Source organism: Pleurodeles waltl, chromosome 7 (genome assembly GCF_031143425.1).
Source record: "Pleurodeles waltl isolate 20211129_DDA chromosome 7, aPleWal1.hap1.20221129, whole genome shotgun sequence".
Lineage (NCBI taxonomy): Eukaryota > Metazoa > Chordata > Amphibia > Caudata > Salamandridae > Pleurodeles > Pleurodeles waltl.
The window spans coordinates 1,551,765,540-1,551,837,628 of NC_090446.1; the positions used below are offsets into that span (position 1 = coordinate 1,551,765,540).

General features: G+C 46.8%; 1 protein-coding gene across 1 annotated transcript; it reads left to right on the plus strand.

Moving 5' to 3' along the window:
- Nucleotides 1–31,275: 31,275 nt before the first annotated feature.
- LOC138246697 (serine protease 1-like) lies at nt 31,276–60,115 on the plus strand. Its single transcript, XM_069201467.1, has 5 exons — nt 31,276–31,380; nt 38,017–38,179; nt 45,390–45,649; nt 48,453–48,589; nt 59,671–60,115. Exons 1-5 carry the CDS (start codon nt 31,338–31,340, stop codon nt 59,818–59,820), a joined length of 753 nt encoding a protein of 250 aa, XP_069057568.1. The 5' UTR covers nt 31,276–31,337; the 3' UTR covers nt 59,821–60,115.
- The last annotated feature ends 11,974 nt before the right edge of the window (nt 60,116–72,089 follow it).

A 72,089-nucleotide genomic window follows, 5' to 3' on the forward strand; every position in this document is an offset into this window, starting at 1 on the left:
GACGAGCATATCACTACAATAAAGAAATAAAATATAATTTATCCAACACCGCCATCTACTGAGATAACAAGGTAAAATATCCATAAATAAATCTAAAGAAATTTACTAACCTTGGTATAGCTAAAATAATATATAATTAATGTACCTTTCAACTATTTTGTTACAGGCATAAATATCAAGAATCTGACCAAAAAGATTAACACCACACCTTCACCATCAAAGGTAAGCCATTACCATTATACAAAAACAATTTCACTAAACCACAAACAATTGCATTAAAAAATGTGTTAAATAACGAATACCATGATATAATTAAAAAATATATATTAAATATTAAAACTACAAATTAATTTTAAAAAAGGATTTAATTCACCTAATAAATTTAACCAAATAAAACCAAATAATATTAACCAAATTTCAAACCTACTAAAAAAATTACTTCTAAATCAAAAAAACTAAATAATTAATAAAACAAAAGAATAAACTAAATAATACACTCTCTCTTATTTCTTACAGACTCCAAGAACCCAAAAAAACACCAGAAAACATAAAAAGTGAAATAAATCAATTAAAAAAAAAATAACATCTAAAATAAGAAACAAAACTCAAAGTAAGTATAATATTTTCATTATGACATACAACCACATTTTCTAGTTAAATAAAACTAAACAAACATTCTTATTCAAATACCCCTTAACTTAACACCAAACACACATAAATGTAATAAAATTAAAAACACTTCCCAAACACACTACATATATTATATCCAAAAATTAACTATTACAACTCCACCAAACACTTACCTCTAAACAGCTGCTAAACAATAAACATAAATAAATTTTACAACAAAACACCAACTTCCAAAAACAACTAGTGCCTTAACAACAAGGACAGAACACCAACCTTGTTCTTACTACTAATAATTTCTCCACAAATGCTTTAACAACAATATTTCATTCTAAAAGCATTCTTGATAAAAGCATTACTAATAGGCACCATTCACCCTACATCCCTCACCCCACCACCCCAACCACACCCCAAAACCTAAAACCCCCTGACCCCCCACCTCCTCCCCAAAACCAAAAACACCCCACCCCCCCAACCCCACCCCAAAACCTAAAACCCCCAACCCCCCACCTCCTCCCCAAAACCAAAAACGCCCCACCCCCCCAAACCCGCCCAAAAACCTAAAACCCCCTTACCCCCACCCCCTCCCCAAAACCAAAAACGCCCCACCCCCCAACCCCACCCCAAAACCTAAAACCCCCTCCCCCCAACCCCCTCCCCAAAACCAAAAACACCCCACCCCCCAAACCCACCCCAAAACCGAAAACCCACTACCCCTCCCCCTCTACCGCCTCCCCAAAACCAAAAACGCCCCACCCCCCAAACCCACGCCAAAACCTAAAACCCCCTGACCCTCCACCCCCTCCCCAAAACCAAAAACAGACCACCCCCCCAAACCCACCCCAAAACCTAAAACCTAAAACCCCCTCACCCCAACCCCCTCCCCAAAACCAAAAACGCCCCAACCCAACCCCACCCCAAAACCTAAAACCCCCTAACCCCCCACCCCTTCCCCAAAACCTAAAACCCCCCACTAACCTAATTAAAACCCTTGTCACCTGCATAATCCTCCTTCACCAACTCCCTTCTTTGTACCTTAACCACACATGTTCATTATTCATAGCATACATAATTAACTCACAAAATAACATATTAATTGTTAAGAAAAGCATTGTTACACTGTAATTAACCACGACTTCGTAAATAAAACATCATAATAAAGGCTGTTTCCCAAAATTTACTATAACAACTCCACCACATACTTACATCACAGCACCTGCTACACAATAATTAGCACAAAAATGTATATTCCTACTCTACCAACTACTTACCTCATATCACATTAAAATACTCAAAACATTAAAAAATAATCAAAGCAACTTCACTAGATACTTACATTAACATATGTGCTGCAGAATAATTATCAAATAATATACTATTACAACTCCACTAACTACTTACCTCATAACAAAAACTAGGAACACAATAGACCCACAAATACAAATCTTAAAGCAAAAATTACTTACCTCAATAAATAACACACAATCACCAAATATAAAAGATAACAAACCACCTACACCAAACACTTACAAATAGGACACATTATATATTAATTAACTTACTAAGTGGTAAACTAAATCCACCACAAATTTAATTTAAAAAACTGCAAACTTCTTTTAACCTATTTCTTTTATCTTATTTACAGATATTTCACAAATGGCATCGCAAGGAGAAGCAAGTTACATAACCTCAAGAACCGAAAAACCAGCTACTAAAGTATGAAGGTTATCTTTATTGCAGAGACAAGATTGTCAACCTCAGGAGCCATTGGAGATGTGTACAATTCTACTCTTCACATTGTAGAGGCAGAGCTGTAACTCTAGAAAACACCGTTTTTAAAACAACAGATCACAACCACTCTGCCTCTGCAATAGAAATTGAGATAAGAGAAAACATACAAAAAATAAAAAAACATTGCACACACCTCCAATGACTTTAGAGGTTATAAGGGAGGTAGTTCAAAATATTCCAATATAGATTTCCGGTAGCATGCCTTCTGTACCAAACCTTAAAAGAATATTTCAATGACAAAGACTGGCAAGTAATCCCCAACATATAACACCACAAACCTATGAAGACATTAACATCCCCCCAGAACTAACAATTACCTTCTCCAAAGAAACTTTCCTCATTCACGACAACGAAAACTCTCAATTTTTTTTTTTTAATATTCAGCACAACATGCAATTTACTAATCCTACAAAATAGTGAAATTTGGATGATGGATGGAACCTTTAAATCTACACCCCACAAAAAACAACACTACAATCCCCCTAGTGTATGCATTTCTGCCTGATAAACATTCCTCTACTTACATTGAATTTTTATCAACAATCAAAAACAAAACATCAAATAAAACACCTAGAAAAGTAATACTAGATTTTGAATTATCAATGATAAATACAATACTAAAAATATATCCACAAACCCAAATTCAAGGATGCTTTTTCCACTTTTCTCAAGCATATTGGCATAGAATACAAAAATCATCCCTAAGTAGAGAATATTTCTGACTGCATACTACAATTTGAATTAAAAAAACTCACAACCTTATGCTTTGTACCACCTACAAAACTAGATGAGTATTACACCGCAATAACAGACTCTAACTATTATACACAAAATGAAGACAAATTAGAACCCTTACTAAATTACTTAGAACAAACCTGGATTGGACACCTAAACAGATCTGATCGCAGACGAAAGCCAAGATTTCCAATAGAATGGTGGAACTGCTATCAAACCTGTTTAGGAGGTGGTGCAAAGACTAATAATGCCATAGAAGAATGGCACAACGCCTTCAATAAAGTAATAGGTAAACCCCATAGAAACCTGTATCATTTCATTGAAATTTTGAAAAAGGAACAAAGTTTCCAAGAAATGAGACTTGCTCAATCACTGTCAGGTAGCCTGAACCCACGCACAAGTAAAAAAAGCAAAGAAATGACCGAAAGAATTTTGGCAAAAATACAACAATTTGATACAATAACACCATCAGACTACATCAACAGTCTAGCATATATTCTACATTACTAACAACCACTAACCTACTAAAAAATTACTTGCCAGTTCTAAAAAAAACAAACACCATCAATTAAATTGGCATTTTTCAAACTTTTTTTACACTAAATGTACACAACAAATATTGTTCCTACCTTTGAGGTTTTCATGTCTTTATCCAAACACGTGATGATGAATAAATCTTCTTCATTAATATAGAAAACAGCATCTGATACTTAGAAAAGAAAAAAAAAAACATTAATCATCCAAAAACAATTACAAATTATTCATATTAAATGGGTGATAAAAAAAACAACTCTATATACTATACAAACAATCAAAAAAATAAAATATAATACTTAACCAAACCAGAAATTAAAAAAATATCTAAAAAACGTAAAATACCAAATATACTTTTTTTACCAAAAAAAAGTAAAAAAATTAATCACATACTAACCAAAGCCACATCATTAATTAAAACATTAACTATCAAGAAAAATACATGAAAACGATATAAAGGATACCACTAACACAAAAGAAAAATGAATCACAAAACCTATTACAATGAAATTCCTTTTTTATTTTCATAAACCGAACAATTGACTCGCTCAAAAATCCCAAAACTAAATTTATCAAAAAAATATAACATTCTTTCCAACTACTACAAAAGCAGTATAATCATTTGTAAGATATAACACTGCTAAACAAATTTGTTTACTTTTACGAAACCACTATCGTATACAAAAATATACGAAAACAAATAATTAAACAGAAGAAACATAACAAACACTGAAAATCTACTACCTCCGACAACTATTTCCGTAATAAAAATACCCTACTACATACTGTAAAGAAAATTATAATCCAACTTACCTGAACGAGGTCTCCGCTTCCGTCCTATCTTGACCGCGACGCTCCTCCGACTGAATACAGAAGACGTCAAACAACGTAAACATGGAAGAGCACTAAAAATAGAAAACGGACTATTTCACTCATAGACTACTATAGGGAAAATAAGAAAATACCACAGAAAATAGATAAATAAATAATGAAAAAATTTCTTTAAATCTGTAAATATCAAATTATATTTAAAAAAAATTGTTTGCATTTTGTAAACTTGATTGTGTTAAAAAAAAAATATTAAAAAAAAATGAATGCTATTTTTATTTTTTTTAAATTAAATTTGCATTAAAAAAACATTATTGCACATACAAAAATTTCTAACACCTAAAAAACAAAAAATGATCTATAAATAATCTACAAATAATTATTTAATTAATTTACTTTTAGAAATAATATTAAAACAAATTAATTTATATATTAAATTATACATCCAAGAAAATAATACAAAATGTTAATAATATTAATTACATCACATCAACAACAACAAAATATATATTTATAAAAAGATTTAACAAATTTTAAAAATCACAAAAAATAAAATTATCTAATAAATATTTAAAATAAAATAAAATAACATTATTATATTCCAAAATCTACTATAACAACTACTATACTATTAAAAAATCAAATATAAACTCTTAAACATAACTATTTTTAAACAAAATTATTTTTACGCCTTCAATAACATCAAAAGAAAAATACAAAACCTAAAAATATAACACAAAAAAATAATTCACCCATAATAAAAAATTATAAACTATCAATACATTTCAAAATCATAAACCACCAATAAACCAAATTGCATCCCCAAAAAAATAAGTAAAATAAATAAAAAAAACTCAAACATAGAAAAAAAAACTAATCATAAAACAAAACCCCAACCATAAACCCTACATCCCCTATATCCCACCCCTAATTCTAAATATACTTTCAATAAAAAAAATAAACAATTAACCAAATACAATAAATAATACCAGACTACTAATATACTTTCCACCCATAACTCCTAGATCCCATATATCCCACCCCTAAACCCACAACATAAATACCAAATTTTAATAAAATACAATAACTTAAATTAATACCTGAGTATTAATACACTTCCCCACCCATAACCCCTACATCCCATATATCCCGCCCCTAAACCCACAACATAAATTACAACATATAAAAAACACAAGTACTTAAATTAATACCTGAGTATTAATACACTTCCCCACCCATAACCCCTACATCCCATATATCCCGCCCCTAAACCTACAACATAAATTACAACATATAAAAAAATACAATTACTTCAAATAATACCTAATTATTAATACACTTCCCCACCCATAACCCCAATATCCCATATATCCCACACCTAAACCCACAACATAAATTACAACATATAAAAAAACACAAGTACTTAAATTAATACCTGAGTATTAATACACTTCCCCACCCATAACCCCTACATCCCACATATCCCGCCCCTAAACCCACAACATAAATTACAACATATAAAAAAACACAAGTACTTAAATTAATACCTGAGTATTAATACACTTCCCCACCCATAACCCCTACATCCCACATATCCCGCCCCTAAACCCACAACATAAATTACAAGATATAAAAAAACAAAAGTACTTAAAATAATACCTGAGTATTAATACAATACCCCACCCATAACACCCACAACCCATAGAATCCATTACTTAATCCACACAATATACTTAAAAAAATTAAACATATAGGGGGTTATTCTAACTTTGGAGGAGTGTTAATCCGTCCCAAAAGTGACGGTAAAGTGACGGATATACCACCAGCCGTATTACAAGTTCCATAGGATATAATGGACTCGTAATACGGCTGGTGGTAAATCCGTCACTTTTCCGTCACTTTTGGGACGGATTAACACCTCCTCCAAAGTTAGAATAACCCCCATAATAATTAAACTCTAAACAAATAAAAAACAAAACATAAAACTCACCTTAAAATTAATCAAAAAATAATTCACTTACCTTTAAATTCGTTGTAATGGCATTAGTTGTTAAGGTAAAATCGTTGTTAAACCAGTAGTTGTTCAAAACTTCGTTGTTAATGCCCAGTAGTTCTTCAAGATTCCTTGTTAAAGCAAGTTGTAATTCAAACGTAGTTGTTCAGGTTGTTTCCCCTCTCAATGTAATCTTATGGAAAAAAAACTATTTTCAGCAAAAGCAGGTTTAACCACAACTTATGAAGCCAATCGCAGGGAGTTAATGTAAGTACTTGGCACTGATCAGAACCACATGGCACAACTGGGGCGGCCAGGTGCAGAGGTGCAGGAAGGCATCAGGTGCCCAGTGGTTTCATTGGGAGTATGGTCCTCGTGAAGACAGGCCTCAGGCTCTGGCTAGGAAATCTGTCAGGGACAACAGGCAGATAGGTGGTAGACTTGGGGTGATCAGGGACGTAGGGGCGACGGAAGCGGGGTTTCATTAGGCGCCAGAGTTTCATGTCCGAGAGCACTCATGATCAGGGAGTCCTGTATGTTGAGACTGCAGGCATTGTGGGGGAGTCCGGCAGGGGGTGGACCAAGGGTGGACTCAACCTCCTAGGAGCTGGGGGATGTCGTTGGCACTGATCACCCACCTCAGGTGGGGTCAGAGGTCAGGGGTGCAGTGGTTGCTGTAGCTGTTGGATTTTCTCTCTCCACAAACCTGTCTGAGAGGGGTCCTCCTTGCAGGGGCTGCAGGCATCTCATGAGAGTCCAAGTGGACCTGGTCTCTGGGCAGCTGGGGAGCCACATTGGCCCCATCAGTTGGCTTCGTGGACGTTGGATGCAGTGGTCACTTCTGGTGTCAGGTTTACGGGGTCCCACAGCTGCAGAGTCTTTTCTTTGGGGTACTCTTCTTGCAAGGCAAGTCCACAGCCCATGGGAGACTTGAGTCTTTATTGAAGGCTGGACAAGTTGGCTTTTTGTGAAGGATCCTTCAAGGTCAGCGGGCAAGCCGGAGAGGCTGGGTCCAGATCAGATACTTCCTTTTCTCTTCTGTGGGTGCAACTCTTCTTTGTACGTGTCTTCTTAGGTTGCCGAAATCTGAGTTCTAGGGTTCAAGGGTGCTGCCTAAATACTCACTATAGGGGGATTACAGGGAGTGCCAGTTGGAACCCTATGCTTTTTGGTATCAGACAACTCAGAATGAAAAATCTAAACTGGTAGCAGTGTTGGATTTGTTACAACATGTACCCAGGGGTCACCCTAGAGGTGGCCTCTGCAAAAGCTAACTACGCTGGCATGGTCGCTGACCATTCACATCCAGCCTGCCACCTCCAGACACAAGTCCGCATCCCTGGTGTGAGGGCCTTTGCCCTCTGGGATTCAGAACAGAGCCCTTCCTGGGGTGGAGGTCCCAAATCCCCTTCCCTCAGGAATGTGCACCTTCCTGCCTGTGAACTTCAAAGGGTTTACTGCCCTGAAAACTTAACCCCCAGGCCTGCCGCTGGCAGCAACTGGCTGCCTGGTTGCAAACTCCCACTTTTGGTGGGAGTGTAGGAGGCTAGCCCTCCATGTAGTGTGCAAAACTAGGCACACTTCACAGGGGGTCCAGGCAACCACACGTTGGTTTACAGGGGTTAAAATTGATCACCTAATGCTCTAATTTGTATGGTAGCTTGGTCGAGCAGTTAGGCCAATCCCGGAGAAGTGTAAAGCATTTGTTGTACTCACAGTATCAAACATGCAAATCACACATTCGAAGGAATAACTCGAGACCAATTAAAAAAACAAAAAAACTTCAGATTTTGATATAAATTTCAAGACAAGATTATCAAAATTGGTTAGGTACTTTTGGAGATATGGAATATTGAAGTTTAAAGAAAATAGTCTTTCTGTGTGTAATTACGCTCCATGGGAATCAATCGAAAGTCACCTTTAAAAATACATATAAAAGCGTACAGTTGAGTTACCAAGTTCTTATTTTGCAGATTGGTTGAGGTCGTCGGTGGGCACACTGTGCCACCTGGAGAAGTTTGGACAGCTCCCGGTTCCAGTGGGAGCAGCTGGGAAAAGTCTCTGGAACTGGTGCAGGGCCACTTTGGGGAACCACCTGGAAAAGTACGTTTAGAGGCGGTTCCTGGGGGTCCCCCTAGAGTGTTGAGGTTGCCAGGGGTGGGTGACCCTTAGGGTACAGCAGGTTCTTCATTGCAGGGCACAGGGCAAGCGAGTGCAGAACGAATTGGTGATCCAAGAGCTGGGAGCAGAGATGCCCTTTAGATCGGGTGATGAGTCGCTTTAAGGGTCACTTGCAGGACAATGGGGGCACTCTTGTGGGAGGTCTAGGGTGTTCCTGAAGTCCCTTGACTGGGGCTTCCTCCTGGTCCTTTTTCAGCTCCAGGCATGGTGGTTTTCCTTGTGTCTGATGTCAGTTGACCAGTACCAAGAGTATTGGTACGGTATGGCCACTGGAGGGCACAATGCCACTAATCCTGGCACATTTGCAGGGTTTGTCCTTGTGGCCATTGGTGTGTTGTCAGGTCCAGCTGCGTCTTCCGGTGAGGGAGTTAGCATCCAGTCAGTAAAGTGACCCTCACTGGGTTGCTGGTTCTTTGGTTCTTGCAGAGTGGTACCTCCACTCTGGAGAGAGTTCTTGGGTGATTGGCAAAGTCTGCAGATCCTCTGGGTTTCTTGAGGTCAGTCCAGTTGTCCAGCAGCTCTTCAGTGGTGATAGTTGGGTCCTGGGTGCAGCAGACAGCGTTTGGTGCCTTTCCTTTGGCAGCAGGTCCACAGTTCTCGTGCCTTGGTTCTTGTTTGTGTTGGAATTCTTTGTGTCCTTGAAATCTACTTTCTCGGTCTAGGGATGCCCACTAAATACTGAATTCAGTGGGCGTTTTAGGGTGTACCTGGTAGTGTCCAATGGGAGACTTACCTTTGGGTGGCTACACACATTATAGTGACCACCTCCTGTGGGAAGGGTCACTTCTCTAACCCTAGTTGGCTATTTTCCTGCCATCCAACATGGAGGGTCCACTTTGCCTGCAAGCCCCTAGGAGTGGTGCATGCTCAGTGAAGCCTCTCCGCCTAACATTTGTGTGGTTTCCTGCCTTTGCTCCAGCCAAAAGTGGGGGTCTGCAAGGGGGAAGCCCTATGATTCTAGCAGCAGGCCTGGAGGCTAGAGTTTCGGGGGCAGTACCTTTTGAAGCTCACCGTCTGGTCTTACAAACCAGAGAGCCATGGGTCTCCCCCAGGTTTGTATATTGGCAGTCTAGAAGTGGCAGGCTGGATGGAACCTGTCAGCAACTATGCCAGTTTAGCTTAACTTTTGCAGGGAGTGCCTTACGTGGCCCCTGGGTACATTTAAGGTTAAATCCAACACTGGTACCAGTTTATATTTAATATTCTGAGTTGTTTGATATCAAACAACTCAGAGTACATAGTGACCTTCATGTAACTGTGGAACTCGTGTTTGACCAGTGTCCAGCACCTGCATTTAAAATGGCTGCTCTGTTCACTCACTATGTCCCAGGTTTGGTAAGGACACAGTGGGGGCAGATTGCTCATGCAGCTATGCCCTCACATATAGTATGGTGCACCCTGCCTTAGGGCTGGAAGGCCTGCTAGAGGGGTGACTTACCATATTATATGCAGTGTAGGGTACCCAGGAAGGGTGCCATGTTGAGTTTGCCTTTTTAAGTTTGCCCCACTACAGGAGCCTACACTGGCAGTGCTGGGCGCATCTGGGTGTAGGGTCCTAGTGGGTGGCACAATCAGTGCTGCTGCCCTCAGGGGCCTCCCATGCCCGGGGTACAGGTGTACCCATTTACTAGGGACTTACAGTGATATTTAAGAGTGTAACCAATGGTGCCAAGCATTACAACAGATTTAGGGAAAGAGCTCTGGCCCAGGGAACCTGGTTAGCAGGGGTCCTGTGCACCACAACTTCTAGGACACATCAACATCAGGCAAAACGTGGGGGACTAACCATGCAAAAAGAGGCCCTCACTCACACTACTCCCCAAACGAAAGAGGATGAGACGACCCTTTCCCTATTCAGCCTTCATCTTCTAAGAGGAAGAACCTGGAATGGCGATCTGCATTTGCTTGGGCAGTCCCAGTTCTGTGTTCCACTTTAAAGTCCATCTCCTGCAGGGAAATGGAACACCTAAGCAGTTTGGGGTTTTCGCCTTTCATTGGTTGTAGCCATCTCAGAGGCCTGTGATCAGTCTGAACAGTGAAGTCAGAGCCAAACAAGTATGGCCTCAACTTTTTCAGAGCCCAAACCACAGCAAAGGCTTCCTTCTCTATGGTACTCCATTTTTATTTCCAAGGGAGTAGCTTTTTGCTAATAAAAGAAACTGGCTGGTCATGTCCATCATCATTCCTTTGGGAGAGGACGTCTCCTATCCCCATCTCTGAAGCATCTGTCTGAACTATGAATTCCCTTGAGTAGTCTGGTGCTTGTAGAACTGGAGCAGAGCACTTAGCTTCCTTCACAGTGTGAAAGGCCTCTAGACAACTCACTGTCCAGTTGATTTTTCTGGGCATCTTTTTTGGAGGTGAGTTCTGTGAGGGGGCAACTATTGAGCCATAGTCCTTCACAAACCTCCTGTAGTATCCAGTTAAGCCAAGGAATGCCCTGACTTGTGTCTGGGTTGTCGGAGCTTCCCAAGCCAGAATGGTCTAAATCTTGGATTGCAGAGGTTGTACTTGGCCTCCACCAACTAAGTGACCCAGGTACACAACATGTTCCTGCTCTATCTGGCACTTACTGGCCTTGATAGCGAGGCCTTTCTTTTGCAGGGCCTCAAGGACCTTTCCAAGGTGGATCAGGTGATCCTGCCATGTGGAACTATAGACAGCCATGTCAACTAAGTAAGCTGCTCTAAAAGTTTCCAGTCAGTAAGGACTTGATTCACCAACCTCTGGAAGGTGGCAGGAGCATTTTTTAGTCCGAAGGGCATAACAGTGCACTAATAATTCCCCTAGAAATAGAAAATGCAGACCTCTCTTTTGCTCCTGGGGTCAGCCCAATCTGCCAGTACCCTGGTGTTAAATCAGAAGTACTCAGATATGTGGCTGCCTCTAGTCTGTCAATGAGCTAATCCGCTCTTGGAATTGGGTGTGCATCTGTCTTTGTTACTGAGTTGAGACCCTTGCAGTCCATACAAAACCTCATCTCTTTCTTGTCACCCTTGGAGTGAGGTTTGGTGACTAACACTACTGGGCGGGCCCAGGGGCTCTCTGAGGGTTCAATTACACCCAAATCAATATTTTCTTGACTTCATCTTCTATGCTTTCTTTAACATGGTTAGACTGTCTGTAAATTTTATTTTTGACAGGCAGGCTGTCACCAGTGTCCACATGGTACCCAGTTTGTCTTCCCAGGGTTCAGAGAAAAGAGCCCAGCAATCTGGTTGAGGACTTTCCTGCAATCAGTCTGCTGTTGTCATGTGAGGGTGTCTGACAAGATCACTCCATCTACAGAACCATCTTGGGGATTGCTGGAGAGGAGATCAGGGAGAGGTTCACTCTCATCTTCTTGTCCCTCATCTGTGACCATGAGCATGGTCACATCAGCTCTATCATAAAAGGGTTTTAGGCGGTTGATGTGTATGATTCTCTTGGGGTTTTTGCAACTGCCTAGGTCAACTAGATAAGTGACCTTCCCTTTCTTTTCAAGAATGGGATAGGGCCTAGACCATTTGTCCTGGAGGGCCCTTGGAGCAACAGGTTCCAACACCCAAACTTTCTGCCCGGGTTGGATCTCCACCATAGCAGCTTTTTGGTCATACTAAACCTTTTGAAGCTCTTGGCTGGCCTGAAGATTTTTGCTGGCTTTCTCCATGTACTCAGTCATTATGGGACACAGGCCAAGCACATAATCCACAATATCCTGTTTGGGCTCTTTGAGAGGTCTCTCCCAGCCTCCCCTCACAAGATTTAGTGGTCCCCTAACACGGTGCCCAACAAAAGTTCAAAGGGTGAAAAAGCTACTCCCTTTTGTGGCACTTCTCTACAGGGAGTGCAGAATTATTAGGCAAATGAGTATTTTGACCACATCATCCTCTTTATGCATGTTGTCTTACTCCAAGCTGTATAGGCTCGAAAGCCTACTACCAATTAAGCATATTAGGTGATGTGCATCTCTGTAATGAGAAGGGGTGTGGTCTAATGACAACAACACCCTATATCAGGTGTGCATAATTATTAGGCAACTTCCTTTCCTTTGGCAAAATGGGTCAAAAGAAGGACTTGACAGGCTCAGAAAAGTCAAAAATAGTGAGATATCTTGCAGAGAGATGCAGCACTCTTAAAATTGCAAAGCTTCTGAAGCGTGATCATCGAACAATCAAGCGTTTCATTCAAAATAGTCAACAGGGTCGCAAGAAGCGTGTGGAAAAACCAAGGCGCAAAATAACTGCCCATGAACTGAGAAAAGTCAAGCGTGCAGCTGCCACGATGCCACTTGCCACCAGTTTGGCCATATTTCAGAGCTGCAACATCACTGGAGTGCCCAAAAGCACAAGGTGTGCAATACTCAGAGACATGGTCAAGGTAAGAAAGGCTGAAAGACGACCACCACTGAACAAGACACACAAGCTGAAACGTCAAGACTGGGCCAAGAAATATCTCAAGACTGATTTTTCTAAGGTTTTATGGACTGATGAAATGAGAGTGAGTCTTGATGGGCCAGATGGATGGGCCCGTGGCTGGATTGGTAAAGGGCAGAGAGCTCCAGTCCGACTCAGACGCCAGCAAGGTGGAGGTGGAGTACTGGTTTGGGCTGGTATCATCAAAGATGAGCTTGTGGGGCCTTTTCGGGTTGAGGATGGAGTCAAGCTCAACTCCCAGTCCTACTGCCAGTTCCTGGAAGACACCTTCTTCAAGCAGTGGTACAGGAAGAAGTCTGCATCCTTCAAGAAAAACATGATTTTCATGCAGGACAATGCTCCATCACACGCGTCCAAGTACTCCACAGCGTGGCTGGCAAGAAAGGGTATAAAAGAAGGAAATCTAATGACATGGCCTCCTTGTTCACCTGATCTGAACCCCATTGAGAACCTGTGGTCCATCATCAAATGTGAGATTTACAAGGAGGGAAAACAGTACACCTCTCTGAACAGTGTCTGGGAGGCTGTGGTTGCTGCTGCACGCAATGTTGATGGTGAACAGATCAAAACACTGACAGAATCCATGGATGGCAGGCTTTTGAGTGTCCTTGCAAAGAAAGGTGGCTATATTGGTCACTGATTTGTTTTTGTTTTGTTTTTGAATGTCAGAAATGTATATTTGTGAATGTTGAGATGTTATATTGGTTTCACTGGTAATAATAAATAATTGAAATGGGTATATATTTGTTTTTTGTTAAGTTGCCTAATAATTATGCACACCTGATATAGGGTGTTGATGTCATTAGACCACACCCCTTCTCATTACAGAGATGCACATCACCTAATATGCTTAATTGGTAGTAGGCTTTCGAGCTCATACAGCTTGGAGTAAGACAACATGCATAAAGAGGATGATGTGGTCAAAATACTCATTTGCCTAATAATTCTGCACTCCCTGTATAGGCAAACATCAAGCAGGGAAGTAGGACATCCCACCTCCTTCTGAGCTTTTCAGGGAGTCCTCCAATCATGCCTTATAGGGTCTGGTTGAACCGTTCTACTAGCCCATTGGTTTGTGGATGGTATGGAGTAGTGAATTTATAAGTTACTCCATATTCCTGCCACATATGTTTCAAGTATGCAGACATGAAGTTTGATCCTCTGTCTGATACTACCTCCTTAGGGAACCCCTCCCTGGTAAAGATAACCAGACTGGCCTTGGCCACTGTAAGTGCAGTCATTGTCCTAAGGGGAATAGCCCCATAGCCCCAGGATACCTAGTTGCATGATCTACTACCACTAAGATGTATATATGTCCTGATGCTGTTGGAGGGCCAAGGTGGCCAACAAAGGCAACCCCTACCCTCTCAAAGGGACACCCACCCACAAGTAGTAGAATTAGAGGGACCTTTAAGTACCCACCTGCCTTGCCACTGGCTTGGCAAGAGGAACAGGACTGACAAAGGTTCTTCACTTTTTGAGACATACCTGGCCAGAAGAAGTTGTTAACCAACCTACCCCATGTTTTGTTCTGGCCAAGATGCCCTACTAGGGGGATGTCATGGGCTCAAGTGAGAAGGAAGTGTCTGAACTTCTGTGGCACTACCACCCTCCTAGTTGCACCAGACTTGAGGTCTCTGCCCCCCGTGTACAGAAGCACCTCCTCCCAGTAGACTCTATGGGTACTACTGACATTTCCTAGCTCCTCCTTGCTGTCTCAGGCCTTCAAGAGTGGGACACTCTCTTTGTCCCTGGCACAGATCTTCCCTTAGAGGGCCCCCCTGGCCCAAGAGCTCTGGGTGGTAAGGCCCAAGCTCTTCAGGCTCAGTTCCCTCTAAGGTGGGTGACTTCTCTTCCTGAGAAGAGGGGTCCTGCTTGGGATCTGTTTTGAAGCTGATCCCCCAGTCTTCTTGCCTTTTGTCTCGGGAGGCTGGTCCACTATTTCAGGATCCAGCTCTCCTTTTTCTCTCTGAAGTTTGCTCTGTGCCCATGTTTTGACACAAGCCCACTCAGGGATTCCAAGCATTGCTCCATGGGTTTTTAGCTCTACCTCAGCACAGGGGGAATGCTCCAGATCATTACCAAGTAGGCAATCTACAGGGATGGATGAGGACACAACCACTTCTTTTTGCCTTGCTACTCCTCCCCACTCAAAGTTTACCATAACCACGGGGTGGAACTTGGTCTCATTGTCAGCATTGGTCACAGGATAAAATGTCCCTACCAGGAACTGATTTGAGTGGACCAGATGCACTGACACCATAGTGATGCGAGCCCCTGTATCCCACAAGGCTTCTGTTTTCTCCCCATTAATCACGGGGTGCTGCCTGAATTTGTTCATGCTACTTGGCCAGGCAGCACAGGAATAATCTACCTCAGCCTCAGTGACTAATGTTGCCTCAGTGGGGACACAGACATCACCAGCCCACACATCTGACCCCATCTGGATATTGCCAACTGCATTTACTGCAGGTTGACTAGAGGCAATCTTTTTGTTTTTGTAGCCAGAGTCTCCAGTTTGGTACCCTTTTGTCTTACAGTCTTTGCTCCAAGCCTTGCTGGGGTCAAAGTTTTTCCCTTGGTACCATCCCCTGGACTGTGAATAGTCCCTGGGCCCACCCTCCTGTGCAGTGTTTTGGGGGCCTTAAGAAGACTCTTTGTTGTTTTTACCCTGGCTCCCATCTTTCCCTTTGGGGGGGCTTTTGGTCACCCTTTTTTGACCAAATGGTCTGCCTTCCTCCCCAACTCTTGAAGGGAAAGTTGACCCAGCTCTACCAGATGTTGATGTAGCATATCATTGGAACAATTACTCTTCAGATGCTCTTTCATAAATATTATAGAGATCCCATCATAACCTTGCACCTTGTTTACAGCTAACCAACCACCCAGCATTTTTACTGAATAGTCCATAATGTCAACCAAGGTTCGGCTCTGGGATTCTCAAGCCTCCCTGAACTTTATCCTGCACTCTTCAGTTGTAAATCCAAAGCCCTCAATCAGGGTACCCTTCAAGAGGTCATTTGATTTAGAATCTGCCTCATTCAGTGTCAGGAGCATATCCCTGCACTTTCCTGAGAATAACTCCCACATCAGTGTGCCCCAGTGTTTCTTTTCAATTTCCCACCCAATACAGGCTCTTTCAAAGGCAGAAAACCATTTCACTATATCACCCCCTTCAGTGAAGGGAGGGACAACTCCTTTTGGGAGTTTAATGTTGAAAGCTTTTTCTTTCAACACTTGAATGCTGCCACCAGACAAGGGTGCCAAACCCAACTCTTTTCTTTGCTTTTCTATCTCCAAAAGCTGACTTTCTAAAGCCAGTCATTTGGTTAGCCTGGCAATGTCCAGGTCTGTGTCTGTGGGTGCTCTAGAGCTTCTGTGAGAAGAGGAGCTAACCCCATCCCCATTGTCCACAGGTTCTTCATCCTCCTCAGATGTATCATCATCAATAACTGGGAGATGATCTCTTTCATACTGGGTTTCCCTGTTTTGGGTATTTTTCCAGTTTGAATCCGATATAGTCTGCAGAGTCCCCTTAACTGGTCATAGGTATATGCCTCATAAGGTTCAAGGTTGAGCTCCTGGGTTCTGGACTCTGAATCAGCCATTTGTATCTTACTAAAGTTGGGACCTTTTTGGAATTTAGAGGTCCCCTTTTTGGATAACCAACTAAAGCAAAGACTTTTAACTTTTTCTAAAGTTGTAAGGACCTAACCAGGGCCCTATCAATTACTTATAATTTTTTTTTAAACAATTGCTAGTCAATTAGAAAAATCTAAAACAATTATCTAAAGATAATTTAGAGAGCTATTCATGTGTTTACACAATTGAAAAAGTGGTATCAGCAAACACAAAGGTGGTCATTATGACATTGACGGTCAAGTGACCTCCACGCTGGCGATGGCGGTAGTACCGTCACCAGAAGCAGTCATGACCACTAAATAATGACCATGGAGATGATTTCACCCATAGACAGCCAATGTACCACCCCAACCGCCAATGCGGTACGACCACTGAACACAGCAGTAGCAATCTCCAGGCAGGTGGAAGACAAGGATCCGCCCACCATATTGTGACATAGCACACCACCAGGATTTCCAGGGCATTAGCAATGCCACCAAAAGCCTGGCAGAGTTTGGGAGGGTGCAGCACTTTATCCTTTTGTATTGGGGGCAGAGGCTTGGGGCACGGGGCCGGAGGTCCACTCATGTGCTCCTTACTGGTAGCTAAAGCCTTTAGGGGTGGAACAGGGCTAGACTTGGCCCTAGAGGAACTGTCCTGGGGGGTGGGACTTTTCTGTTACGAGCAGGAATAGGGGAGGAGGAGGAAATAGGTCAAGGAGAGAAAGGAAAAGCTTCTTAGGACAAGTCGGGCGGGGTGTGGCTGGAGGTATGGGAGTGGTGGTAGAGGGAGTGGTTGTAGGAAGAGGAGGTGTGCTGGACTTGGGTGCAGGTGCATGGACAGTGTGCCTCTGTGAGGTGGATGGCTGTTGCGAGTCTGAGTGCGAGCGTTTGTGTGTCTTTGGAGGGGGGGGCAGACAGGGTGGGGAGGTGTAGGAGGCTGGCCTGGCTTGTAGTGGATACCAAGGGGTACTTACACTCTGTACCAGGACCAGTTATCCCTTATTAGTGGAGAAGAGGTGTTTCTAGCAGCTTAGGCGGAAAGAAGGTAGCTATGGAGAGCAGCTTAGGCTGAACTAGGAGACATGAAAAGCTCCTACTATACCACTGGTGTCATATGCACAATATCATAAGAAAACACAATAAACAGATATACTAAAAATAAAGGTACTTTATTTTTATGACAATATGCCAAAAGTATCTCAGTGAGTACCCTCAGTATGAGGATAGCAAATATACACAAGATATATGTACACAATACCAAAAATATGCAGTAATAGCAAAAGGGAGTAATGCAAGCAATATACAGTCACAATATATTGCAATAGGAGCACATAGGTATAGGGGCAACACAAACCATATACTCCAAAAGTGGAATGCGAACCACAAATGGACCCCAAACCTATGTGAGCTTGTAGAGGGTTGCTGGGACTGTAAGAAAACAGTGAGGGTTAGAAAAATAACCCACCCCAAGACCCTGAAAAGTAGGTGTAAAGTGCACCTATATTCCCCAGAGAGCACAGAAGACGTGATAGGAGAATTCTGCAAGGAAGACCAACACCAGCAATGCAACAAAGGTGGATTTCCAGACGAGAGTACCTGTGGAACAAGGGGACCAAGTCCAAGAGTCGTGACAAAGTCGAGATTGGGCTGATGCCCAGGAAATGCCAGCTGAGGATGCAAAGAAGCTGCCACTGGATGGTAGAAGCTGTGGATTCTGCAAGAACGAAGAGGACTAGGAACTTCCCCTTTGGAGGAAGGATGTCCCACGTCGTGAAGAAGCTTGCAGAGGTGTTCCCACGCAGAAAGACCGCAAACAAGCCTTGCTAGCTGCAAGGGTTGGGGTTAGGGTTTTTGGATGCTGCTGTGGCCCAGGAGGGACCAGGATGTCGCCAATTGCTTGAGGAGACAGAGGGGGCGCCCAGCAAGATAGGGAGCCCTCACAGAAGCAGGCAGCACCCGCATAAGTGCCAGAACAGGCACTATGAAGAAGAGTGAGCCAGAGCTCACCTGAAGTCACAAAAGGAGAAACCACGACGCCGGAGGACAACTCAGGAGGTTGTGCACTGCAGGTTAGAGTGCCGGGGACCCAGGCTTGGCTGTGCACAAAGGAAATCCTGGAAGAGTGCACAGGAGCTGGAGCAGCTGCAAATCACGAGGTACCCAGCAATGCAGTCTAGCGTGGGGAGGCAAGGACTTACCTCCACCAAACTTAGACTGAAGAGTCACTGGACTGTGGGAGTCACTTGGACAGAGTTGCTGAGTTCCAGGGACCACGCTCGTCGTGCTGAGAGGGGACCCAGAGGACAGGTGATGCAGTTCTTTTGGTGCCTGCGGTTGCAGGGGGAGGATTCTGTCTTCCCACAGGAGATTTCTTTGGAGCTTCTAGTGCAGAGAGGAGGCAGACTACCTCCACAGCATGCACCACCTGGAAAACAGTCTAGAAGGCGGCAGGATCAGCGATACAAGGTTGCAGTATTGTCTTTGCTACTTTGTTGCGGTTTTGCAGGCTTCCTGAGCAGTCAGCGGTCGATTCCTTGGCAGAAGGTGAAGAGAGAGATGCAGAGGAACTCTGATGAGCTCTTGCATTCGTTATCTAAAGAATTCCCCAAAGCAGAGACCCTAAATAGCCAGAAAAGGAGGTTTGGCTTCCTAGGAAGGAGGATAGGCTAGCAATACAGGTAAGAGCCTATCAGAAGGGGTCTCTGACGTCACCTGCTGGCAATGGCCACTCAGAGCAGTCCAGTGTGCCAGCAGCACCTCTGTTTCCAAGATGGTAGAGGTCTGGAGCACACTGGAGAAGCTCTGGGCACCTCCCCTGGGAGGTGCAGGTCAGGGGAGGGGTCACTCCCCTTTCCTTTGTCCAGTTTCGCACCAGAGCAGGGCTGGGGGATCCCTGAACCGGTGTAGACTGGCTTATGCAGAGATGGGCACCATCTGTGCCCATCAAAGCATTTCCAGAGGCTGGGGGAGGCTACTCCTCCCCAGCACTGACACCTTTTTCCAAAGGGAGAGGGTGTAACACCCTCTCTCTGAGGAAGTCCTTTGTTCTGCCTTCCTGGGCCAAGCCTGGCTGGACCCCAGGAGGGCAGAAACCTGTCTGAGGGTTTGGCAGCAGCAGCAGCTGCAGTGAAACCCCGGGAAAGGCAGTTTGGCAGTTTCCGGGTCTGTGCTAGAGACTCGGGGGATCATGGAATTATCTCCCCAATGCCAGAATGGCATTGGGGTGACAGTTCCATGATCTTAGTCATGTTACATGGCCATGTTCGGAGTTACCATTGTGACGCTATACATAGGTAGTGACCTATGTATAGTGCACGTGTGTAATGGTGTCCCCGCACTCACAAAGTCTGGGGAATTTGCCCTGAACGATGTGGGGGCACCTTGGCTAGTGCCAGGGTGCCCACACACTAAGTAGCTTAGCACCCAACCTTTACCAGGTAAAGGTTAGACTTATAGGTGACTTATAAGTTACTTATGTGCAGTGGTAAATGGCTGTGAAATAACGTGGACGTTATTTCACTCAGGCTGCAGTGGCAGGCCTGTGTAAGAATTGTCAGAGCTAACTATGGGTGGCAAAAGAAATGATGCAGCCCATAGGGATCTCCTGGAACCCCAATACCCTGGGTACCTCAGTACCATATACTAGGGAATTATAAGGGTGTTCCAGTATGCCAATATGAATAGGTGAAATTGGTCACTAGCCTGTTAGTGACAATTTGTACAGAGAGAGCATAACCACTGAGGTTCTGGTTAGCAGAGCCTCAGTGAGATAGTTAGGCATCACAAAGGGAACACATACATATAGGTCACCAACTTATGAGCACTGGGGTCCTGGCTAGCAGGTTCCCAGTGACACATAACAAACATACTGGAAACATAGGGTTTTCACTATGAGCACTGGGTGCTGGCTAGCAGGATCCCAGTGAGACAGTGAAAACACCTGACATATACTCACAAACAGGCCAAAAGTGGGGGTAACAAGGCTAGAAAGATGCTACTTTCTTACAGGAGGTCAAACAGGACATATGGATGGCTGTCGTGGTGGTGTCTGCAAATGAGGTGGGTGTGCTGCATGAGGTGGTGATGGTGCTGGTGGCGACTGCGCATGTGGTGTTTGGGGCGCTTGTCTTTGGGTCTGCTGTTTTGGTGGCTGTGGGCAAGGCTGTGCAGGTAGCAGGTTCTGGGACTGTTGATGCAGTGTATGCAGGTGTGAGTGCTGATGTGACTGTGAGGGAGGATGAGGAGGGGGAGACAGTGGAGGCAGTGGGTGATGTGTGTGCATCTGGGTGTTGGTTGTGTGAGTGCTTGTGGACTGAAGTGTGCTGCCTGTGTTTGTCTGTGAGAGTCTTGTTTGTTGTTTTGGGGGCATGCTTGTCAGAATATGTGCGTGGGATGGGCTTGTGGAGAAGAGACTGGAACTGGGAAGTGGTAGTTGGAGGAGGGACACTGGTTGCCATCAAAGAGGAGGCCAGAGCCTGAAATGATCTCTGTAGGGCCCCCAAGCCACTGTGAATACCCTCCAGGAAGGCATTGCATTGCTGCATCTGGGTTGCTAGCCCCTGGATTGCATTCACTATGGTTGACTGCCCTACAGAGAAGGATCTCAGGAGGTCAGTAGCCTCCTCACTGAGGGCAGCAGGGCTGACTGGGGCAGGGCGTGAGGTGCCTGGGGTGAAGGAGATGCCCACCCTCCTGGGTGAGCGGGTACAGGCAACTCGGTGGGGGACTACAAAAGGGGGGGCGATGCTGGTAGGGTGGGTGGTGGTAGATCCTATAACTGGATGTCCCAGAGAGGTCCACCACCACCAGGGAGCTCCCATCGGTGGAGGAATCAGAGTCAGTTGAATCAGCTCCTGTCCCCCCGTGGCGCTTGTAGGAGGCTGGCCTGGTTTGTAGTGGGTACCTAAGGTACTTACACCTTATACCAGGTCCAGTTATCCCTTGTTAGTGAAATGTAGGCAGTGTTCTAACAGCTTAGGCTGTCTAGAGGTAGCTATAGCAGAGCAGCTTAGGATGAACTAGGAGACATGCAAAGCTCCTGAAATTCCACTAAAGTTACACAGTACATATACACAATAAAAGGCAATACTCAGTGTTACCAAAAATAAAGTTACTTTATTTTAGTGTCACATGGTCAAAAATATCTTAGAGGCAATACTCCTTCTGGAGGTAAGTATTATACACAACATATACACTAGTAACCAAAATCAGGTAAGTAAACAGTCATAGAATAGTGAAAACATTAGAATTACAATTGATTGCAAAGGACCTATGGGCAGCACAAACCATATACTAAAATAGTGGAATGCGAATAACAAATTCCCCCCTAGGCAAGTGTAGTGTGTAGAGGGGTGCTGGGAGTGAAGGAAAACACCAAAGGTAAGTAAAGTACCCCACCCCAGAGCCCAGGAAAGCAGGAGCAAAGTACAACAAGTTTCCTCAGGACACACTACAAGTCGTGATAAGAGATTTTGCAAGAACCAAGCAAGACTGCAAGCAACAAACAATGGATTCCTGGACCTGAAGACCTATGGAGAGAGGAGATCAAGTCCAAAAGTCGAAAAAGAGTCCAGGAAGGACAGGAGCCCCTGCCAACCTAGAAGAAGGTGCAAACGTGGATTCTCTGGTCATAAGAAAAGTATATAAGAACACCAAAGAAGATGGCTGTGGATTCCTGCTTGGTGCAGATGATGTCCCACGTCGAGTTGTTGGATGCAGGCTGTTTGCATCACTGGATTCTGCCAACAAGCCTTGGTTCAGGCAAGTAAGCGGTTTACTTCTAAAGGGAGCTGCCTGGACCCTGAAGGGACCTGGGGGTCTCCACTCAGACTGAGGAGACAGAGGGAGCTCTCAGCACATCAGAGAGCCCTCAGAAGACCAGGCAGCACCCACGGGAGTCCCAGAACACAGGGACAAAGGAGATGCAAAGTGCAGTCATTGCAGCACTACACTAGAGGATCCCACGCTGCTAGAGAACAACTCAGGGAGCTGTGCATCACAGGATGGAGTGCTGGGGTCCTGGGTTACGCTATGCATGAAGGATTCTTGGAAGAAGTGCTCAGAAGACCAAGGAGCTAGAGAAGACGTGGTGCACAGGGGTACGGTCACAGCACTGGGAGGCAAGCTCTTATCTCCACCAAATTTGGACAACTGGACATTTGGACAGTCTGGGTCACTTTGGTCCATCACCTGTGTTCCAGGGAGCACGCTCGTCATCAAGATAGGAGTCCCAGAGTAACGGTCATCATTGCAGAAGGGTTCATGCAGAAGCAGATAAGTGACTCTCTCACTCCACTGGAGATTCCTTTGGTTCTTCTGGTGCCGGGTGAAGGCAGGGCGTCCTCGGAGCGTGCACACCTTGGAAACTGTTGCAGTTGCTGGCTGGAGCTGAAGTTGCAGGTCACAGGAGTCGTCCTGGATACTTTGTTGCAGTTGCGGGGGTTCCTGGAGTAGTCTGCGGTTGATCTGACGGTCAGAAGCTGAAGCAGAGGATGCAGAGGAGCCCTAGAGGAATCTTGCAAACCTAATCCAAGGAAACACCCAGAGGAGAGACCTTAAATAGCCCTGAGAGGAGGATTGGCTACCTACCCAGGTATGCAGCTATGAGGAGGGGTCTCTGACGTCACCTGCTGGCACTGGACACTCAGAGGTCTCCAGAGGGTCCCCACACCTTGGAATTCAAGATGGCTAATGCCAGGGACACTTTGGAGGAGCTCTGGGCACCACCAATGGGGTGGTGATGGACAAGGGAGTGGTCACCCCCCTTTCCTTTAGCCAGTTTTGCACCAGAGCAGACACTGGTGGTCCCAGAACTGGTGTAGACTGGCTTATGCAAGGAGGGCACCACATTTCCAGAGGGCCTAAGAGGCTACCCCTCCTAAGCCTGTGACACCTGTTTCCAAACAGAGAGGGTGTAACACCCTCCTCCCAAAGGAAATGCATTGCTCTGCCTTCCTGTGATTTAGCTGCTCAGTCCCCAGGAGGGCAGAAACCTGTCTGTGAGGTGGCAGCAGCTGGGGCTGCAGTGGAAACCTCAGAGAGATGGTTTGGCAGAATGGTTGGTCTATGATGGAGCTTCCAGGGTGCATGGGATTGGCCCTCCAATACCATATTTGGACTGGGGGACAATTCCATGATCTTAGCCACCTCACATGGCCATGTTCGGAGTTACCATTGTGATGCTACATATATGTATTGACATGTCTGTAGTACACGTGTGCAATGGTATCCCCGCACTCACGGAGTCTGGGGAATTGGCCCTGGACAATGTGGGGGCACCTTTGCTAGTTCAAGGGTGCCCTCACACACAGTAACTTTCAACTTAGCCTTTAGTAAATGAAGGTTAGGTATAGGTGACTTATAAGTTACTTAAGTGCAGTGAAAATGGCTGTGAAATAGTGTGTGCACTATTTCACGCAGGCTGCACTGGGAGGCCTGTGAAGGGGTTTGTCCGAGCTCCTCATGGGTGGCAAAAGAAATGCTGCAGCCCATAAGGATCTCCTGGAACCCCAATGCCCAGGGTACCTAGGTACCATATACTAGGGACTTTTAAGGGGGGAGTCCAGTGTGCCAATTAGAATTGGAATATGGAGTCACTAAGGTATAGTGACCAATTTGGTAAGTAGAGAGAGCATAAGCACCGGAGTTCTGATTAGCAGAACCTCAGTGACACAGTTAAGCACTACTGACAATACACACATAGGCCACAAACTATGAGCACGGGGGTCCTGGCTAGCAGGATCCCAGTGAGACAGGGTAAACACACCGACAAACAGGCAGAAATTGGGGGTAATATGCCAAGAAGGATGGTACTTTCCTACAGTGCTCCCCTCGCCCTCCGTCCCACTGGTCCCCTCAGCGTGGGTGGACTCTGCCTCCTGGGTCCCACGGGCTGCAGCTCCCTCACTCGCCGGTGCCCCTGCTCCTTCGCCAGATGATAATAATGCACACATGGACAGGATGACAAAAGGAGAGGGGGAGAAAGAAAGGAAGCACAGGGTCAATCACAGCACCAACAGCATAGATGGCATACACATCACTATCACACAGAGTCTAAGAATAGGCAGTATGGACCACACTGGCATACATACCATTGGCTAGGTTCCACAGCAGGTAGGAGCCAAACACTGCCATCTGCACACCAACTGGGACCAACTAAGCTCGGTCTGACATATAAAGCCAGCTACCTAGCTATCTAAAAATGCATTACACCCAAAATTCCTAAGCTGGACCATGCAGCAATGTCTAAACTGGCATATTGGGGCATCCACTGATTAGAACCCTGCACCCAAGTCCCATGCCAGGTAACAAAGATGGTTGTCACACACACTGTACTCACCCCCTTGTGGCTGCTGTGATGACTTCAAGCGCCCACCCAGCTCCGGGTAGGGCACCACCCGTATGTGGGCCATCAGGGGGTCAGGTTCCGACAGGCACCCCTCCCTCGTTTGGAGGCCTTCCCCAGTTGGGCCTCCACGGTCTTCCAGGCCCAGCATCTCAGGTAGTCCCACCGTTTCCTACAGTGTGTGCTCTGCCGGCTATGGACCCCCAGGGTACGCACATCCTTGGAGATGGCATGCCACAACCCCTTCTGGTGGGCGCTGACCTGCAGAGGAAACACAGACAGAGGGACACCATGAACCAGACAGTCCATCTTGTCACACATACGGCCTACATACTGCATTTGCCCCTCACCAGTCATACACATGACCTGTACCACTGCATTAACACTGCCACCAGCCATACCCGCCCCAAATGACACTCTGCCAGCACACACACACACCTACATGCAGCCATGTCACATGCAACACACCCATGATGTACTCACCTGTTGGTCTGGAGGCCCAAACAACTGCCCATACAGGGGTAGGACCCCATCCATGAGCCTCTTCAACTCCTTCGACGTGAAGGCTGGGGCCCTTTCCCCTGTTGTACAGGCCATGGCAGGTTCCAGACACAGGTCACAGCAGCACACGCAGTGGAGATGTCCTGTGAAAAGTCAGGAATCAAGTGAAGTAATAGACAGAAAATGGCGTTCACGTCCGTGGCGGTGAACACCATCACCACCGGCGTTGATCATCATTGGTTCCTGTACTCCATAAAGGCTCATGTCAGCCAATGAGGAATTGCACAGCAGTGCAGCCTGCCTCGCACCATGACGCCTAACGCCAGCGGAGTGAGGTCACTTCCACCTGTCCCTGCATACAGACAGGCGGTTGCCATTTTCTACTGCTGGTACACATGTACTGATTCAAAAGTGCGTAATTGGTCTCAAATGTACACACCCAGACAATTCCAATGTCCAACATAAAAACATGCTCTGTGTACACTGCTGTAGTGAGTTCATAGTTCCTGTTGTCATTCCCTTCTTACTTTTGGGTCCCTTAGGTACCAACCACTGTGGAGAAGCAGGAGGAGGAGTCAAGCACCCGTGTACAGACCCCTTGTGGACTTGGCTACACTGGAGGAGAGGCACAACATACTCACCTATTGTCTGGACAGGGCCACAATCACAGAGCTGTGTGCACAAGTGGAGCCTGATCTGCTACCTGCTATCCGTCGCACTACAGCAATACCTGCTGCAGTACAGGTACTGTCAGTGCTCCACTTCCTGGCAAGTGTTTCTTTCCAGGTGACTGTGGGCCTGGCTGCAGGAATGTCACAGCCAACGTTCTCGATTGTGCTTGCAAGAGTTTTGGCCGCCTTGCACAAACACATGTGGAGCTACATGGCATTCCCCCAGGTAGATGAATTACCCACTGTGAAGGCTGGATTCTTTGCAATGGGACATATACCACATGTTATTGGGGCCATTGATGGGACCCATATTGCCTTTGTCCCCCCCTGCGCCATTGAACAGGTGTATAGGAATAGGAAGGGTTTCCACTCACTCAACGTCCAGATGGTGTGCCTTGTTGACCAGTACGTCTCCCACATCACTGCCAAGTATCCTGGGTTGGTGTATGATGCCTTTGTCCTGAGGAATAGCAGCATCCCAAATGTGATGGAACAACTACAGAGGCACAGAGTGCGGCTAATAGGTGAGCCTGAGTCCCCACCCAGTGTATGTCAGTGTGTGCCTTCAGGGGTCAGACCCCATGCCATTGTGCTGGGCTAATGTGTGTCCCTCAATTCTTGCAGGTGACTCCGGCTACCCAAACTTACCCTGGCTCCTGCCCCCTGTTAGGAATCTGAGAACAGGGGTTGAGAATAGGTACAATGATGCTCATTGGGCTCCTGCAGGCCAGGTTCAGGTGCCTCCATCTGACAGGTGGATCCCTGTGCTAATCCCCTGAGAAGGTCTGCAGGAGTGTTGTTGTGTGCTGCATGTTGCACAATCTGGCCCTCAGACGCCATGTGCCGTATCTGCAGGAGGAGGGGGGTGGCAATGCAGCTGTGGCAGCAGTGGACACAGAGGACAGTGAGGAGTAGGAAAACGGAGGCACAATCAGTGCTGCTGCCCTCAGGGGCCTCCCTTACTATCCCACGCCCGGGGTACAGGGCCCTAGAGGGTGGCACAATCAGTGCTGCTGCCCTCAGGGGCCTCCCTTACTATCCCATGCCCGGGGTACAGGGCCCTAGATGGTGACACCATCAGTGCTGCTGCCCTCAGGGGCCTCCCTTACTATCCCATGCCCGGGGTACAGGGCCCTAGAGGGTGGCACAATCAGTGCTGCTGCCCTCAGGGGCCTCCCTTACTATCCCATGCCCGGGGTACAGGGCCCTAGAGGGTGGCACAATCAGTGCTGCTGCCCTCAGGGGCCTCCCATGCCCGGGGTACTGGGCCCTAGTGGGTGGCACAATCAGTGCTGCTGCCCTCAGGGGCCTCCCTTACTATCCCATGCCCGGGGTACTGGGCCCTAGTGGGTGGCACAATCAGTGCTGCTGCCCTCAGGGGCCTCCCTTACTATCCCATGCCCTGGGTACAGGGCCCTAGAGGGTGGCACAATCAGCGCTGCTGCCCTCAGGGGCCTCCCTTACTATCCCATGCCCGGGGTACAGGGCCCTAGAGGGTGGCACAATCAGTGCTGCTGCCCTCAGGGGCCTCCCTTACTATCCATGCCCTGGGTCCTGGGTACCCATTTACTAGGGTCTTACAGTGATACGTAAGAGTGTATCCAATGATGCCAAGCGTCGCAACAGATTTAGAGAAAGAGCTCTGGCCCAGGGAGCCTGGTTAGCAGGGGCCCTGTGCACCACAACTTCTAGAACACATCAACATCAGGCAAACCGTGGGGCTAACCATGCAAAAAGAGGCCTCCTCTCACAGTGGTGAGAGTGAAATGGTAGATCAATGGGTGAGTAAAAGCGTGGATGATAGATGCATGGACGAATGAGGGACAAGACAGATGTCAGGATGAATGAGTGAAGGGGAGGATGGATGGATGGATCAATGTGTGGGGGACGGGGTGGATGGATGGATGAGTAAAAGGGTAGATGGATGGATTACTGAACATTTGCATGGATGACCATAGTGAAAGAGTGGAAGGATGATAATTGGAAACATGGATGAGTGAAAGGCTGAGTGATGATTGAAAAGGTAAATGGATGGATTGAGTGAAGGGATGGATGGATGGGTGGATGGATGGATGGTTGGAAGGATGGATGAGTGAAAGGGTGGATGGACGGATGATGAAAAAAAGGGTAGATGAGTGACTGAAAGGATGGATGAAACAGTCAAAGTGAGGGTACATGGATGGGTGGATGGATGGATGAGTGAAAGGCTAAATGGGTGGACAGAGTTAACAGATGGTTGGATGAGTGAAGGGATGGATGGATGAGTGAGAGGGAGCATAGATGGATGGCTGGGTGAAAGGTCGATGTAAGGATGAGTGAAAGGGAGATACGTGGCTGAGTATGTGAGTGAAAGAGTAGATGAATAGATGCATTGATGAATGAGAGAAAGGATGAATGGTTAAAAGGATGCATGTAAGGGTGGATGAGTGAAAGGGAGGATGGATGAATGGACGATGAGTGTAAGGGTGGATGAGTGAAAGGATGGGTGAAAGAGTCAAAGTGAGGGTAGATGGATGGGTGGATTGATGGATGAGTGAAAGGATGAATTAATGAGTGAAACAATAAATGGATGACTGAAAGATTGGAAGTAAGGATGGATGAGTGAAGGAATGGATGAGATGGGTTACTGAAAGGGTAGATGAGTAAAAGGGTAATTGGGTGAACAGATGAGTTGATGGGTGATTTGAAGGATGGACAGCTGAGTGAAAGGATGGATGATAACTGCAAAAATGGATGAATGGATTAATGTGTGGATTAACGTGGGCTGGTTAGGTTAAGAGATGGATGACTGAGCGAAAGGCTGGATGGATGGATATGTTTGGAGGCTAGGTTTGGATATGGATGAAAGGCGGGATGGATGAATATGTTTATGGCTTGGTTTGGATATTGATGAGAGGTTCGATGGGTGGATATGTTTGGTGGCTATGTTTGGATATGGATGAAGGGATAGATGGATGGATGTCTTTGGTGGCTAGGTTTGGATATGGATAAAAGGATGGATGGATGGATATGTTTGGTGGCTAGGTTTCAATATAGATGAAAGGGTGGATGGGATGGATGGATGATATCTTCGGTGGCTAGGTTTGTATATGGATGAAAGGATGAATATCTTTGGTGGCTAGGTTTGTATATGGATGAAAGGCTGGATGGATCGATATGTTTATGGCTATGTTTGGATATGGATGAAAGGCTGGATGGATGGATGTCTTTGGAGGCTAGGTTTGGATATGGATGAAATGAAAGGCTGGATGGGTGGATATGTCTAGGTTTGGATATGGATGAAAGGGTGGATGGGTGGATATCTTGGGTGGCTAGGTTTGGATATGGATGAAAGGCGGGATGGATGGATATCTTTGATGGCTAGGTTTGGACATGGATGAAAGGGTGGATGGATGAATATCTTTGGTGGCTAGGTTTGGATATGGATGAAAGTCTGGAATGGTGAAAGAATGTAAAGTTGAAGAAGTGGATCTTTGCGATTGGCTGGAAGGATGAAAGGATGAATGGATGGATATCTTTAGTGGCTAGGTTTAGATGTGGATGAAAGGATGGATGGATATCTTTGGTGGCCACGTTTGAATATGGATGGATGGATATCTTTGGTAGCTAGGTTTGGATATGGATGAAAGGGTGGATGGACGGATATGGTTGGTGGCTAGGTTTGGATATGGATAAAAGGATGGATGGATGATTTCTTTGGTGGCCATGTTTGGATATGGATGAAAGTCTGGAATGGTGAAAGAATGTAAAGTTGAAGAAGTGGATCTTTGCAATTGGCTGGAAGGATGAAAGGATGAATGGATGGATGCTTGGATGGAAGAGCTAAGCAAGCTCTTCTGGGGAGGGTCATGATGACTTGCTTTCCTTGCTTGGTGACTGAAGAGCTTTGCTTCGAAGTGGGGGGTATTTTAATGTTCTGGCTACTCTCTTCTTTCCCTGTTTTTTGGGGGCCTTCTTCTTTACCCTCGTTTTTACTGTTTCCTCTTGATTTAACCCCCATTTTTTGTGCAGCCCACCTTCCTTCACCTCCTTTCCGGAATCCAGAAGGGCCCTCGAGTCCTGGCTGTTCGGGACCTGCATGCGCCTGGATACCCTGCCAGGTGATTGGCTGCGCTATAAATCCTGATTGATTGAAGGATACAACAGGACTCTCGTGTCTGACCACCTGGGCAGAGAGTTCCAGTATTTTCTCAGCCCAACAAGTCTCATGCATGGAAAACGTAACATTTAGGGGGTCATTCCGACCCTGGCGGCCGGGGACCGCGGATGCACCGCCAACAGGCTGGCGGTGCATCCAGGCCAATTCTGACCGCGGCAGTAAAGCCGCGGTCAGAAAAGGGAAACCGGCGGTTTCCCGCCGGTTTTCCCCTGGCCTGCAGAATCCTCCATGGCGGCGCTGCAGGCAGCGCCGCCATGGGGATTCCGACCCCCTTCCCGCCAGCCTGGTTCTGGCGGTTTTGATCGCCAGAACCTGGCTGGCGGGAACGGGTATCGTGGGGCCCCTGGGGGCCCCACATGGGCACTGCAGGGGCCCCCTTACAGGGCCCCACAAAGATTTTCAGTGTCTGCATAGCAGACACTGAAAATCGCGATGGGTGCAACTGCACCTGTCGCACCCTTTCCACTCGGCCGGCTCCATTCGGAGCCGGCATCCTTGTGGAAGGGGGTTTCCCGCTGGGCGGGCGGCCTTCTGGCGGTCGCCCGCCAGCCCAGCGGGAAACTCAGAATGACCGCCGCTGTCTTTTGACCGCGGTACGGTCTTCTGCCGGTTCCCGCTTGAGCCGCCCGCCAAGATTAGAATGACCCCCTTAATGTGGATTTTGTGCAATGATTGAATTCACGCTCTTTAGGTTCAGGGCCTGACGTTGGCTCCTTCCACGCGGGCATCCTGGGGTTAAGTGACATGGGCACCTCCCTTATCAGCACATTTCCTACAGATGTTGCACTCTCAGGACCAGTCAGCCTCCTACCTGAGAAGGAGCAGCTGGCCCTGCGCCTCACGGCCATCAATGCTTGATAAGCTATCGCGATATTGGTATATATATGTGCTGGCCCCACTAGACCCCCTCACAGCTCTCAGCTCTGGTGGACAAGATGAAGCTAGCCCTGGTTCTCTTTACTCTCCTCGGAGCTGCAGGTGGGTTGTCAGACACCCCGATCCGTAGGTGGACTGTCAGACACCCAGAGCTGCAGGTGGGTTGTCAGACACCCTAAGCTCTAGGTAGGTTCTCGGATACCCCGAGCTGTAGGTGGGTTGTCAGATAGCCTGTGCTGTAGGTAGGTTCTCAGACACCCCAAGCTGTAAGGTAAATTCTCAGACATACAGAGCTGTATGTAGGTTCTCAGACACCCAGAGATGTAAGTAGGTTCTCAGACCTCTAGAACTGTAGTTGGGTTCTCAGACCCCCAGACCTGCAGTGGGGTTCTCAGTCATCCAGAACTATAGTTGAGCTCTAAGACTATTCGAGCTATAGTTGGGTTCTCAGACTCCAACAGCTGTAGTTGAGTTCTCAGACACCTAGAGCTGTAGTTGGGTTCTAAGACACTTCACACTGTAGGTAGGTTGTAAGACACTATGGGCTGTCAGTGGGGTCTCAGACACCGTGAGCTGTTGGTGGGATCTCAGACACCAAGAGTTGTAAGGGGGTTCTCAGTCACCCAGAGCTGTAGGTGGGATCTCAGACACCCAGAGCTGTAGGTAGGCTGTTAGACATCCAGAACTGTAGGTGGGTTGTCAGACACCCAGAGACAGCAGGTCGTCAGACCCCCAGATCTGTAGGTGGCTTCTCAGACCCCCAGAGCTGTAGGTGGGTTCTCAGACACCCCATACTATAGGTAGGTTCTCAGTGACCCAGAGCTGTAGGTAGGTTCTCAGACTCCCAGAGATGTAGGTAGGTTCCCGGACACCCAGTGTTGTAGGAAGGCTCTCAGCCCTCCAGAGCTGTAGGTAGGCTCTCAGACAGCAGGTTCTCAGATACCCAGAGCTGTAGGTGGGTTGTCAGACACCCAGAGCTGGAGGTAGGCGCTCATACAGCAGGCTCTCAGACCCCCAGAGCTGTAAGTAGGCTCTCAGACAGCAGGTTCTCAGATACCCAGAGCTGTAGGTGGGTTGTCAGACACCCAGAGCTGTAGGTAGGCCCTCATACAGCAGGTTCTCAGATACCCAGAGCTGTAGGTAGGTTCACAGACACCCAGTGCTGTAGGTTGGTTCCCAAACACCCCAAACTGTAGGTAGGTTTTCGGCGTCCCAGAGCTGTAGGTAAGTTCCCAAAATCCTAGAGCTGTAGGTAGGTTCCCAGACACCCAGAGCTGTAGGTAGGTTCTCAAACTCCCAGAGCTGTAGGTAGGTTACCAGACACCCAGTCCTGTAGGTAGGTTCTCATACAGCAGGTTCTCAGATACCCAGAGCTGTAGGTAGGTTTTCACTCCCAGAGCTGTAGGTAGGTTCACAGACACCCAGTGCTGTAGGTAGGTTCTCAGACACCCAAAGCTGTAGGTGGTTTTTCAGACCACCAAAGCTGTAGGTAGGTTTTCAGTCCCCAGAGCTGTAGGTTGGTTCCCAAACACCCCAAACTGTAGGTAGGTTTTCGGCGTCCCAGAGCTGTAGGTAGGTTCTCAAACTCCCAGAGCTGTAGGTAGGTTCCCAGACACCGAGAGCTGTAGGTAGGTTCTCAAACTCCCAGAGCTGTAGGTAGGTTCCCAGACACCCAGTCCTGTAGGTAGGTTCTCATACAGCAGGTTCTCAGGCACCCAGAGCTGTAGGTAGGTTCTCAGACCCCCAGAGCTGTGGGTAGTCTCTCAGACAGCAGGATCTCAGATACCCAGAGCTGTAGGTGGGTTCTCAGACCCCCAGATCTGTAGGTAGGTTCTCATACATCAGGTTCTCAGACACCCGGAGCTGTAGGTAGGTTCTCAGATACACAGAGCTGTAGGTAGGTTCTCAGATACCCAGCGCTGTAGGTAGGCTCTCAGACAGCAGGGTCTCAGATACCCAGAGCTGTACGTGGGTTCTCAGGCACCATTTTGAGCTGTAGGTGGGTTCTCAGACCCCCAGAGCTGTAGGTAGGTTCTTATACATCAGGTTCTCAGGCACCCGGAGCTGTAGGTAGGTTCTCAGATACCCAGAGCTGTAGGTAGGCTCTCAGACAGCAGGCTCTCAGATACCCAGAGCTGTAGGTAGGTTCACAGACACCCAGTGCTGTAGGTTGGTTCCCAAACACCCCAAACTGTAGGTAGGTTTTCGGCGTCCCAGAGCTGTAGGTAAGTTCCCAAAATCCTAGAGCTGTAGGTAGGTTCCCAGACACCCAGAGCTGTAGGTAGGTTCTCAAACTCCCAGAGCTGTAGGTAGGTTACCAGACACCCAGTCCTGTAGGTAGGTTCTCATACAGCAGGTTCTCAGATACCCAGAGCTGTAGGTAGGTTTTCACTCCCAGAGCTGTAGGTAGGTTCACAGACACCCAGTGCTGTAGGTAGGTTCTCAGACACCCAAAGCTGTAGGTGGTTTTTCAGACCACCAAAGCTGTAGGTAGGTTTTCAGTCCCCAGAGCTGTAGGTTGGTTCCCAAACACCCCAAACTGTAGGTAGGTTTTCGGCGTCCCAGAGCTGTAGGTAGGTTCTCAAACTCCCAGAGCTGTAGGTAGGTTCCCAGACACCGAGAGCTGTAGGTAGGTTCTCAAACTCCCAGAGCTGTAGGTAGGTTCCCAGACACCCAGTCCTGTAGGTAGGTTCTCATACAGCAGGTTCTCAGGCACCCAGAGCTGTAGGTAGGTTCTCAGACCCCCAGAGCTGTGGGTAGGCTCTCAGACAGCAGGTTCTCAGATACCCAGAGCTGTAGGTGGGTTCTCAGACCCCCAGATCTGTAGGTAGGTTCTCATACATCAGGTTCTCAGACACCCGGAGCTGTAGGTAGGTTCTCAGATACACAGAGCTGTAGGTAGGTTCTCAGATACCCAGCGCTGTAGGTAGGCTCTCAGACAGCAGGGTCTCAGATACCCAGAGCTGTACGTGGGTTCTCAGGCACCATTTTGAGCTGTAGGTGGGTTCTCAGACCCCCAGAGCTGTAGGTAGGTTCTTATACATCAGGTTCTCAGGCACCCGGAGCTGTAGGTAGGTTCTCAGATACCCAGAGCTGTAGGTAGGCTCTCAGACAGCAGGCTCTCAGATACCCAGAGCTGTAGGTAGGTTCACAGACCCCCAGTGCTGTAGGTTGGTTCCCAAACACCCCAAACTGTAGGTAGGTCTTCGGCGTCCCAGAGCTGTAGGTAAGTTCCCAAAATCCTAGAGCTGTAGGTAGGTTCCCAGACACCCAGAGCTGTAGGTAGGTTCTCAAACTCCCAGAGCTGTAGGTAGGTTACCAGACACCCAGTCCTGTAGGTAGGTTCTCATACAGCAGGTTCTCAGATACCCAGAGCTGTAGGTAGGTTTTCACTCCCAGAGCTGTAGGTAGGTTCACAGACACCCAGTGCTGTAGGTAGGTTCTCAGACACCCAAAGCTGTAGGTGGTTTTTCAGACCACCAAAGCTGTAGGTAGGTTTTCAGTCCCCAGAGCTGTAGGTTGGTTCCCAAACACCCCAAACTGTAGGTAGGTTTTCGGCGTCCCAGAGCTGTAGGTAGGTTCTCAAACTCCCAGAGCTGTAGGTAGGTTCCCAGACACCGAGAGCTGTAGGTAGGTTCTCAAACTCCCAGAGCTGTAGGTAGGTTCCCAGACAACCAGTCCTGTAGGTAGGTTCTCATACAGCAGGTTCTCAGGCACCCAGAGCTGTAGGTAGGTTCTCAGACCCCCAGAGCTGTGGGTAGGCTCTCAGACAGCAGGTTCTCAGATACCCAGAGCTGTAGGTGGGTTCTCAGACCCCCAGATCTGTAGGTAGGTTCTCATACATCAGGTTCTCAGACACCCGGAGCTGTAGGTAGGTTCTCAGATACACAGAGCTGTAGGTAGGTTCTCAGATACCCAGCGCTGTAGGTAGGCTCTCAGACAGCAGGGTCTCAGATACCCAGAGCTGTACGTGGGTTCTCAGGCACCATTTTGAGCTGTAGGTGGGTTCTCAGACCCCCAGAGCTGTAGGTAGGTTCTTATACATCAGGTTCTCAGGCACCCGGAGCTGTAGGTAGGTTCTCAGATACCCAGAGCTGTAGGTAGGCTCTCAGACAGCAGGCTCTCAGATACCCAGAGCTGTAGGTGGGTTCTCAGGCACCCTTTTGAGCTGTAGGTGGATTTTCAGATACCCAGAGCTGTAGGTGGTTGTCAGACACCCAGAGACAGCAGGTTCTCAGACACCCAGAGCTGTAGGTGGGTTGGCAGACACCCAGAGCTATAGGTAGGCTGCCAGACATCAGGTTCTCAGATGCCCAGAGCTGTAGGTAGGTTCTCAAACTCCCAGAGCTGTAGGTAGATTCCCAGACACCCAGTGCTGTAGGTAGGTTTTCAGACCCCTAGAGCTGTAGGTAGGTTCTCATACAGCAGGTTCTCAGGCACCCAGAGCTGTAGGTAGGTTCTCAGATACCCAGAGCTGTAGGTAGGCTCTGAGACAGCAGGTTCTCAGATACCCAGAGCTGTAGGTGGGTTCTCAGACCCCCAGAGCTGTTGGTGGGATCTCAGACACCAAGAGTTGTGAGTGGGTTCTCAGTCACCCAGAGCTGTAGGTGGGATCTCAGACCCCGAGAGCTGTAGGTAGGTTGTTAGACATCCAGAACTGTAGGTGGGTTGTCAGACACCCAGAGACAGCAGGTCCTCAGACCCCCAGAGCTGTAGGTGGCTTCTCAGACCCCCAGAGCTGTAGGCGGGTTCTCAGACACCCGATACTATAGGTAGGTTCTCTGTGACCCAGAGCTGTAGGTAGGTTCTCAGACTCCCAGAGATGTAGGTAGGTTCCCGACACCCAGTGCTGTAGGTAGGCTCTCAGACCCCCAGAGCTGTAGGTAGGCTCTCAGACAGCAGGTTCTCAGATACCCAGAGCTGTAGGTGGGTTGTCAGACACCCAGAGCTGTAGGTAGGCCCTCATACAGCAGGTTCTCAGGCACCCAGAGCTGTAGGTAGGCTATCAGACAGCAGGTTCTCAGATACCCAGAGCTGCAGGTAGGTTTTCAGACTCCCAGAGCTGTAGGTAGGTTCACAGACACCCAGTGCTGTAGGTAGGTTCTCAGACACCCAAAACTGTAGGTGGTTTCTCAGACTTCCAAAGCTGTAGGTAGGTTTTCAGTCCCCCAGAGCTGTAGGTTGGTTCCCAAACACCCCAAACTGTAGGTAGGTTTTCGGCATCCCAGAGCTGTAGGTAGGTTCCCAGACACCCAGAGCTGTAGGTAGGTTCTCAAACTCCCAGAGCTGTAGGTAGGTTCCCAGACACCCAGTCCTGTAGGTAGGTTCTCATACAGCAGGTTCTCAGGGACCCAGAGCTGTAGGTAGGTTCTCAGATACCCAGAGCTGTAGGTAGGCTCTCAGACAGCAGGTTCTCAGATACCCAAAGCTGTAGGTGGGTTCTCAGACCCCCAGAGCTGTAGGTAGGTTCTCATACATCAGGTTCTCAGGCACCCTGAGCTGTAGGTAGGTTCTCAGATACCCAGAGCTGTAGGTGGGTTCTCAGAGCCCCAGAGCTGTAGGTGGGCTCTCAGACAGCAGGCTCTCCGGCACCCGGAGCTGTAGGTGGGTTCTCAGACTCCCAGAGCTGTAGGTAGGTTCTCATACATCAGGTTCTCAGGCACCCGGAGCTGTAGGTAGGTTCTCAGATACACAGAGCTGTAGGTAGGCTCTCAGACAGCAGGCTCTCAGATACCCAGAGCTGTAGGTGGGGTCTCAGGCACCCTTTTGAGCTGTAGGTGGGTTTTCAGATACCCAGAGCTGTAGGTGGCTGTCAGACACCCAGAGACAGCAGGTTCTCAGACACACAGATCTGTAGGTGGGTTGGCAGACACCCAGAGCTGTAGGTAGGCTGCCAGACATCAGGTTCTCAGATACCCAGAGCTGTAGGTAGGTTCTCAAACTCCCAGTGCTGTAGGTAGATTCCCAGACACCCAGTGCTGTAGGTAGGGTTTCAGACCCCTAGAGCTGTAGGTAGGTTCTCATACAGCAGGTTCTCAGGCACCCAGAGCTGCAGGTAGGTTCTCAGATACCCAGAGCTGTAGGTAGGCTCTCAGACAGCAGGTTCTCAGATACCCAGAGCTGTAGGTAGGTTCTCATACATCAGGTTCTCAGGCACCCGGAGCTGTAGATAGGTTCTCAGATACCCAGAGCTGTAGGTGGGTTCTCAGACCCCCAGAGCTGTAGGTAGGTTCTCAGACTCCCAGAGCTGTAGGTAGGCTCTCAGATACCCAGAGCTGTAGGTAGGTTCTCAGACTCCCAAAGCTGTAGGTAGGTTCTCAGACTCCCAGATCTGTAGGTGGGTTCTCAGGCACCCTTTTGAGCTGTAGGTGGGTTTTCAGATACCCAGAGCTGTAGGTGGTTGTCAGACACCCAGAGACAGCAGGTTCTCAGACACCCAGAGCTGTAGGTGGGTTGGCAGACACCCAGATCTGTAGGTAGGCTGCCATACATCAGGTTCTCAGATACCCAGAGCTGTAGGTAGGTTCTCAGACCTCCAGAGCTGTAGGTAGGCTGCCAGACAGCAGGTTCTCAGGCACCCAGAGCTGTAGGTGGGTTGTCAGACATCAGGTTCTCAGGCACCCAGAGCTGTAGGTGGGTCGGCAGACACCCAGAGCTGTAGGTAGGCTGCCAGACATCAGGTTGTCTGACAGCCTGTGCGACTCACAAAAAGACACTAACCAGTACCTTCTCTTGCAGTGGCCGCTCCATGGGAAGACGATGATAAGATTATTGGGGGCTACACCTGCAGACCCCACTCCCAGCCCTGGCAGGTCTACTTCACCACCAGTGGGAGTCGCTGGTGTGCGGGGTCTCTGATCAGCGAGTACTGGATCATATCTGCAGCCCATTGCTACAAACCGTGAGTTAAACCCTCCCCAGTCCAAGCCAGGAGGGGGCTGAGGATACATAGACTAGGGGGGGGGGGGCTGAGGACATATCTGCAAGAGGGACTGGGGACATAAAGCCAAGAGGGACTGAGGACATAAAACCAAGAGGTGCTGAGGACATAAAACCAAGAGGGGCTGAGGACACAAAGATGAGAGGGGGCTGAGGACATAAAACCAAGAGGGACTGAGAACATAAAACCAAGAGGGGCTGAGGACATAAAGCCAAGAGAGGCTGAGGACATAAAACCAAGAGGGGCTGAGGGCATAACACCAAGAAGGACTGAGGACATAAAGCCAAGAGGGGCCGAGGACACAAAGATGAGAGGGGGCTGAGGAAATAAAGCCAAGAGGGGCTGAGGACACAAAGATGAGAGGGGGGTTGAGGACGTAAACCCAAGAGAGGCCGAGGACACAAAGACGAGAGGGGTGCTGAGGACGTAAAGCCAAGAGGGGATGGCGGACAGAAAGATGAGAGGGGGCTGAGGACATAAAGCCAAGGGGGGCTGAGGACATAAAGCCAAGAGGGGCCGAGGACACAGAGATGAGAGGGGGGCTGAGGACATAAAGCCAAGAGAGGCGGAGGACACAAAGATGAGAGGGGGCTGAGGACATAAAGCCAGGAGGGGCTGAGGACACAAAGATGAGATGTGGGCTGAGGACATAAAGCCAAGAGAGGCTGAGGACACAAAGATGAGAGGGGGCTGAGGACATAAAGCCAAGAGAGGCTGAGGACACAAAGATGAGAGGGGAGCTGAGGACATAAAGCCAAGAGAGGCTGAGGACACAAAGATGAGAGGGGAGCTGAGGACATAAAGCCAAGAGAGGCTGAGGACACAAAGATGAGAGGGGGCTGAGGACATAAAGCCAAGAGGGGCCGAGGACACAAAGATGAGAGGGGGCTGAGCACATAAAGCCAAGAGAGGCTGAGGACACAAAGATGAGAGGGGGGCTGAGGACATAAAGCCAAGAGAGACGGAGGACACAAAGATGAGAGGGGGGCTGAGGACATAAAGCCAAGAGAGGCTGAGGACACGAAGATGAGAGGGGGCTGAGGACATAAACCCAAGAGAGGCTGAGGACACAAAGATGAGAGGGGGCTGAGGACATAAAGCCAAGAGAGGCTGAGGACACAAAGATGAGAGGGGGCTGAGGACATAAAGCCAAGAGAGGCCGATGACACAAAGATGAGAGGGGGCTGAGGACATAAAGCCAAGAGAGGCGGAGGACACAAAGATGAGAGGGGGCTGAGGACATAAAGCCAGGAGGGGCCGAGGACACGAAGATGAGAGGGGGCTGAGGACATAAAGCCAAGAGAGGCCGAGGACACAAAGATGAGAGGGGGAGGACATAAAACCAAGAGGGGGCTGAGGACACAAAGATGAGAGGGGGGCTGAGGACATAAAGCCAAGAGAGGCCGAGGACACTAAGATGAGAGGGGGGCTGAGGACATAAAGCCAAGAGAGGCCGAGGACACAAAGATGAGACACCACGATGAGAGGGATGCTGAGGACGTTAAGCCAAGAGGGGACGGCGGACAGAAAGGCAAGAGGGTGTGGGAACATGCAGCCAAGATTGAGTTGTGAGTTAGGACATAAAGCTAAGGGAGGGTGGGACAGAAAGCTAAGCCGGGGGGGGGGGTGTTTATGACATAAAGACTAGAAGAGACTGAAGACACAAAGCCTAATGTCAATCCGATGATGACCATTTCTAGAGGAAGCTACAAGTCATTCTAGCAATGTGGACTGAGGTGGAAGAAGATCCCTCACACACTCACTGCTATCAGTTCCCTTCCCAACATCCTCTGTGCATAATGTGCACAGAAAAACTACACTCACACACTCACTACCACTCGCATACGATTACACCCCACACACAATCACACATAGAGACTCACTCAGCTGTGCTCACAAACTTATACACACAATCACACAAGCATACCAACACATACCAACACACTCAGTTCCACTCACACACACACAAGCATACAAACAGACTCAATTCCACTCACACACACACAAGCATACAAACAGACTCAATTCCACTCACACAAACACAAGCATACCAACACACTCAGTTCCACTCACACACACACAAGCATACAAACAGACTCAATTCCACTCACACACACACAAGCATACAAACAGACTCAATTCCACTCACACACACACAAGTATACAAACACACTCAATTCCACTCACACACACACAAGCATAGAAACAGACTCAATTCCACTCACACACACAAGTTGATATACATACTCAAATGATGCAATGTTTCCACACACACACATGCACTCCAAAAATACACTCACACCGAAACACATCCACACACACACTCAAATGCTCTCTCACAAAGCACAGGCAAACACACAGATGACCAGACACAAGATGGCCAGATTTATTTCCCTTAATCACGCACCAAACTCACTAGATGTTTGCTGCTAGTAACCCTTACAAACAGTTCGGACCTTAATTCCACACTTATATTTAAATCACTTTGTTATCCAAAAGGTAGTTCAAAATGTGGGTGCAATTCTGAGACAAACCATGAACCAGTCACAATGCTGATAAAACTCCAGTGGAAAAGGGCGCCCAGACTGCACACCCCAGTATAATCTGTTTTACAATAACAACATTGATTCCCCATACCTTTAATCACAGATTGAATAATGTAAAGTAATATCAGTTGTTTTCTGAAAAGCATTTATGTTTCTACTATGTTTTGTATCATATTACCCCCCAGAATGCATTCAGTGCTTACAGCCCCTTATTCTAGAGTTAATACAAAACCATTTCAACCGACAGTGTAAATAAAGCAGGATTCTCAATAGAAGGGTCTTTCTCATGCATAAATACATGTAAATATCCTTCTTCAATGCAACCTTGTTCCAAACCTCAAACAGATTTTGTTCTGTTCAATTCCACTTCATCATTCTCCACTCGCCTGGTATACTTTGCAATGCGTGTTTCTCCTTCTAATCGTGCAGTTGTGCCCTAAAACTGTTACAGGTCTATCGTTGATTTCACTTGGAGTCCATGCAGATCTCATCTAGTTGCCATTTTGTCTCTATTCCATTGTTGTTGAAAACCTAAATTGTTTTACTTTTACAAATGACTTACAGGCCTGTACCAAGGCATTTCCTTTATTTCCATGGTTGTTTAACCACTTATAGAAAGCCCTGGAGTCTGTTTGAGCACCTTCTGATATGATAAATCTAATAGCTCAACCACCTTCACTCACTCTGAGTCACGTTTCCCTCATGTGCCCTCGTCTCAGGAATGGATCAATCATTTCATGATTTGGAATCTAATGTTATGCAAATTGTGTCTGATGTTTACACAATGTGAAATTTAGTAGTCAATAGAAAACAATTTAAACCTATACTGTATACAAACAAGAAGCTGATGTTAGAAACAAAATCTTACTTCTGAATATATTTACAGAGGGAGATTTTTTACTGTAAATAACAGGAACATTGATGGGCTCCAGTGTAGCCCCATCACTGGTGAATTTATAAATGTTAGCATATGAAGAGGAGCATGTATTGTTGAATAGACACTGGAAAGAAACTTTGAAAATGTGCATGAGCCACACAAAGGACGTTTGTAATGTGTGGGTGGCAACTTAACTCAACTGCAAGAGATCCCACTATCCCTCTAAAAATTAAATTTATCAATAATACAGATGGAATTCCGATGTGATTTCTATATAACTAATAGTAATCCAGAACTAGACTTTCATATAGGGGTGTTAGACAGGGCTGCACTTTGGCACCTTTTTTATTCCTGTTGTACATAAATGGCTTGTATAGCTATTTATCTCAAAATGGTAAGGATTTCCCAAGGATGAGTTCTAGACAATTGCCGATTTTATTGTATGCTGACGATGCCATTTTAATAGCCCGTACGGCTAATGGCCTACAGACCCTTTTGAATCTTTTTTTAACGCACACACAAGAGCTTGACTTGAAAGTTAATTTTAAAAAGTCACATGTTATGATCTGCGGTCCTAAAAACACACGCACTAAATGTTTTATAATGGGGGGGAACACCTTAACAAAGGTAAAAGATTTTTGCTATTTAGGTTTGTACCTAAGTTCCTCTCTGTCATGGAAATTCCATTTGAATTTTAAGTTCCAACAAATGGAAGGAAATATCGAAGCAATTTTTTGCTTTGCTCGTAGACTAGGGCATACACCGGTTCATCAGATCATCACACTCTATAAATCCGAATGTGTCTCGGCGGCGATTTATGGGGGAGGCCTCTGGGAATATGCCAGTTCAAGTATATTACAACGGGCAGAGAATACATTTCTCCACCGGCTGCTTATGGTACCCAAGAATGTAGCGAATATTATATGCCATAAGGAGCTGGGAATCCGCTACATTACAGATTTGATAGATATTGCCCCCCTTTTGTTATGGATAAAAGTATGGTCAAACCCGGTGGCTACTTTAACACATGATTGTGTAAAAGACTGTATTTTGTTAGCAAACCACAACAAAATTCCATGGTTAAATTTTATTCATAACTGTTTTCATAATTTGGACTTGGAGTTTATGTATGTTAAACTCCGATATAAAGAGTACGCTACGAATCTTAGATACCAAGTGGCAGAGAAACTGAGTTCTTTTGATTTATATGTACAAATTTCATCATCAAATTCGATAGAACCTTATTTTGCTTGGTTTCCGATCCCTTCCCTATACTCTTTACTTGTACTTTTTAGATTTAGGGCCATATTTATACTCCGTTTGCGCCGAAATTGCGTCGTTTTTTTTGACGCAATTTCGACGCAAAACTAACGCCAACTAACGCCATATTTATACTATGGCGTTAGAGGCGAATAGCGCCAAAGTTCCCGGAATGTGCGTCATTTTTTAGCGTGAACCCCTTCCTTGCGTTAATGATATGCAAGGGAGGCGTTCCCGTCTAAAAAATGACTCCCAGGCCTTTACGTGGTATTTATACTCCCGGGCAAAAGAGACGCCCGGGAGTTGGCGTGGCTAAAAACGGCGCATTTGCGCCACTTTTTAACGCCTGCTCAGGGCAGGCGTTAAGGGGCCTGTGGGCTCAAAATGAGCCCACAGGTGCCCTCCCATGCCCCCAGGGACCCCCCCTGCCACCCTTGCCCACCCCAGGAGGACCCCCAAGGATGGAGGGACCCACCCCAGGGACATTCAGGTAAGTTCAGGTAAGTATAATTTTTTTTTTTTTATATATTTTTTTGGTGGCATAGGGGGGCCTGATTTGTGCCCCCCTACATGCCACTATGCCCAATGACCATGCCCAGGGGACAGAAGTCCCCTGGGCATGGCCATTGGGCAAGGGGGCATGACTCCTATCTTTACAATGATAGGAGTCATGTTGATGGGGGATGGGCGTCGAAAATAAATGGCGCAAGTCGGGTTAAGACGATTTTTTCGACGTAACCTGACTTGCCCCATTTTAAGACGCCCATGCGCCATTTTCCCCCTACGCCGGCGCTGTCTGGTCTACGTGGTTTTTTCCCACGCAAACCAGGCAGCGCCGGTCTGATTGCGCCGTCTAACGCCATTCCATAAATACGGCGCCCGCATGGCGCTTCAGAATGGCGTTAGACGGCGCAAAACTTTTTGACGCTAAACTGCGTTAGCGCAGTTTAGCGTCAAAAAGTATAAATATGGGCCTTAATATGATTCATTTTAGAGTGGCGTTTCCAACAAAATGCGTGTGGGAAAAAACATTACCGCCATGCCCTTGTGACAATTTTTCAAAACAAAGTACTTGTCACTTTATTCTATTTTGTACACTCTATTCAGTTCCTAGGGAAACCTTTTTATTACCTATTTTGCGTAATTTGCACACCCTTTCCTATAAAGAAGGATTGATTGGCATTCAAAGCCTTTCATCCAAACAAATGTGCAGCTCTATCTTAAGTTTCATCAAATCCGCTATTACCATTAGGAATCGATATGAATCAGTGATGTGATTATTTATTAATGGAAATCAAATACTGTTTTATTGTTGATTATTATTAAATTATTTATTGTTAACTTATTTTAACATTATATAGAATGCAAGAACAAATGATGGTATTGAAAGGGCAATTCCAAGGAAAGAGAACACAAAGATGACGGTGGAACTGTGAGAATCAGGGACTTAGCTTCAGGGGGGTGTTTGGTGTGTTACACATCCCCCCAATAAATGTATTTTCTGATAAATAATTTGGTCCAAGTGGTTTTAGTCGGTTATGGTGAAGTGTCTGTCGGATTTCACCAGGAATTTGTATATGAAACACAGACTACAATGCACACACAATCCTCTTATCATGTGTCCTTCTTGTTATATAACATATTGTGACATTACATGCCTGTATGATTGTTGAAAATCTGAAGCCCCCCCCAATCTTACTGACAAAGCAATGCCCCTGATGGAAATTACCTGAAACAAAGAACAATATATTGCAATACAGAGGAGAGATGCACCCCTAGCTACGGCACTGACATGACACTGTGACACAGTACAGGGACAGGGGTGATAAACGTGCTCAAAGAGCAGGCTCCCGGGTCCTCTCAGGTCAGCAGTGTTCCAGAAGACCTTCCTCAAACACATGCATGTGGGTCCCATTCCATCACGCCATCTAGCAAATGTGCACAGGGGCTTACCACTCACACACAACATACATGCTATTCCCGCACACTGTCCACACGTATGGAAGTATGAAACTCCAGTTTCTTTCACCCAGGAATGCCAGTAGGCGTCCTCCTCAATAGGGAGCAGGGGACATCTACTGCCTCCAGGCTACAGTTCAGACTACAGCCAGTAGCAATGCCACAAAGCTTGAACAAAGACACAGGACACACGCCTGCTGTGACACGCAAGCACTGATTAGAGGTCCCACTGTGACACAGCATGACCAGAAAGGTTCCTGCTGAGCTAATGTCACGTGGCACCTCCTTTACTCACAACTTATGTCTTCCTGGTCTCCTGGTGTCACATGTCTCTCTCTCTCTCTTTCTTTCTCTCTCTCTGACTGTCTCTAACGGTTTCTTTCCATCTCTCTCTTTCTTTGTCGCGCTCTCTCTCTGGGTCCTCCCTCTGGTGTTCTTCAGGTCCTTCTACATCATTGCATCATGGTTCTCTGTGTGTTCTGCTGTCTCCCAGAGGTATCATATGTTTTCCTGCATCTTCCCTCTTTAGAGCATCGACGTTGGTGGCCCACCTGGGTGAACATGACACCACACGCGAAGAAGGGACTGAGCAGCGCCTCCAGGTGGCCAAGGCCATCCAGCACCCAAAATACAGCAGTTACAACACCAACAATGACTTCATGCTGGTCAAACTAGCAACCCCTGCAAAGTTCAACACTAATGTGCAGCCCATCAAGATGGGTGTGAACTGCCCTGCTGAGGGCAATCAATGTCTTGTGTCTGGCTGGGGCAACCTTCGTACATCTGGAGGTAAGAATCAATCCAAGAAACAGAGCAGAGGCAGAGCTGACCACCCACATCCGATGGGAAATGATAGAACCACCCTGATGGTGCTAACATTCTCAATGGAGCCTCATGTGCTCACATGGGGAAAGAAATCACCATCTCTCTAGGGTGACCAAGGTTGATGACATCACTATCCCTGTAGGCTGGCCAAGGGTAATTACATCACCAACCATATAGGCTGGCTAAGGGTGATGATATCACCATCTCTAAGGGCTGACCAAGGGTGATGACATTACCATCCCTATAAGCTGAACAAGGGAAACCAGAACACCATGGCCGTAAACTGCCAGTTAAACATGTGCTGTGCGAACGTTAAGCTGCTGGTGGCTTTGGGTAATGGTGCCTTGTCGCTGGGTTTTACCAAAGGCTCTGGTGAGGTTAGCCTGATGGTGGCTGCAGTCAGGCTGCTTCTGGGTTGGGGTTATGCTTCTCTTGATGTGGAGTTTGGTTTCTGGTCAGTTGACTGTAAGTTTCAGTAGGTTAGTGTTAAGTTGTTGGTTGGTTAATTTAGTCTTTAGCTAGGTTAGCGTTAGATTGCTGGGGGGATGATGCTTGCAGACTAGAGTTAGACTGATGGTGTGTAGGCGTTAGGCTGCTGGTCTGGATGAAGGGTGTTAGTTGTTGGTAGTTACACCGCTGGAGCGTAGTACTCTTCCAGGGAGTTTGGGTTTGACATGTGGTGGGCTGGACCCATGCTGAGGGTGGGCTAGCCTTAGGCTGCTGGTCGTTGGGTTAGACTGCTGGAGATTTGGGGTAAGACAGTTGTTGGTGGGTTTGAGTTATGCTGCACCTGGCTTGGACTTAGAAAGATGTTAAGTTGGGGTCATTAATGTTGGTGGGTTTGGGCTTGGCTTTTAATCAGATGGGTGTATTGTACTGGTAGGCAATAGACAGGCTGCTAAGGGGTTTAGACACGTCGTGAAATGGTCTTAGATAGCTGGGTGTTTGTGGTTAAGTTGCTGGTAGGTGGGCCACAGGTTGCTGGTTGGGCTGATTGTGGTTAAGTTGTGCAGCAGGCTGCTAGTTGGTTTGTTTATTGTTAGGCTGCTGTTAGGTGGGTGGCAGGCTGCTGGTTGGGTTGTTTATGGTTAGGTTGTTTCTACATAGATGGCAGGCTGCTGGTTGGGTGGTTAGTTTGCTGATAGGTGGGCAGCAGGTTGTTGGTTTGTTGATGTTAGCCTACTGGCTGGGTTGTTTGTCGTTTAGGTGGTTATGGGTTGGTGGTAGGCTTTAGGTTTGTTTATGTAAGGCTACTGTTTGGGTTCTTTGGCTAGGATGCCTAAAGGTGAGTGGGAGGCTGTTGGTTTGTTGATATTAGACTACTGTTTGGATTGGTTAGGTTAGGTTATTCATAGGTCAGCGGCAGGCTGTTAGTTTGTGATGTTAGGCTGGTGGTTTGTTGATGTAAGGCTACTGGTTGGGTTGTTTGTGGTTAGGTTGCTGATAAGTGAATGGCAGGCTGTTGGTTTGTTGAAGTTAGGCTGGTGGTTTGTTGATGTAAGGCTACTGGTTGGGTTGTTTGTGGTTTGGTTGCTGATAGGTGAATGGCAGGCTGTTGGTTTGTTGATGTTAGGCTGGTGGTTTGTTGATGTAAGGCTACTTGTTGGGTTGTTTGTGGTTAGGTTGCTGATAGGTGAATGGCAGGCTGTTGGTTTGTTGATGTTAGGCTGGTGGTTTGTTGATGTAAGGCTACTGGTTGGGTTGTTTGTGGTTAGGTTGCTGATAGGTTAATGGCAGGCTTTTGGTTTGTCGATGTTAAGCTACTGGGGAGGTTTTTTGTGGTTAGGATGCATAAAGGTGAGTGGGAGGCTCTTGGTTTGTTGATATTAGGCTGCTGTTTGGGTTGGTTAGGTTATTCATAGGTGAGCGGCAGGCTGTTAGTTTGTTGATGTTAGGCTGCTGGTTGAGCTGTTTGTAGTTAGGTTGCTGATGGGTGGGCAGTAGGCTGTTGGTTTGTTGATGTTAGGCTGCTGGATGGGTTGTTTGTGGTTAGGTTGCTAGTAGGTGGGTGTCAGGTTGTTGGTTTGGTGACGTTAGGCTGTTGGTCAGGTGTAGTTAGGCTTTAGTGGCTTGGACTTTGGGATTTAGTAGGGAGCTTAGGAATAGTCTGCTATGTTTTGTGAGGGATACGTGCTTGCTAGATTGAGGTAATGCTGCCAGCCTGTGGGATTTGCTGCTAAGTTAAGGTTAGATTGGCCGCTTATTTCAAATGTGGGGCTACGTTCTTTGAGTTAACGTGTAGAGTCTGTGGAGACCCTAAATCTTGCTCCATCGTTCACCTGCCTGGAGTAGGTGTCAGTTGTTGACACAAATGTCTGTCTGCAAGTGTTAGTAGATAACGGTTTGCATCAAAACCCATGGGTGGCCGCATGGACACTCACACGTGCCGCCCGAGAGCACTCTTTGATGCAGAATAGGGCAAAGCACACACAGCACCACAACACTGTGTGCTGCGTTTATGTCACTTTTGTGATGCAAACCTGGGGTGAAGTGTTAGTAAATCTGGGCCAGATAGCTGTATATTTGTTTTCACAGAAGAAGTGGGAAATACAAAGTGGCAGTTACCGCCCTGTGTTTCCGTGCGCTGCGTCAGTAAAACGTGCATTAACTCTGACATCTTTTGAGTTAATGTCTGCGCTCAAGATGCCAAAAAGTAGTGCAACGACCCCTTTCTTCACCCGTGAAGCGCAGAAAACACCAGGATGGGACAGCCCCAGTTCTCCATCTGTCCCCTGTGCCGTGAGTGTGACCTGTGTCTCCTTTACAGTTCAGTACCCAGAAGCCCTGCAGTGCCTGGATCTGCCAGTCCTGTCTAGCTCCTCCTGCAACAAAGCCTACCCCGGCCAAATCACCGAGAACATGTTCTGTGCCGGGTACCTCGAAGGAGGGAAGGACTCCTGCCAGGTGAGGTGGCCAATGCCTCCTGTTCAGAAACATCTGTCAAACTGCTCATCTTATGTACATCTCCCACGTCACCCTATCAGGAGTATCTCCCACATCACCCTCTCTGGGTATCCCCCACATCCTCTCCACATGAGCATCTCCCACATCACCCTCTCTGGGCATCTCCCACATCACCTCTACCACATCACCTCTCCCTGTGAGCATCTCCCACATCACCCTCCCTTTGAGCAACCCCACATCACCCTCTCTAAGAGCATCTCCCAGATCACCTCTCCCTATGAGCGTCTCCAACATCATTTCTCTTTATGAGCACCTCCCACATCACCCTCTTATGATCATCTCCCACATCACTGCCTCAGGAGTATCTCCCACATAACCCACCCAGTGATCACTTTTCATGACCATCTCCCATACCACACTCCCTACGAGCATCTCCCACATCAACCTCTTACGATCATCTTCCCCATCACCCACCCAAAGAGCATCACCGACATCACACTCTCATGATCATCTCCGCCATCACCCTTTGAGATCTACTTTCACATCACCCTCCCAGGAGTATCTTCTACATCACTCATCCTTAGTGCAACTACCACATCAGCCTCCCTACGAGCATCTCCCTCATAATCACTCACATATACACAAGCACAGTGTACTTGGATCCTCATGACAACCATTGACCATCACATGTATGCACACTCACATGTGCACCCCCCACACACACATGCATGCACACACACATGTGTGCATACACATGTGCAAACACACACATGCTCAAATGCACATGCACACAAACACATGTACACACATGTGCCCACACACACAACACACATGCACACATATACACACACTCGTACACACACACACACCTGCACCACAAACACACACACATGCACACATACTTGCATACAAACACACACACACCTGCACCACAAACACACACACACATGCACACACATATGTGCAAACATGCACATACACACAAGTACACACTCATGCACGGTCTTCTACTAACCCCCTACAACAACCTGTACTCCCATACACCTGCTAGACACGGCTTGAGGTGCCTCCTGTGCAGACAGGTCCTGCCCCTCGCTTTGAATCATGGGAGTGCCAGTGTCCATGGAAGGCCCCACTCCATCTCCCTCTGTGGGTTTAAGGGTTACATGTATGCTTCCACATGGTATTTCTATGTTAGTATGTATGTAGTACTTGTGTGTATTTATGCATGTATATGTTATGAATGAATATTCTCTTGTGTGGATGTGGTATTTTAATGTGTTTTTGTAGGCATTATTATAGGTATGTGTAATCATGTACATGTGTACCTTTATATGCATGTGATATTTTTCTTCATGTATGCATGATGTATTTGTATGTTTGTGGGGATTGTATGTATTCACATATGCATGTTTTTATGTACGTAGTATGTGAATTTTTCTATGATTGTAGGCATGTGTTTTTTCTATGTAGGTTTGTATGTGGTATTTGCATGTAATTATGCTTGTATGTGTGTAGACATGTGATACTTGTATGTCAGTTTTATGTATTTAGTATTATTACTGTAGGAAATGAGCTTATTGATTGGGTGGGTGGAATCCTGCTCAAGCAGCAACCACAGTTCCTTTCAGGGTGAAGTCACCAGTAACCCCATATTTACCAATACTGGACCCCCTAATAGCTTGGCACAAAAGCAGTCAGGCTCAACTGCCAGACACTGGGACCAAGTTAGGCCCATCAAAGGGGCACATTTACAAGCCTCTTGTGCCTGCTTGTGCACACTAGCATCATGTTTTTGCACTAATGTGGTGTTGAGGAGGCAATTTCCTGACGTAATATTTACAAAGTGGCACAATTCATGCATAGCACCACTTTGTAAACCCTTGTGCCACATTATGCCTGCGCTTTGCATAATGTATGCAAGGTGGCATTCCCACGCAGAGAGGCCTAAAAAATGGTGCAATGAGCTTTGCTAGATTTCACTGCTCAGGGCAGGCGTTAAAATGACGCATCCATAATTTCCTATCGGCTTCCCTGAGCGTTGCTGGACTAGCAGCAAAATGTTTGTCACTAGTGAAGCAAAGCGCAACGATAGCGCCAAAAATGTTGACGCTGTTATGGTATTGGGCACATGGTGCCATTAGGGGGATGCCAAGGGTGCAAGAAAAGTAGTGCATCAATGCTGATGCGCCACTTTCTTGTAAATATGCCCCAAAGTACCTTAGATCCTGGTTGTGGTGCGTTGCCAGATCCTGCGTCAAAGCTACATTGTGCAGCAGTGGTTCCAAGGAGCTGGAGGGTGCAACGCGGAGTCCTTCATCGCAATGCATCAGGCAGCATTGGTTCCAAGGAGCTGGAGGGTGCAATGTGGAGTCCTTCATCACAATGCAGCAGTGGTTCCAAGGAGCTGGAGGGTGCAATGCTGAGTCCTTCATCGCAATGCATCATGCAGCAGTGGTTCCAAGGAGCTGGAGGGTGCAATGTGGAGTCCTTCATCGCAATGCATCATGCAGCAGTGGTTCCAAGGAGCTGGAGGGTGCAATGCTGAGTCCTTCATCGCAATGCATGATGCAGCAGTGGTTCCAAGGAGCTGGAGGGTGCAATGCTGAGTCCTTCATCGCAATGCATCATGCAGCAGTGGTTCCAAGGAGCTGGAGGGTGCAATGTGGAGTCCTTCATCGCAATGCATCATGCAGCAGTGGTTCCAAGGAGCTGGAGGGTGCAATGCTGAGTCCTTCATTGCAATGCATGATGCAGCAGTGGTTCCAAGGAGCTGGAGGGTGCAACGCGGAGTCCTTCATCGCAATGCATCATGCAGCAGTGGTTCCAAGGAGCTGGAGGGTGCAATGCTGAGTCCTTCATCGCAATGCATCATGCAGCAGTGGTTCCAAGGAGCTGGAGGGTGCAATGTGGAGTCCTTCATCGCAATGCATCATGCAGCAGTGGTTCCAAGGAGCTGGAGGGTGCAACGCGGAGTCCTTCATCGCAATGCATCATGCAGCAGTGGTTCCAAGGAGCTGGAGGGTGCAACGCTGAGTCCTTCATCGCAATGCATGATGCAGCAGTGGTTCCAAGGAGCTGGAGGGTGCAATGCTGAGTCCTTCATCGCAATGCATCATGCAGCAGTGGTTCCAAGGAGCTGGAGGGTGCAATGCTGAGTCCTTCATCGCAATGCATCATGCAGCAGTGGTTCCAAGGAGCTGGAGGGTGCAACGTGGAGTCCTTCATCGCAATGCATCATGCAGCAGTGGTTCCAAGGAGCTGGAGGGTGCAATGCTGAGTCCTTCATCGCAATGCATGATGCAGCAGTGGTTCCAAGGAGCTGGAGGGTGCAACGCGGAGTCCTTCATCGCAATGCATCATGCAGCAGTGGTTCCAAGGAGCTGGAGGGTGCAATGCTGAGTCCTTCATCGCAATGCATGATGCAGCAGTGGTTCCAAGGAGCTGGAGGGTGCAATGTGGAGTCTTCATCGCAATGCATCATGCAGCAGTGGTTCCAAGGAGCTGGAGGGTGCAACGCGGAGTCCTTCATCGCAATGCATCATGCAGCAGTGGTTCCAAGGAGCTGGAGGGTGCAATGCTGAGTCCTTCATCACAATGCATCATGCAGCAGTGGTTCCAAGGAGCTGGAGGGTGCAACGCGGAGTCCTTCATCGCAATGCATCATGCAGCATTGGTTCTGAGTTGCTACGGACTCTGCATTGGGATGCATTGCGCACCAATGGCTCTGATGAGAAGCTGTGTGGGGATGCATTATGCAGCATTGGTTCTGTGCAGCTCCACAGCTGGGCTGGCATCTTAAGGCCCACTTCCAAGGCTCCAGGACTGGGATGGCACCACATGGGGGCCAGACTCACTGCAACCGGAGAGCCCAGGTGCAAGGTTCCAGGAGGCTGGAGCCTTTTCTGTCTGTAAGGCATGGGGGAACATTACTGTTGGCCGATCTGCCCCTCTTGGGGGCAGATCGGCCAATTTTCAGAAGGCCCATCTGCCCCCAAAGGGGGCAGAAAGGCCACCAGGGAAGATTTTTTTTCAAAATATGAGAGTGGGGGTATGGCCATCCCCAAATAAATGGGGCCAAAGTTATTCTGCCCACCTGTGGGCAGATTGGGCAGTTACCCCCGATCCACACCCCGGGGGGGGGGGGGCAGAAAGTCTACTAGATGCCAGGGAATTAAAAATATATATAAAATAGTGGGGGGGGTGGGTACCAACCATTATGGGCCTGGTTATGCCCCCACCCCAACTGAATGGGGTAACAGTCTTTCAGCTCTCCCCCGCACACTAAAAAATCTTATCCCACTGCAAGCAAGAGGACATTTGATTATTTTGGGTTCTGGTTTTATATTTGAGAGCTTGGCTAACTCTCAAAATTGTCCCACTTGGAATGGTGAGCGCTGCACTTTTTGGACTTTGGGACGCTGCCATGTAGAAAAATCCACAAGACCTAGACACATCTGAAAACTAAACATCTGGGTGATTCCAGGGTGGTGTGCTTCACATGCACCCCGCACCCTTTCCTTATCCACAATGCCCTGCAAACCTGCAACTTTGCTGGAAATCACACATTTTTACCACATTTTTGTGATGGAACCTTCCGGAATCTGCCTACCACCCTACATTGTCTCATCTATACTGATAAAAATTCTGCCCCACTTGTCGGCCTAAAAATGTTATTTTTTTCAAACTGCCCTTTTTGACCCGCTTTGGTTCCTCCTCAATTTCGACATGTTTTTGGCTCTTCCCTGTCACAGCCACTTGGCCCACCTACACAAGTGAGGTGTCATTTTTACTGGGAGACTGGGGGGAACATTGGGTGGTAGGAAATTTGTCCCGGTGCAGTGATCCCTCATAGAAATGTGGGAAAACTGTGATTTTGTTAGCTACATTTTAGGTTTGCTGAGGATTCTGGGTAAGAAAACACACAAGTCACACCTCCCTGGACTCCCTCGGGTGTCTAGCTTTCAGAAATGTCTGGGTTTGGCAGGTTTCCCTAGATGGCTGCTGAGCCCAGGACCAAAAACGCAGGTGTCCTCCCCCACAAAAAAGGTAGTTTTGTATCTGATAATTAAGATGTGTCCAGATAGTTTTTTGGGACATTTCCTGTCACGGGCGCTAGGCCTACCCTCACAAGTGAGGTACCATTTTTATCGGGAGCTGAGTGAAAGGAAATTTGTGGCTTCTTTCAGATTCCAGAACTTTCTGTTAACGAAATGTGAGGAAAAAGTGTTTTTTGAGCCAAATATTGAGGTTTGGAAAGGATTCTGGGTAACAGAACCTGGTAAGAGCCCCACAAGTCACCCTATCTTGGATTCCCCTAGGTGTCTAGTATTAAAAAATGCACAGGTTTGGTAGGTTTCCCTAGGTGCCGGCTGAGCTAGACGGCAAAATCCACAGCTAAGCACTTTGCAAAAAACAGCTGTGTTTTCTTTGGGAAAATGTGATGTGTCCACTTTGTGTTTTGGGGCATTTCCTGTTGTGGGTGCTAGGCCTACCCACACAAGTGAGGTACCATTTTTGTCGGGAGACTTGGGGGAATGCTGGCTGGAAGGAAATTTGTGGCTCCTCTCAGATTCCAGAACTTTCTGTCACTGAAATGTGAGGAAAAAGTGTTTTTTTTGCCCAGATTTTGAGGTTTGCAAAGGATTCTGGGTAACAAAACCTGGTCAGAGTCCCACAAGTCACCCCATCTTGGATTCCCCTAGGTGTCTAGTTTTCACAAATGTGCAGGTTAGGTAGGTTTCCCTAGGTGCCGACTGAGCTAGAGGCTAAAATCTACAGCTAGACACTTTGCAAAAAACACGCCAGATTTCAATGTAAAAACATTTCGGGAACAGTTCACGTTTTCAAAACAAGCTGTCTTGATCAGCGTAAGCAGCATTGGACATTTTCTATATTTAGAAACAGGTGCGTGTAAATGTTTTGTTTTACGATGACAATAGCGGCGGAAAAGAAAACAAACGGTTGTTGAAACGCGTTTAAGTGCGTGCGCCAAACATAACTGAACGATCGATAAAATCATCACGAGCACAACTGGTACTAGAAACGGTGCGGCAATCATATTGAAATCGTATTTATAGTGTGCGCCGGGCAATTAAGAACCGATAAAGATATCAGCAGTGTTAAGAGAACCGGCACGAAAAGCGGCAAGTTGAAGTCAATTAAATGTTTTGTAGGTCAAACGGTGAACCGCTTTTAACAAAAACAGGCATCGTTAAAGAAGTCGAAGTATCAGCAACTTAACACAGAAGATGAATTAATAAAAGAATACACATAGCAACGTACTGTGTAAAGGAAATAATCCAAATACTGTAACAAGCCATTGCTGGTGAATCAAGCAGTATCTTGGAACATTGGTAAAGAAAAAAAAAAAATAATAATCACATGACTATAAGGTGGAGTCACTTTCAATGGAGTGAATGAACAACTAGACAGCTGAATAGGAAAAAAAGTAGGCGAGATCAGAACCATTACTAACAGGAAGCATAATTGAATATTAAAGACAACTGTTACGTACAAGTGCTATTAGAAATACACAAGAACAATGGCAGCAGCAAGTATGTCACAGCCACCTCCTTTTCTTAGTGAGTTGGATGAACCAAACCTTCCATGGAAAGAGTGGATAAAATTGTTTGACTCGTATGTAATTGCCATTGGTGGGGAAAGATTCACAGCATTGAGAAGACAACACATCTTACTTCATAACCTAGGTATCCAAGGACGGAAGGTATATGAGAGTCTCACGGATATGGATGTGGAAGAGGACAATGGGGGCGAAGTGTTAGATGAATATGAAAAAACTATAAGAAAATTGGAAAAACATTTTGGACATAAAGTTAACGTGGTGTTAGAACGACACAAGTTTTTCAGTAGAACGCAAGGCAAAGATGAAAAAGTTGCCAGTTATATTGCATGCCTCAGAGGGTTAGCCAACACATGTGAGTTTGGTAACTTAGAAGACTCATTAATAAGAGATCAGTTAGTAAGATGTACTAACAACCTTAAAATTCAGGAGAAGTTACTAGTTCAAAACCCAGCATTGAAAGAGGCAATTGATGTAGCCAAAGGCATAGAACATACGGTCGAATGCATGAAGATAATTAAACAAACTCCATATATAGAAGAAGTAAAGGAGGTCAAGATGCACACTAAGATAGAAGACAAAGAATATGATTCTGAAAAGGGGAGTAGGATACATGAAATAGCAGTAAAAAAAAATATCCCCATTAACATAGACCTGGGTAAAAGCAAATGTTTCAGATGCGGGAATAATAGACATCTGGCTAACAACCCTATGTGCCCTGCTAGAAATGGTGTATGTAGGAAATGCGGCATTAGGGGACATTTCGCGCGAGTGTGTAAAAATGGGAAAGGGGAAAATAGTGAAAAAAATACAATTCACAAAATTGAAGACTCGCAAGATGCTAAAAACAAGTATATATTACAAGTAAAAGATACAGCTGAAGGAAAACATGGTGACAAATCATATCCTACATGTGATATCGATCTGGAAGGTGTGAGGATAAGAGCTTATGCAGACTCTTGTTCTCCGTTTACATTCATTGAATATAGAATTTACGAGAAGTATTTCCAAGAAAGAGGGTACAAGCTTCAGCCAGTTGATATCTCTCCGGGTGGCTACAATGACGATCCCATACCCTTGAAGGGTAAGCTGGAACTACGAATAACATTTAAAGATAGACAGACGATAGGTAGTGTATACTTTACTAATAGAGGATCAAATTTATTGGGATGGAAACATCAAAAGGAATTGGGCATCAAGTTAGATCCAAATAGTGAAGAGCAAGTTTTAACAGTGGCCACATTCAAAGGAGAAGATAATGTGCACGATGCATTTCCCACTTTGTTTAGTGACGAATTAGGATTGTTAAAAGATTATCAACATTTGATAAGGGTGAAAGAGGGTACCAAACCGGTAGTTCATAAAGTCAGGTCCATTCCATACTTAATGAGAGAACCTTTGAAAAAGGAGTTGGAGAAACTAGAAAAATTAGGAGTGATTGAGCCCATAGAAAGCTCGTTATGGTTGGCTCCCATAGTTATTACTAGAAAACCGGGGGGCAGAGGAATAAGAGTATGTGTGGACTTGAGAGATCTTAACGCCAGTATATGGGTAGACAGGTTTCCTCTGCCTAGGATAAGTGAAATGCTGAGCACCATAGGACCAGCTAAAATTTTCAGCGTGATAGATCTGTCATCAGCATATCACCAAGTAGAGCTTCACCCCTCATCCAGGTCACTTACATCTTTCATCACTCCATATGGCGCTTTCAGATATTGCAGAATGCCATTTGGATTGGCTTCTGCTGCTGCAGTTTTCCAGCGTATTATGCAAAGAGTGTTACAGGGCATAGATCAAGCATTATGTTTCCAAGATGACATTCTGATTTATGGAGCTACAAGGGAAGAACACGATTATACCTTGAGAAAAGTATTTAAAGCATTAGAGGAGTCAGGAATGACTATACGAAAGGATAAATGCCAGATAGGAGTGAAATCAGTTGAGTATCTGGGACACAAAATAACAAAAGATGGAGTTGAGCCAAAATATGATCTGGTTGTAGCCGTAACAGAAGCTCAAGCTCCTACCAGTAAGTTAGAACTCAAGTCGTTTTTAGGATTGGCTGAGTACATGGCTAAATTTGTACACAACTTTGCAGATGTTACAGCCCCTTTAAGATCATTACTAAAAAAAAATGCCATTTTTGATTGGGACGGAAAGTGTCAGGATGCGTTTAAAGAAATAAAAGAAGCTATAGTTAAATCACCTAATTTGAAAACTTTTGATTTCAGGAAAAAAACCATAGTGACTACAGATGCTAGTGGAAAAGGGTTAGGAGCTACCCTATCTCAGAGTGCAAATGGTCAAGAGGATATAGTAGCTTTTGCCTCAAGGTCTCTTTCAGTGGATGTTGCGTTTCCTGTTGTGAGCATTAGGCTTACCCCCGCAAGCGAGGTACCATTTCTATCGGGAGACTTGGGGGAACACAGAATAGCAGGACAAGTGTTATTGCCCCTTGTCTTTCTCTACATTTTTTCCTTTAAAATGTAAGACAGTGTGTTAAAAAGACGTCTATTTGAGAAATGTCCTGTAATTCACATGCTAGTATAGGCACCCTGGAATTCAGAGATGTGCAAATAATCACTGCTCCTCAACACCTTATCTTGGGCCCATTTTGGAAATTCAAAGGTTTTCTTGATACCTATTTTTCACTCTTTATATTTCAGCAAGTGAATTGCTGTATATCCGGTATAGAAGGAAAACCCATTGCAGGGTGCAGCTCATTTATTGGCTCTGGGTACCTAGGGTTCTTGATGAACCTACAAACCCTATATATCCCCGCAACCAGGAGAGTCCAGCTGACGTAACAGTATATTGCTTTAAAAAATCTGACATGGCAGGACAAAGTTACAGAGTAAAACATGGAGAAAAATTGCAGTTTTTTTCCTCAATTTCAATATTGTTTTATTTCAGCTGTTATTTTCTGTAGAAAACCCTTGTAGGATCTACACAAATTACCCCTTGCTGAATTCAGAATGTTGTATACGTTTCAGAAATGTTTATCTTTCTGGGATCCAGCATTGGTTTTACACCCATTTCTGTCACTAACTGGAAGGAGGCTGAAAGCACAAAAAATTGTAAAAATGGGGTATGTCGCAGTAAAATGCCACAATTGTGTTGAAAAATGGGGTTTTCTGATTCAAGTTCCTGTTCCTGAAAGCTGGGAAGATGGTAATTTTAGCACCACAAACCCTTTTTTGATGCCATTTTCAGGAGAAAAACCACAAGCCTTTTTCTGCAGCCCTTTTTCCCATTAAAAAAAAAAACAACACAATTTTCACTGTATTTTGGCTAATTTCTTGGTCTCCTTCAGGGGAACCCACAAAGTCTGGGTACCTCTAGAAAAAAAGAATGCAAATTTGGCGTGGCTAGCTCATGTGGCCTAAGTGCGAACTGCCCCAAATAGCCAAAAAAAGGCCTGGCACCCGAGGGGGAAAAGGCCTGGTAGCAAAGGGGTTAAGGCTTGGCAATGGAGTTTAAATGCCAAGTAAACATGGCAGTGTGACACTACATCTAGGCTGCAATGGCAGGCCTGGACATGTCTTAGAGTGCCACATAGGTGGGTTGCACAATAAGTGCTGGAGGCCCACTGGTGACATTTTTACCGGCCCTGGGTATGTGGTATACCCTTCTACAAGGGCCTATAAGTAAATTAAATATGCCAATTGCCTATAAGTAAATTAAATATGCCAATTGGGTATAAGCCAATGTGACCATGTTTTAGGGTGAGAGCGAAGCCTTTTAACACTGGTTAACAATGGTAAAGAGCACAGAGTTTTAAAGCTGAAGGCAAAAATCCAGCAAAAAGTAGGAGGAAGAAGGCAAAAGGTTCAAAAGCTTTGGAGGTGACCCTGCAGAGAGGGCCAGCCTTATATAGCACTAAACGGACCCCAAGGGGTGTCAGAGCGCTTTAAAGAAGCTCAGCTGACCAAAGTTAGCAGAATTACAATTGGGTCCATCCAACCTTAAGAATTTAGTGTCAGGTCAAGTGAGGTCAACTAAGCATGCCTTAGCAGGTCAGAATGCTAAAATACAATGGTTATATGTATGCTGTACTTGGATGTGTGTATGTATGTTATGTTTGTATATAAATAGATGTGGTACGTGTATACATGTATCTTTGTATGAATCTTGTATTTGTTTGTATGTTTATATATTTGTGGTATTTTTGTCACATAGCCCTAACAGGCAGCCGAGTGTGGGAGACGCTTGAAGGCCAGCCACCCCTGTGTACCTATCTCCGTGTGACAGTGTATGTGACTGTCATCACTTTACTCCCTCTGTGGGATGTCAACCCGCGCAGCCACACATTGACTCTTTAGACCACACACTGTGTTTACCCCACCACACCAGGTTCAAGTCACTGCTGCTTCTGTGTCCTTGTGTTTTGTGGCTTTTACACAATTCCCTGCCCAGTGTACACTGTTCTTGTTCCTATCATGTCCCTTGTGTGGAACCCCCCACTTACCGCCTCTCTCCTGTGTTCTCTCCTCTGCAGGGTGACTCTGGGGGGCCTCTGGTTTGTGGAGATGAGCTCATGGGTGTGGTGTCCTGGGGAAGAGGTTGTGCACAGAAGAACTATCCAGGGGTCTATGTTCCTGTCTGCAAGTACATCTCATGGGTTGAAGAGACCATGGCCAACAACTGAGGGTTGTAGCGCAAACTGGTGCCAGCTGGAGTGCTTCAACAATGGTATGCAGTATCCCATATAGGATTGGACAATAATGTGGGGTCTCCCATACCACCTCGATCACCGCTGTGGGATGCCAAACCAGAACAAATGCTCCTGCGGAGTCGGCATACCACCTGGTCCTTGGTATGGGGTCTCCAGAACCAGCTCAATCACTGTGGCTGTTTATCACTCCACAGTATTAGCAAGTCATGACTGATGTACATGTTCACTTCATTGTCCTTGCAATAAAGAATGATGCTTCTGTGGATAAGAGACCTGTGACGTTGTTGAGAGGGATGCCTCTTTCAGTAGAGATATTCCTTGACTCTGTTGTGTGGTGATCTAAAGTTCAAGGAGGGTATAAACAAAAATACAACTTAAGATTTCTGTTTTTGGAGCTCTCAGCGGTTACTGGGCCCCATATCTGCCACCCGGGGTCAGTCACTGCTGGTGTCCTGGGGCCCCATTTCTAAGACGCTCAAAATGGCAACCAAATATGCCATCTAGCAAGTGACTCTCAGGGTAACAAGGAAGAATGCACAAAGTACAAGTACATGATGGCAGCTGGAAAAAACAAGTGGAACCCTTCCAAAAGAGCTTGGTAAACTATGTACAGTGCAAAACACATACCCTAAAAACGTCTTGGTCACAAAGAACTCAACAAACCCAGACCAGACCCTGAGGTTTGAAGGCACGTTGGACCGTTTCTGCCCCAGCATAGACAATTATTAACAGTCACCCTACTGGCTTTGTCAAGGATGCTCACATTAACTGTATCTGCAACATTTTAGACCACATTGTCCTACTATCCATTCAGTATCAAAAAGACAGACCTATTGGCTTTGACAACACTTCAACATGAATAATTATGTAACTATACCCATGGTTAACAAGCAACCATTCAGGATCCACACCAAACATGATCCAACATTTCCAGGACAACACACAAGCTCACTGTGGGGTAACTGTCAGATGAGCCCACTCCCTGGAGTCATTGCTTCCCACTTCCTGGGAAGAGTAAGGTCCACTTCTCTTTCAGCACAAAGAGGAGTTGTGGGGTCATATCATGGAACCAAGAGGCTCCCGGGGCCCTCAGGGGCATCTCACATTTGGGTTCTTGACAAAATAATTTAGGTGCAAAGTAACCACTATGGCCTCTGTACCAGGAGCCAATCTGGAGATAACAGTACAACACAATTTACTTACATGGTTTAAAGGTGCGAAGCACTCCAAACAACTCAGTGGCCTAGTTCAGTCCCTTTTGGTCTTTAATCAAATCATATAATTATGGTCTGGAACCAATCTGCGACAGTCCTCCCTGCATGCAGATGCTTCCTCGCTCAGTCTGCACACAAGCTCACACTCACGTTCACACCTGTTTGAGGTCAGGTTGAGGGTTCTCTTACCCCAGCTGCACAGCACCTGACCTTATTTTAAAAGGTGGGAACTGCAGGTCACAGCTCACAGCTCACAGCAGTTTTATCACTGTACGCACATGGTGTGGCACCATTAGACTAGTAAGAGGCCACGGAAGAGGTGCAAAGAAACAGATGGACAAAAGTGAAAAACAGGGCTCAGGATTGTGTTAAATACCTGTAGTACACACGAGGAGGAGCCACAGGCTGCTTGGGGGTATGAAGATGACCCATAACTAACTCACACCAGGAAGCGTGCAGAGGACCCATGACCGTGTCACACCAGGAAGCGTGATGATGACCCATGACCATCTCACACCAAGAAATGTGAAGATGACCCATGACCGTGTCACACCACGAAGCGTGAAGATGATCCATGACCATCTCACAGCAGGAAGCATGAAGACAATCCATGACTGTGTCACACGAGGAGGCGAAAAGATGACCATGTCACACCAAGCGGCGTGAAGATGACTCATGACCATCTCACACCAGGAAGCATGAAGACAACCTATGACTGTGTCACACCAGGAGGAGTGAAGATGCCCCAGGACCATCTCGCACCAGGAAGCATGAAGATGACCCATGACCATGTCAGACCAGGGAGTGTGAAGATGCCCCATGACCATCTCACACCAGGAAGCTTGTAGATGACCCAAGACCATCTCACACAAGGAAACGCGAAGATGACCCATGACCGTGTCACACCGGAAGCGTGAATATGACCCATGACCATCGCACACCAACAACCATGAAGATGACCCATGACTGTGTCACACCAGGAAGAGTGAAGATGCCCCATGACCATCGCACAGCAAGAAGCATGAAGATGACCCATGACTGTGTCACACCAGGAAGCAGTGAAGTTCAAGCACATTTTGAGAGACTTCATGACCAGTGCTGCTGATTAGTAAAGATCTGCCTTGTCCAGCATCGGGGGCCCTTCGCACTGGGGCCTGGGAAAGGCTGTCTGTTCTCTCCACCAGGCCTTAGTCAAACAGCAGTACAAACAAGGTGGGTGGGAGAGCCAGTCTGCTGTCATCAACTGGGCCTCACTCCAACAGCAGAACCAACAAGGTGTCAGGGAGAGCTGTGTGCTATCTACGGGAGAATGCTCAAGAACTGAGGCTGATGTATTGTTGAAATCAAATCCCCAGGTCAAAAACCTTTACCTTGTAACCAGGTCAGTTTATTTGCGTAGGAAGATGGCTTTGCAATACTAGGGACACCACCAGCTGTGCTTTTGGGGTGGGGACAGTGTTCTTGGGACCTCCATCTGGGCATACCTGTCTCACCTAGGGTGACATACTAACGTACATAAAAAAGAGACAGATGGAAAGCTTGAATTAATCTCTGCCACTGGTAATTACTCAGGACCACATCCCAATTCATTGTTATTTTGCACACCATGCCACCCCAGTTTGGACTCAACTATAGGCAAATCAGTCTTGACTCTGCTCCAATGAGAGCAGTCCACCCCGAACTGCCAAGCAAAGTCCTTCCTGAACTGGAACACGAGCACCCCAGGAGCAATAGTTAAGGGGTCATCTGCCAAACATTGCTTAGTTGCAGTGACACAGTGTACAAGGGATCCCCATCTGGTCATTCACACCCCACCTAAGGTTACACACTAAAGTATACAGAAAGTGATGGATGGAATGCTTGAATTAATCTCAGCCATTGGCAATTATTTGGGGCCGCATCCCAGTTCATGGTTATTTTGCTCACCATACCACCTCAGTTTCGAACCAGCTATATGCAAATCAGTCTTGACCCTGCTCCAATGGGAACCATCCAGCCAGAATTGCTGTGCAAGGTCCTCCCTGAACCAGAACACATGCAATCCAGGACCGTTTTCTTGTTTTAAGTTTGAAAAAATGTTATTCAATTAAAAAGGCAGAATACATGTCAGCCAATCCATGTTTCTTGATACACATTTGACCAGGTGACAACCACACACATTTCCAAGTTCTACACCAGGTCTATATCTAAATGGTATTTTATTCAAAATTAAAAGACATTTCAAGCAAGAATACTAGAACATGAGGTTGTGATCCGAAAAGAAAACTGGAATGAGTATTGCTGAAACTCTTTTCTGATGGACTTGCAAAGATGGAATCAACGTGGTACTTAGTGGAAGAATGAAAACAAATCCAAGTGTATCCTCGATCATTCAGGTGAAGCACTCTGTAAGCATCCTATCAATAAAAATAAGCAATGATATTCTGCAGTGAAAACACTGTAGAACAAGAAGTTCTATCTTTCACGTCCAATAAAAGGAGCTGTGGTAATAAGCTTAAAACATTTCCCTAGGTGATGAGGCAATCACACTAATGTGTCAGATTTCCTGTCCAAACCATGTCCCATCCACACACAGTCGTCTGCCTTTAACCACATGTTGCACCTTTCGAATAAAAAAGTCTGAATAGCAAAATAAAATTCCTGTTCCCACATTTTTGTCTAAATAGCAGCCTGAATAGTTTGAAGGGTCACAGTTCCTCATTTGCTGCAATTTTCTGTCCTTTGAAAGTTCTGGAATAGCACATTTATATTAAAAAAATAAATACGTTTTTGATGGTTTAGCATGACCGCGCAAACACTCCCCGAGAAACATTCAAAAGAAAAATACCTCGTTAGACGATTACTTCTAGTTTAACTTCCTATTTCTTTTCTTGGTCTTTCTCTGAAGATCGTTCCCCTTTCTCTCAGTTACACATACACTCACAAATGCCAAGGCAAACAAGGAGATTCAGAATACGTTTCAATATATTTATTGAAGCAATTGCATTCGATTATAAGAAGCATGGCTGCGATAATTCTTAAGGTCTGTGGAGCTCACATGACGCTTCACGGACCTTAAGAAGGTGGTCCTGGTCTGTGGAGCTCATGTGAAGCTCCACAGTCCCAGGGAAGGTGGTTTTAGTCTGTGGAGCTCACATGAAGCTTCACAGCACATGAGAAGGTGGTCCTAGTCTGTGGAGCTCACATGAAGCTTCATAGTAGGTGAGAAGGTGGTCCTAGTCTGTGGAGCTCACATGAAGCTTCACAGTAGATGAGAAGGTGTCCTGGTCTGTGGAGCTCATGTGAAGCTCCACAGTCCCAGGTAAGGTGGTCCTGATCTGTGGAGCTCACATGAAGCTTCACAGCACATGAGAAGGTGGTCCTGGTCTGTGGAGCTCATGTAAAGCTCATGTGAAGCTCCACAGTCCCAGGCAAGGTGGTCCTAGTCTGTGGAGCTCACATGAAGATTCACAGTAGATGAGAAGGTGGTCCTAGTCTGCGGAGCTCATGTGAAGCTCCACAGTCCCAGGGAAGGTGGTTTTAGTCTGTGGAGCTCATATAAAGCTTTGCAGTAGATGGGAAGGTGGTCTTAGTCTATGGAGCTCATGTGAAGCTTCACAGTACATGAGAAGGTGGTCCTAGTCTATGGAGTTCATGTGAAGCTCCACAGTCCCAGGGAAGGTGGTCCTAGCCTGTGGAGCTCACGTGAAGCTTCACAGTAGTTGGCAAGGTGGTCCTAGTCTATGGAGTTCATGTGAAGCTCCACAGTCCCAGAGAAGGTGGTCCTAGTCTATGGCGTTCATGTGAAGCTCCACTGTCCCAGGGGAGGTAGTCCTATTCTGTGGAGCTCACAGGAAGCTTCACAGCACATGAGAAGGTGGTCCTAGTCTGTGGAACTCACATGAAGCTTCACAGTAGTTGACAAGGTGGTCCTAGTCTATGGATTTCCTGTGAAGCTCCACTGTCCCAGGGAAGGTGGTCCTAGTCTGTGGAGCTCACAGGAAGCTTCACAGTAGATGAGAAGGTGGTCCTGGTCTGTGGAGCTCATGTGAAGCTCCACAGTCCCAGGGAAGGTGGTCCTGATCTGTGGAGCTCATGTGAGGCTCCACAGTCACAGGGAAGATGGTCCTGGTCTGTGGAGCTCACATGAAGCTTCACAGTAGATGAGAAGGTGGTTTTAGTCTGTGGAGCTCACAGGAAGCTTCACAGTACTTGAGAAGGTGGTCCTGGTCTGTGGAGCTCACATGAAGCTTCACAGTAGATGTGAAGGTGGTCCTGGTCTGTGGAGCTCATGTGAAGCTTCACAGTACCAGAGGAAGTAGTTCCATCAGAGCAGCTCTTATGAGAGTCTGTAGTACCGGGAGAGATAGACCCAGCCATGCAGCTGCCATGATGTTCCCCAGCCCAAGAGGAGACAGTCACAGTTTGTGCATCCCTCAAGCACACACAAAGCTCCACAGCCCTGGTGCAACCTCTGAATTCTGGGTTCTTAACTCCAGTGACAAAAATTACTCATCATATTCAAAGTTTTCAATGCAGGGCATATCTGAAACTTGTTCAAAGGAGAGTCAATCTCAGTATGGTTTGAGAGGTTCACTTCTACAGGACATACACAGTGCTCTCACTATAGACAAAGGCCCTCATTACGACTTTGGTCGTCTTTTCTCAAGACCACCGAAGCCGCGGACGGCAACATACCGGCAGTGGTGGCGGTATGCGTGGCACCCTATTACGCCCTCTGGCCCAATGGAAAAGTCACATCAAAATTGAAGCCGGCTCATAGTAGAGCCGGCAGAAATGTTGATGTGCAGCGGGTGCAGCACCACCCGTCGTGCATTTCACAGCCCAAAATGCGCGATGGGGCTCTGCCTGGGGCCCCTGCACTGCCCATGCCAAGTGGATGGGCAGTGCAGGGGCCCCCAGGGGCACCCCGAGTCCCCCTTACCGCCAGCCTTTCATGATGGTGTTTACCGCCATGGTCAGGCTGGCAGTTGTGAACTCATAATCCCCAGGGCAGCGTTGCTTGCAGCACTGCCCTGGTGGATTACGACTGCCCGGCTGAAGCCTGGCGGTGTCCTGGTGGGACCGGCGGTATGAACGTGGCGAATGTGCCACAGTCCTAATACGCCAGTGGAACACCGCCAGCCTGTTGGAGTTACTACCGCCAGAGTTCCGAAGTCCGCCGGGGTCATAATGACCCCCAAAGTCTCTTCTGGGAGAGATAGTCTATTGCTAAAGTTTTTATTTTAAAGCAGCATTGTTTGCTTGTCATTTCTGGATAACATTCTGCAATAGTACCGTACACAGGCACTGGTCGACTGCAAGCACTAACAACAAAGTCAAGAAGTACCAAGCGAAGCATCATTGCATATAAAGGTCTCATAAACAGAGGCTTATTTTGGCATTAAACAGCAACTACAAGACTCTCAATAAGTAGAAAAACAATGATGAGTCAACAACAGTGAGGCATCCTTTGGACAGTTCTGTTTTTGACCTGAAAGGCGAGTTGTGAAGTATTAATAATTGAGTTTTAATCCATTATACACAACAACTATGTCGCAGGAGGGGCATGGCTCTGCTAAATTAGTGGATTTCTCTAGTGCATGAACCAAATACTCAATTTGTCATGATCTGCTCGTCTCTTACCACCCTGGTCACGGAAACCTGGAACACTGCCTCGCTTCTTGCACGTCCTGGTCTGGCCAAGATAAGGGTGACCCCTTCCGGTAGACATGGTGCTGCTGACAGAACTACGCCAAGGCAGTCCTTACCCTCCAGAAGGAGTACTATAGGAAAAACCCAATAGGAGAAAAAACCTCCAAAACAGGACCCCCTGAAACAGGGAAAAATGAGAGTATCAGAAAAGCAGGTGTAGGAGGCTGGACTGGCTTGTAGTGAGTACCAAGGGGTACTTGCACCTTGCACCAGGCCCACTTATCCCTTATTAGTGTATAGGGTGTCTAGCAGCTTAGGCTGATAGATAATGGTAGCTTAGCAAAGCAGCTCAGGCTGAACTAGGAGACGTGTGAAGCTACTACAGTACCACTTAGTGTCATATGCACAATATCATAAGAAAACACAATACACAGTTATACTAAAAATAAAGGTACTTTATTTTTATGACAATATGCCAAAGTATCTTAGAGTGTACCCTCAGTGAGAGGATAGGAAATATACACAAGATATATATACACAATAGCAAAAATATGCAGTATAGTCTTAGAAAACAGTGCAAACAATGTATAGTTACAATAGGATGCAATGGGGAAACATAGGGATAGGGGCAACACAAACCATATACTCCAGAAGTGGAATGCAAACCACGGATGGACCCCAAACCTATGTGACCTTGTAGAGGGTCGCTGGGACTATTAGAAAATAGTGAGAGTTAGAAAAATAACCCTCCCCAAGACCCTGAAAAGTGAGTGCAAAGTGCACTAAAGTTTCCCTAAGGACAAAATAGACGTGTTAGAGGGAAAATGCAAGGAAAACACAAATCAGCAATGCAACAACGATGGATTCCTGACTGAGGGTACCTGTGGAACAAGGGGACCAAGTCCAAAAGTCACAAGCAACTCGGAGATGGGCAGATGCCCAAGAAATGCCAGCGGTTGGTGCAAAGAAGCTCTTACTAGGCAGAAGAACTGTGAATACTGCAGGAACGACAAGGGCTGGAGACTTCCCCTTTGGAGGATGGATCCCCCACGCCTTGGAGAGTCGTGCAGAAGTGTTTTCCCGCCGGATGGACGCCAACAAGCCTTGCTACACGCAAATCGTGGGTTTGGCGTTTTTGGACGCTGCTGGGGCCCAGGAGGGACCAGAAGGTCGCAAATTGGACCTGCCGAGAGAGGGGACGTCGAGCAAGACAAAGAGCCCTCACTGAAGCAGGTAGCACCCGGAGAAGTGCCAGAAACAGGCACTACGAGGATGCGTGAAACGGTGCTCGCCGAAGTTGCACAAAGGAGTCCCACGTCGCCGGAGACCAACTTAGAAAGTCGTGCAATGCAGGTTAGAGTGCCGTGGACCCAGGCTTGGCTGTGCACGAAGGATTTCCGCCGGAAGTGCACAGGGGCCGGAGTAGCTTGCAAAGTCGCGGTTCCCAGCAATGCAGCCCAGCGAGGTGAGGCAAGGACTTACCTCCACCAAACTTGGGCTGAAGAGTCACTGGACTGTGGGGGTCACTTGGACGGTGTCGCTGGATTCGAGGGACCTCGCTCGTCGTGCTGAGAGGAGACCCAAGGGACCGGAAATGCAGCTTTTTGGTGCCTGCGGTTGCAGGGGGAAGATTCCGTCGACCCACGGGAGATTTCTTCGGAGCTTCTGGTGCAGAGAGGAGGCAGACTACCCCCACAGCATGCACAAGCAGGAAAACAGTCGAGAAGGCGGCAGGATCAGCGTTACAGAGTTGCAGTAGTCGTCTTTGCTACTATGTTGCAGGTTTGCAGGCTTCCAGCGCGGTCAGCGGTCGATTCCTTATCAGAAGGTGAAGAGGGAGATGCAGAGGAACTCGGCTGAGCTCATGCATTCGTTAACTAGAGTTTCCCCAGAGACAGAGACCCTAAATAGCCAGAAAAGAGGGTTTGGCTAGCTAGGAGAGAGGAAAGGCTACTAACACCTGAAGGAGCCTATCAGCAGGAGTCTCTGATGTCACCTGGTGGCACTGGCCACTCAGAGCAGTCCAGTGTGCCAGCAGCACCTCTGTTTCCAAGATGGCAGAGGTCTGGAGCACACTGGAGGAGCTCTGGACACCTCCCAGGGGAGGTGCAGGTCAGGGGAGTGGTCACTCTCCTTTCCTTTGTCCAGTTTCGCGCCAGAGCAGGGGCTAAGGGGTCCCTGAACCGGTGTAGACTGGCTTATGCAGAATTGGGCACTTCTGTGCCCAACAAAGCATTTCCAGAGGCTGGGGGAGGCTACTCCTCCCCTGCCTTCACACCATTTTCCAAAGGGAGAGGGTGTCACACCCTCTCTCAGAGGAAGTTCTTTGTTCTGCCATCCTGGGCCAGGCCTGGCTGGACCCCAGGAGGGCAGCTGCCTGTCTGAGGGGTTGGCAGCAGCAGCAGTGAAACCCCAGGAAGGGCAGTCTGGCAGTACCAGGGTCTGTGCTACAGACCACTGGGATCATGGAATTGTACCAACAATGGCAGGATGGCATAGAGGGGGCAATTCCATGATCATAGACATGTTACATGGCCATATTCGGAGTTACCATGGTGAAGCTACATATAGGTAGTGACCTATATGTAGTGCACGCGTGTAATGGTGTCCCCGCACTCACAAAGTTCAGTGAATTGGCTCTCAACAATGTGGGGGCACCTTGGCTAGTGCCAGGGTGCCCTCACACTAAGTAACTTTGCACCTAACCTTTACCAGGTAAAGGTTAGACATATAGGTGACTTATAAGTTACTTAAGTGCAGTGTAAAATGGCTGTGAAATAACGTGGATGTTATTTCACTCAGGCTGCTGTGGCAGGCCTGTGTAAGAATTGTCAGAGCTCCCTATGGGTGGCAAAAGAAATGCTGCAGCCGATAGGGATCTCCTGGAACCCCAATACCCTGGGTACCTCAGTACCATATACTAGGGAATTATAAGGGTGTTCCAGTAAGCCAATGTAAATTGGTAAAAATGGTCACTAGCCTGTCAGTGACAATTTGAAAGTAATGAGAGAGCATAACCACTGAGGTTCTGGTTAGCAGAGCCTCAGTGAGACAGTTAGGCACCACACAGGGAACATATACATGCACACCTATAAGCACTGGGGCCCTGTGTGACAGGGTCCCAGTGACACATACATATAGGCCACAAACCTATGAGCACTGGGGTCCTGACCAGCAGGATCCCAGTGACACATAACAACCATACTGAAAACATGGTGTTTTCACTATGAGCACTGAGGCCTGGCTATCAGGATCCCAGTGAGACAGTGAAAACAGTGACAAACACCCTGACATACACTCACAAACAGGCCAAAAGTGGGGGTAACAAGGCTAGAAAGAGGCTACCTTCTCACACAACCCCCCCCCAAACGAAGGACAATAAGGCTAACCTTGGCCAGTTGAGACTTTATTGTCTAAGTGGTGATAAGTAGAGAGTAGCTCTGCAATAGACTGGTTACTCCCTTTATCATCCACTATATGGTTACTTCCCTGTGGGGATGTAAACCACCCTGTTTGAAGTTTTTTAGCTAAGTAACAATGTGAAGATGTATTTTCAGAGTTTCTATCAGTAAGTTTTAGTTTAGAGCAGTGGGAATTGTCCACTGAACCTATTTGTAGTGATGGAAATGCCAGACAGGGATGCTGTCTCAGAAAAGCCATAGCTGGGCAAAAACTTTGTCCATATGGCTGGAAGAGAGAACAGGGATGCTGTTTCTCTTGGGTTGGAGCAGGGCAGGGATGCTGTCCTATCCGCTCCACACTAGGGCAGGGATGCTGTCCTAAGTGTTGTGAGGCAGTGCAGAGTTTCTGCACTAAAGTTTCTCTGGGAGGGTTGGAGGGATGCTCCATGTTAACTAAAATGGTGCTCTTTTTGTCACCAATGTTAGTTATCCCACAGAGAGGTACTTCTACCTCAGGGAGTCCAGCTATGCCAGCTGATGATTCCCTTGGAACAGGTGCCACCCCAGGAGAGGTTTCTCCCACCACAGGAATGGTATCCTGAATGGTAGGGTGGTTAGGGGATACTGTGATACCCTTTTTACCTGTTGATGGAGAGGGATCCTGAGTTTTCAGGCCTTCTCTCCTTTGCTTTTTCATTTCAGTAGAAATGAGAGGGAACAATTCCTCAGGGATGCCCAGCATGGCTGCATGGGCATAAAACTCTACATCAGCCCAACCTGAGGCCTCTAGGTCATTACCTAAGAGACAGTCTACAGGTAAGCTAGGTGATACCACCACCTGCTTAGGGCCAGTAACTCCACCCCAACTAAACTGAATTATAGCTAAGGGAAGAAACTTAGTGGAGTTATGGACATCAATAATCTTATACTGTTGTCCAATGATGTGTTGTTCAGGAGGCACTAGGTTTTCAGTCACCAAAGTGAAACTGGCACCTGTGTCCCTGTAGGCCAAGGCCTCAACACCATTTATTGAAACTGTCTGCCTGTACTTATCCATTGTAAGGGGACAAGCAGCCAGTGTGGCAAGGCCAATGCCACTAGGTGTGACAGAAACTGTCTTGGGACTGATTACATCAGTTTCCACTATGGACCCATAAGTGAACCCAACTACACCCTTTGCTTGACTGTTGCCAGCAGTCCCACCACAAGTACCACTACTGCTAGGGGCACTAGATCTTGATGTATTAGTGGTGGTAGGCTCAGGGGGTTTACCTGGACAGGACTTATCCCCTGGCCTATGGCCTCTGTTTTTACACACAAAGCACCAAGGCTTTTTAATGTGTGCAGGTTGGGAAGAAGAGGAAGAATTTGTTTTATCCCCATCCTCTGAAGAGTGTTTAAGATTTGAAGTGGGATCTTTGGTTTTACCCTTATCCCCATGCTTATCTTGAGATTTTTCACCATCTTTCTTCTTATTGCCATCTTTGTCACCCCCTGTATGAACTTTTCTGTTCACCCTTGTTCTGACCCATTTGTCTGCCTTCTTTCCCAATTCTTGGGGAGAGGTCAGATCAGAGTCTACCAGGTACTGGTGCAACAAATCAGACACACAATTATTAAGTATATGCTCTCTCAGGATTGTGTTATACAGGCTTTCATAATCAGTAACTTTACTGCCATGTAACCACCCCTCCAAGGCCTTCACTGAATGGTCAATGAAATCAACCCAGTCTTGTGAAGACTCCTTTTTGGTCTCTCTGAACTTTATCCTGTACTGTTCAGTGGTTAAGCCATAACCATCCAGGAGTGCATTCTTAAGAACTGTAAAATTATTGGCATCATTTTCTTTCACTGTAAGGAGCCTATCCCTACCTTTTCCACTAAATGATAGCCATAGGATAGCAGCCCACTGCCTTTGAGGGACATCCTGTACAGCACAGGCCCTCTCAAGTGCAGCAAACCACTTGTTAATGTCATCCCCCTCCTTGTAAGG

Bases quoted from the DNA above. Each gene is read 5' to 3' on its own strand.
- LOC138246697 (XM_069201467.1), top strand. From the start codon at position 31,338: ATGAAGCTAGCCCTGGTTCTCTTTACTCTCCTCGGAGCTGCAG. The intron at 38,180-45,389 runs GTGAGTTAAACC...TTCCCTCTTTAG, and splicing joins GCAGCCCATTGCTACAAACC to AGCATCGACGTTGGTGGCCC. The intron at 48,590-59,670 runs GTGAGGTGGCCA...TCTCCTCTGCAG, and splicing joins GAGGGAAGGACTCCTGCCAG to GGTGACTCTGGGGGGCCTCT.